This window comes from Molothrus ater, chromosome 1 (assembly GCF_012460135.2).
Source record: "Molothrus ater isolate BHLD 08-10-18 breed brown headed cowbird chromosome 1, BPBGC_Mater_1.1, whole genome shotgun sequence".
NCBI classification, from domain to species: domain Eukaryota; kingdom Metazoa; phylum Chordata; class Aves; order Passeriformes; family Icteridae; genus Molothrus; species Molothrus ater.
In genome coordinates, this window is record NC_050478.2 from 136799506 (window position 1) to 136871594 (window position 72089).

At 41.0% G+C, this 72089-nt stretch overlaps 1 protein-coding gene across 1 annotated transcript; it reads left to right on the top strand.

Moving 5' to 3' along the window:
* Positions 1-32447: 32447 nt before the first annotated feature.
* RAD21 (RAD21 cohesin complex component) lies at positions 32448-54047 on the top strand. Its single transcript, XM_036406252.2, has 14 exons — positions 32448-32662; positions 38259-38432; positions 39781-39910; positions 42050-42149; positions 43133-43239; positions 44130-44333; positions 44872-44997; positions 45190-45312; positions 46919-47142; positions 47456-47615; positions 47933-48084; positions 49618-49767; positions 50236-50319; positions 52261-54047. Exons 2-14 carry the CDS (start codon positions 38289-38291, stop codon positions 52450-52452), a joined length of 1896 nt encoding a protein of 631 aa, XP_036262145.1. The 5' UTR covers positions 32448-32662; positions 38259-38288; the 3' UTR covers positions 52453-54047.
* Positions 54048-72089: the final 18042 nt, after the last annotated feature.

Genomic DNA, 72089 nt, shown 5'->3' on the forward strand with positions numbered 1-72089 from the left:
CCCTGTTATTTAGAAGAATCTCCCTGCAAGTGGTTTTGATGTGGAGGACATGGGCAATAACAATTACCACCTGAAAGCCTGTAACTGATACATGATAACACATGATAGTTGTCTAAATCAATCACCACTCTTATGGAGAAAAATCACTGGAGATTAGCACATGGCTGCAACGAGAACAGATGAAACTGATTTAATTTCGGTCTCTGGGAAGGCAGGAGTGAGTGGTTCACCCCATGTCCCTTTCAAGGAGTCCTAGCTGAGGCTGGGAGTGACAGGTCAGAAGGAGGTCATCTGGTCTGAGCTCTCTACCCAAGCAAGGCCACTCGGAGATAGTTGCCTGGAACTATGTCCAGAGGTTTTTTTAATGTCAGTGTCTCCAAGTAAGAGACTCCACCCTCCCTAGTCAAAACTGTGTCCATGCTCGGTTACCCTCACAGTGAGGAAATGCTTCTCTTTGCTCAGAGGGAACTTCTCACCTCTGGGTTTTGAGAGGTTTGTGCCCCTTGCCTCCAGTCCTGTCACTGGGCACCACTGGAATGAACCTGGCTCTGTTCCCTGCCTGCCCTCTGTTCAGGGATTTGTACACATTCATAACATCCCCCTGATCTCTTCTCCAGCCTTCTATTCTCCAAGCTAAACAGTCCCAGCTCTCTCAAGCTTTCCCCACATGAAAAATGCTCCAGACCATTCACCATCTCCATGGCCACTCACTGGGCTCTTCCAGGATGTCCATGCTTGTACTGGGGAGTCCAGCACACTCCGTGTAAGGCCTCACTAGGCTGGACCACATCCTCAACCTTCTGGCAACGCTAAGAAGATTAATTTTGAGATTGTATCATATGTGTCATAATCAAGGTGTGCAAATGACATCTCTAACTTCCGGCTATATTCCCGATTTTGCTTTTTCCTATAATCCTTGTTCTTCCTTTGCCCAAAGATACTTTGGAAGTATCTTTCTAAAAGTACATCGTATTTGTAGGCACAGTTAATAAAATATATGTACTGGAAATACAATCGTAGTTTTGGATTTAACTCTTAAAAATTCAATAACCCAAAGTCATAAAGTACATGTAAATATTTCATTACACACATTTAATTGGACTAGGAATGTGCTTTTCTCTGATGTAGATTTATGAAATTGGCTGCATAAAGGGATAGGGATGCTACTTGACTCTTCTTTCTATTTTATGGTGAAGTATAAATCATTGTCAGTATTTTAATATATTGAATATTATTAATGTTTAACTAGTGTCTATAAAATTTTTATTAGAACTTTTCTTTGAATAATTGCTTCAAATTAAATTGAAATTCTTTTTTTTTTTTAATATGACAATACTACCGACATTTACATTTCTCAGAATGTTCTTGAAAGGGAAATTAAGAACAGAGAGAGATACTGGAGATTTAGTATTTGCTGACATAGTAGAAGCATTACCAAAGAAACTTGGGTTTCAAAGGGTCAGTGTTAATGCCTTTCTATATTTTATATGGAACAGATTCCTAAAAAGAAAAGGAAAAAAAAAAAAAGAAAACAAAGCAAACTACCCAGCAAATACAGAATAAATTACTTCAGCACACACCATATTTACATATTGCCTGGTGGAGAATTCCAGTTCTGAACATCATCAGTGTAGAGGCAACCTTCTCCCACCACAAGTCTCCAAAGGCAGGCTGCCCCAGGCAGATGGAAAACCATCTCTGGAAGAGGAGCACTGGCAAGTGGCTTGTTCAGAGCTGCTCACAGGGCCCTCCCTCCCCACACACTGTGCCAGACTTGGCTGCTGAGCTGTGTGCCCTGTGCCGAGCTCTGGCATTTCACCTTGAGATGTCTGTGCTGGGGAGGCCTGGGGTTCTTGCTCCCTCTGAAACCTGGGGAGCAGGGCCAGCATCAAGCTCCATCATCAGCTGCTTCCACTTTAATCAAACCTTTCTCATGCACCTGGACAGCAGCTCCTTACCCTAGCTGGCCTCTGGCAAGCTCACCAGACTAAAATAAACTCATCAATTAGCTTAAACGGGTGAAGTGGTGAACAAAATTCCTGGATTGAGCATTAGTAACATCTTGTAATCCCAACATTTTCTCACTGCAGCTGCTGGCTAGGATTGAGTTTTTCTTAACAGCTTAGCTTCCTTGAAGTCAAAACATCAGCTGATAATGATTTTTACTAGTAGGAGACGGACAAAATTAAAGTTACAGGTTAAACTAACAACACAGCAGGATGCCACAGTTCAAGCCACACTTTAGCTGCTGCTGAGTCCAGCCCCTTCCCTGTATTAACTGAGGCAGCTGCAGGGACCTTGAGTGATTTCACAGCACACATCAGCACTGCCCACTGCAGGGACACACAGGTATCTTAACTACTTTTAAATAAAAATATATGTTGAAGAAACCACACTACATTAATTTTACTCAAGACTACTGATGTAAAACACAGTCGTACTCAACCAGTTTGCTTCCAGGACTCAGCCCCTCTCATTTACAGCTCATCTTCAATGGCTTTTTTGCCACACAAGAATATGGCCCTGGGGACCCACATTTACAGAGCACCATCTCTTGCTCTCTATGCTAGGTGTGAAGGATGCATTAATGGGTTGGACCTATGGCCCTAGGGACAGAGGTGGGGACTTGCTGCGAGGTGACTGGGGAGGGGCCCTACCCTGAAACCAGCCCCAGGGCAGGCCAGGCCATCGTGGGGATGAAACTTCTGAAATATTGTGTGCGTGTTGGTTGTTTTGTGGTTTTTTACGTTTAAAGTCACAGAAAGCTGTCGGGGTTGCAGTGTCCCATCAATCAGAGTACCATGCAGTGTCTGTATTAAACATCCCACCGAGTCTCACAGCAAGCATGAAATTCCCAGTGACACAAGATAAGAAAATATTCAGCAGGCTTTCCTAAACAATTTATGTGTTACAGGACTGGAAGGTCAGTAAGCAAAAATTGTATTTTGTCTTCCCTGCATATATATTGCTTGATGATTAGGTCAAAAATGTTACAAATACAGTTGCAAGTGAAAAATATGACTATGCATAGTCAGAGATGGGAAAATGAGAGGGTTATACTGCTCATTTCAGTCCTTGAACAACAGATTCAGAGAATGCTTGTGTATTGCTAGAGAGAGCAGCTTTCTGTCTCTTACAGGTGTTTTTAATCTTTTGCCTTGCCATACCTACAAACTTTGTGTAAAATTATTAGCAAAATACATATTTTATCAACTCCTGGCCACCTCCAGTGCAAAAATGCATGAATAGCTAGCTCATACTTCAACTGCCAATATTAGACAATTGCAAATGAGTCACGTTTCCATCCTATTGACTGCTAAGGGGTTTGATCTTGTCTTCAAATACTTGCAGGGATGGGAGGGCCTCAGTAGACCTAATAAGTCTGGTTGGGTAATTAGTGCTGAAAAATCTGAAGATCATGTTTCCTGTTTAATGGGGTAGATGTATGCTGGATTTTCTGGTAAAAGAATTCATCAAAGGAAAGGGGAAAGACCAAATTCAGACCTTCTGTGTAGAGACTGTGCCTTGTTTCAGCTGAATCAAGGCAGAAGTTTTTAACCGTGAAGTTTCTTTTATGTTGCATTTAAGAATAGGTTTTATTTCAGTAAAAAAAAAATTAAAAACAAGAACAATTTTTTAATGCACAGGACAGGCTATAGGGCACAAGGCATTTCTGGGCTTTTTGCCCAGATCTGTCACTGACTACTTGATTATATCTGTGGGTCTGTTTTATGTTTTGAAGGTAAAAAAATAATAATTCAGTAACGCAAATGTTAAGAAAAAGAAGAGGTTTGATTCACTGCAGTGTGATCTGCAGGGTCATGTTGCAGGCTGGGTTAAGAGACCTTCAGTATATCTCAGTCCTTATGTGTATCTACTTTGATCTATTTTGCCTTTTTTCTTTATTATGTACTGGCCCCAAATCTGTTTTCTTCAGGGCAAATGCTCTCTCTGGCTGTATGGGTACAGCAAAGTAGCCATGCAGGACAGAGACATCTGTGCTAGCTTTAGAGTGCATGTCTCATTACTCCTACAGGCAAAGACACCAGGCTTCTCTGAGGGCCATGCTGAACTGGCAGAGACCTTTTAATGTTTGAGTTAGCTCAGAGCCATGATGCAGTATTCAGCATAGATGTGGGAATTTTATACAGGTTGGTGTAAACAGAGCACTCCATTCTCCAGGAGGACACAGGAAGGGCTGCTTACACTTTCCTGATCTTTATCACAACCTGCTCCTCTTGGTGAATGGGCTCTGTAGGTACACAGGTGTGCACACAGGCAATGTCACCAGAAAACAGCAAGAGGAAGGGTTTGGAGAGAAAGTGTGTGTGGAAGTCTCACAAAAGGTGATGAGCTCTGGAGACTTGTGTTTCTCTTGAATCTGAAGTAGCTGATAAACTCAGAACAGCAAGAGCCTTGCAGATTGTCCAAGGCCATCACCTTGGCATGGCAAGAGCATCAGCACGGTGCTCTGTAAGTCACACCATAGTCAAGGAGGTGGTGGCTGCCAAATGTAGACAGAGCACAGTCTGCAGGGGTGACACAAGGGAGGAAGGGACTTCTGAACACCTTCCTAAAAGCTACTGGTGCATTACTATGAACTTCTGCTTCTCAGTGAATATCCAGAGCTGGCCTCCCCACTGCTGCTCTAGCTGGGTAGAATGAATGACTCAGAGGGGTAACTGAGTGGACTGTACCAACAATTACCTGCTGTTAACAGCAACTGCTTTATTCTCTTATTAATAATTGAGTAACTCATAAAATATGTTCCAATAAATGTTGGTGGTAATCTGTATTTCCCCCTGACTGGTTCCCTTGTCTGTAAAATTTACCACCTCCTCCTCCATAGTTGGAGACAAGCAGACAGTGAAAAGAAGATTCCATTCTGTCCTTGTAGGGAATTGGGAAGGCAGGGATGACACTGGAGCAGAGGCAGGAGAGAGGAAAGCTTTTACAGGGGCAGAGGAGAGGCCAGAAACACACCCCAAGTATGAGCCCACTGACTTGACCTAGAGGTGACTCATAACATCCAGGTACTGATAGAAATATAATACATACATTGACAAGAATGGTGGCATTAAATTACAAAACTCCTCAGACAGATGGTACTCCAGGCTGTTCTGCCTCTTTCATTTGGTGCTTTAAGCACATATGAGTAGATAGTCACGTAAAGATTGCTAAGAATTCCTGTTCACAGCTGACTTTTTGCAGAGACTGATTTTTAGATGGTGTTTAATTTTTGGAAACAGAACACTTCAGTCCACAGAATTTTTATCTCAATAGATCTAAAAGGCTCGTGAATGGACAGTAAAGTCTTTGTCTTTATATTCTCTAGCCCCATTGCTAAGAGCTATATGAGTTACAAACTGTTCATATAAAATTTCACATTTTTCTTCACTAAAACCCCAACAGGAAGAAAAAAGATCTGCTGACATTGATTAAGATTTTGAAAAAGCTCCTATGGTTTTGGCCACACCCGGCCAAACTATAAACAGTTCCCAGTTTATATTCTGGGAACATTATCACAGTTTCATTTCCACAACAAAAAGGCTCCATTCTTTTTTTCAAGGTTTGGCCTTTAACTCTGTCCTTGGTGTTCTGCATCAGAAATGTGCTTGTGTTGTCAGCCCCTCTATTAGCACTCACTTATCGAGGGTGCCAAGGAAAAGTAAAAGAAAAGGACAAGCGTCTAACAGGTTGCTATAGTTTCTTTTGTGCTCTCAAAATTTGTAGGCTTCAGGCATTTAAAAATGTAATTAACATTTGTACATATGATAAATTTTAAAAATGGGTGATGTTTTCACACTTGAATGTTAACAATTTCCATTGTCTGTTACCAGTAAATTTCAATGACTGGTAAATTTTACTCTACAGATTTTGATCAGGCTATAATGCTGATAGGTTGTACTATGCAGAGTATGCCAAGTTGTGTGGGAGTGTTGATCTGCTGGAAGGTAGGAAGGCATTGCAGAGGAATCCAAACAGTCTGGATTCATGGGCCAAGACCAACTGCATGAGGTTCAACAAGGGCTGGGTCCTGCACTTGGGTCACAGCAACCCCATGCAGCCCTGCAGGCTGGGAACAGTGGCTGGAGAGCTGCCCTTGGGAAAGGACCTGGGGGTGCTGGTCAGCAGTGACTGAACATGAGCCAGTGTGTGCCCAGGTGGCCAAGAGGGCCAATGGCATCCTGGCCTGGATCAGAAACAGTGTGGCCAGGACAGGGATTGTCCCCCTGTACTCAGCACTGGTGAGGCCACACCTCGAGTGCTGTGTCCAGTTCTGGGCCCCCAGTACCAGAAGGACATTGAGGGGCTGGAGTGTGTCCAGAGAAGGGCAACAGAGCTGGGGAAGGGTCTGGAGCACAACTCAGGTGAGGAGCAGCTGAGGGAGCTGGGGGTGTTTGGCCTGGAGAAAAGGAGGCCCAGGGGAGACCTTGTCACTCTCTCCAGCTCCCTGAAAGGAGGCTGCAGCCAGGTGGGGGTGGTCTCTTCCCCCAGGTAACAGTGACAGGGTGAGAGGATACAGTCTCAAACTGTGCCAGGGGAGATACAGGTTGGATATCAGGGTGAATTTCTTCATGAAAAGGGTTATTAAACATTGGAACAGGATGTCCTGGGAGGTGGTGGACTCACCATCCTTGGAGGTGTTCAAGAAATGACTGGATGTGACATTTAGTGCCATGGTGTAGTTGATAAGGTGGTGATTGCTCAAAGTTTGGACTCCATATTCTCCATATTCAGAGGTCTTTTCCAACCTAAATAATTCTGTGATTTTACAGACACAGAACAGGAAACAACCATTTAAATGTTCAGTGTAAATAAAAGGTATTTTCCCTCCAAAAGTGAAAGAAAATAATTTCAATTATTGCAGGCTGGTAGGTGGGAGACATCTTGCTAACATTACATATTGCTAATACTTTTTCCTTTCACTGCCATTTTATACAGTCATTTAGTCACTAGCTATGAAAATGTGTGAATAATCCACTTCTGCTATGCCAACTTAACACCGCTCCATAAGCAAATCAAATATGATCTTGGCAACATCTGAAGGGACAGCAAAATTAATGCAGTGGAGAATGGAGAGATCATGCAGCCAGAGATCTCACATGACAGTGTTCTTCCTCTGAAGTACCCCTGCTAAATTCCAGAACAGTCTAATTATTAATGGAAATATCATTTTACAGTTGTCCTACAAGGAGTCCACAGGTTTTAGGATTGTCTAGTTTAAAGCACTGTGGTATTTGCAGCACAAAAGTGTGTATATCATGGGTGACAGCCGGGCTGGCAAACTCACCAGCAAGTCCAATAACTATTGCATTAGCCCCTGGTGCCAGCATTTGCAGGTCAGAGGAAGGTAACACAGCACCAGGAAACCTGCACTGTGCATGTTCTGTGGTAGCAACCTGAACTTCTCTCTCTGAGGCTGGCAGGGCGATGCCTAAGAAAGGTGCTAAAATGCAGCTGAGGCTTAGACATTATACTCATCTGAGCAATGAGGTTTAGAAAGAGACAGAATTAAGTCAGTACCACTGAATGTTGTTGTTTCTTTAAAGATTGGTGCCCAAGAAAAAGAAAAAATGCTGTAACAGAGAATTTGGAAGTAAACACCTCAGCATTTTAATAACTGCAAAAGCCTTTTTTGCTGGAATGCCATGAACATTATTGCTGTAAGATAAAGGACAGTCCTATAAACAATACATAAAAAGACAAAGACACTACTTGCAACACTGCTTATTTCAGGGCTAAAATACTGCCTACAAGTTACTACTGCCCTATTTTAATGTTCCCAGCTGGCTTCTGCAGGGAAATGCTTACTTTTTCTCATGAAGGAATGAGACTACACCTTCATCTAATACAATTCATTAGGGAACACAGAAGAACTATCTCCCTGTTACCTTTTTGCTCCCCATCTCCCTGGATGGTGAGACAAAGGTATACTAATTGCAGATCACTAACATGAGAATATTATGATATGATGAGAATTTCTGGAAAACATTGTAAGTAAATCAATGTTTAATCAAAGGGATGTAATAAATTCAGTTGAGAAGCCTCACTCCATTGCATCTCTCCATAGTCTCTCTAGTTATAGGATGTCTTGTATATCTGCTGGTGGCAAGTATGACCATCACAACAGCATTAAAGGCATTCATCTGCCTGCTCATATCAGAGATAGGATGAAGAAACAGAACCCAGAATACTTATTCCTCCCAAAATGAGACCTGGAAAGAAAGGACAATGAAATAAAGAGCTTCAGAGTAAAAAAAAAAAAAAAAAAAAAAAAAAAGAAAAGAAGGGGTGGGAGGAGGAGAGGGATGTAGAACAAGCTTGTAGGTAAATTCTGAGAGGCTCTTGCAGGGACAGGTTATCCAAGGCATTCAAAAGGGTTACAGATTTGGACTCATAAAGTGGGTTACATGATTCAGATTGGATGAAGACATGGTTAGAAGAGAAGGTGAAGATGAGTTTAGCAAATTTGTTTCAGAATCAGCAAAAGGATTATTATAAATGAGGGCAGAAAAAGATAAGTATTTTGACAACAAAGATAAATTGTCATGAATAGGCTTGGTAATGCTACATAGAATAAAATACTTATATTAATAAGTGAGTAGGTGGAGAGATGGAGAGAATGAGAAATCAAACATAACAGTAAGGCTACAGGAAAAGGAGGACAGTAAAATTCTGAACAAACAGAAAAGGGACAAAAGAACATCCTGAAGACAGCTAAAAAAAGTCTCATGTGGAGAGAGTTTGAAATGGCAAGGTAACACCAAAGAAGCTATGTCTGAGACAAAAATTCACAACAGGAGGGAAAAAAAAGAGTTGTAAGCAACAGAAATGGCTGGGGAGGATGAGGTAGTCAAAATAGAGACTATAAAGATAAAAGGAGGAGGGCTGAGGGTGAAAACTTGAACTGATAGGGGATAGGGATCTACCAGAGGAGGTGCTGAAGAGAACTTCCTCCTGAGAGTGTTTGATACTAAAGTAGAAAGCAGAGAGCAGAGGCTCACCAAAAGGCAAGATGGAAAGGAAGAAGATGTGGGGAAGTGCCAGTGGTCCTGGAGACTGCATTAAGAGCATCCAAACTGAAAGAAGCCCTCCAGCTTAGCTAGGAAAGAACATTGGTGAAAGGGGGTCTCCACAGACACTGAAAGTAGATAAAACAGAAAGTCTGACAAATACAAGACAGGAATGAATATTTGGAAGTCCAATTGGGTGTGAGAAAAGCTCAGTGGGGAAGTGCAACCATGGTTCCAGGCTGCCTGAAAAAAGCTGGAGAAGGGAGGCAGGGCAGCAGAGGAACTGTTGAGGAATAAAAGAACAAAGGGCATTGATTGGACTGTGTCAAACAAGAAGTAGAGAGTAAACACCAAAGAAATCTTACCCTCCAAGGCAGAAAAAGCTAGATGAGTTGGGATTTAATTGAGAGTAAACAGAGGAGGTAGGAAAATCAAAGTAGTTTTAATTGTCTAAAAGCAGATTTTGCACTTTAATACTAGCAAATGATTGCACACTTTGAAATTGTCACTTACAACTGCAAGATCCAGAAGTCTCGATAGATGTAAACCTGTAGACCCATATATTAAACTGATGCTATAGTTGACCTTGTTTTCTGAAGGAGAGACAAGAGATTAATTTATATGGAAGCCTTCCAGCCACTAAAAGTACAATTGAATTAGGCAAATTATCATAAAATCCGCCTCAGTTATCGGGCAATCTAGCCATTAGCACTGGGGTGAAAACATTTTGGAGAATGATTAGGGTTGAATGGATTTATAGCCCCAGGAATTGCAGAATAAAACTCTATGGGAACCCCCATTTTCAGGCTTTCTTTTTCTGAGGAGAGTACAGGACTACTGGGACCATAGCAGCCAAGTATCAATGCAGGCTGGTTTTGCTCAGTAATTAGAAGATAGACTTACCTGGCATGGGTTGGATGGAGAACTTGTGCCTAGATTATTAGTTTAGGAAGTTAGCGCAGATATTTTGTGGTTTTTCAGTTACTAAATGATCATGACAAAGAAGCCTAATTCCCAATTTCCAAGCTACTGGTGGGTTACCAAGCAGTTGATGTTGCTCAGAAGGGCTGCTGATAAGACAGGCTCTACTTGCACATTGGCACCAACTATTTTATGCCCTGGTTCCAAGGCAAGGTGATAACGATGGAATGTGCTGTGCTTGTATTTGAGTGCTGTGCCTGTACTGCCATGGAGGCTACAGGCCCCTGACAGCTGCAGCTGATGCCTTGGAGAGCCTACCTGGAACAGAGGCTAGACAAAGTTAAAAGAATAAAGTAGGTATTTATTAAAAGGCCTTCAAAGGTACACCTTGGACTGTACAAAGCCTTGTATAGCAGAGGCTATACCCAAGATGGACAATAGCCACAAGTTTCTCAGACAGATAAGTCCAGTCTATTTGCATATCAGAGGTTAATTGTCCAATTAATTATGGCTTTAGGTAATGAAGTCATATTCCCCTGGTTTGCTTCCCCCCCAACTCACTTTTGTTTAAATTTCTCAGGGCCTGAGGCCAATGGTGTGACCTTGGTTCCCAGGCCCAGAAGGATTGTTTAATCTGACCAAAATGTCAAGAAAGCTAACTAGCATTCTATCTAGAGTTCAGAGTTATACACTAATGCAGTACAGAAACTGAAAAATGTAAAGGCTAAAAACTTAAGGCATTACAGTGAGTTTGCCTCCAATATCCACCACTGCAGTGCCAGCAGCTGCTGTTGGCCACACCTCACACGGTAAGCAGGGAGTGTTAGCAGGGCTGACAGCATTGCTTCAGGTGAGCACAGAACCTGACCCACAGTAAGCCACTAAGGCTGTTATGTCTTTATCTGAAATACAAAAGTGAATTTATGTATCCAGCAGAGAAAATGTGAGAGCACACCCCCATAACCAACCAGAACACATCCTTGCAAACTACACCTAACTCCCCTGCCACAGGACGAGACAAAGAAATTTTAAAACGAGCTTTATAAACATATTGTTCTCTATTGTTTGGGTTGGAGAGTATCAAATAATAAATCACATGAGAATAAAAAATGCTTTTTAAAAAATTCCACCTGCTTAAGTATGCTATAGCATAATTAAGTTCATTTAACAGGGCAGTGACTTGCCTCTTCTACCTATCCTCTTGCAGGCTAATCTTGTTAAAGATGTTAAACAACACATTTTTAAGAAGCAATCACTCTTCAAATCACTCAAACAAAAAGACTGAATTTTATCTGCTTGAAAATTAGTACTTTTTAGAAATACAAAATCAGTAATACAGTAGTCAGCTTTCTATTTTGAAACAGCATGACAGGAGGACGCTTTCAGGTTGTTGGTTTTTTGGGTTTCTTTGTTTTTTGTTTGTTTTGTGAAAATTAAATAGTCATTATGGTTCAAGTAGAGAAACAGCCTAGCCTTGTTAGGAAGCTGGGTTGACAAAAACTTCAGAGACTCTATACAAATCTATACATTAATACATCCAATTATTACAGTGTGTGAATTTCTCACAACTCAGATCAACTTATATCTATTAAGAGGCAAGAACTTTTGCAAAACTTCTAGTCAGAAGAAGACCCAGAGTCTGTTTCCAGAAAAAGTGCAGTTTCTCTCAATTGCACCATTCTGTACTAGAGGGAAATACAGAGAGATAAAATTTCCCTACTCTCGCCTCTCATATAGATTTTGATAGAACTTCTACTTTGCTTTTGAAATCCTCACTCTGAGAAGTGTAAAGGAAATATAAGAGGATGACAAAATCTGTCAGATGAGATTTGCCACAAAATGCTTGAAAGCCAAAAGGCCTGCATGATTGATGAAAAGGCTTGGCATCCTGAGATCCATCAGAAATTAAGAGAGGATGCACTGCATACTACTCACAAACCTACAGTTTTTCCCATGACTTAAAAACCAGTCATCTCAGCTGAAAAATATCCTGGGCACCACAAACCTGGGACAAATCCAGGTTGGATTTTAATGACTGAAATTCATTAATAAGGGCTGGCTGGTAAAAAAAAAAACAGCTGTGGTCCAACTGCAAGTCCCTGTGAGTTCATTCCTGCATGGAAAAGCCAACACAGCATTTGACCAATGGTGATTGATGGTGGATCTCCAGGAGCTAAGAACCACACAGGTACAAAGCTGCAAGGTTTTCTCACACATGATGTTACTGGGGCACCTGTACTGGTGGCACATGGTAACTTGCAGTTTTAAAATTTTCATTGTATTTGTTCTACGAATCATCATAGGATTTTGCTCACCTTCCTTATGATGGCACCTTTAGGTACCAGCTAAGTGAAAAAACTCTGTACATGATCATGCAAATGAGGAGAATTAAACCTAGGGAGAACAAATGGAACTCAGGATTCTGAGATTTACATTTCATTTATTTTAAAACTGCTAAAACTCTACTTAAGTCTACTTAACTCTACTTAATTATACACCTTAAAAATTAGGATATACCCATTTTTAACATAATAATCTTTGTAGAACCTACAAATTTTTACTTTGTGCATATAATTTCTTTCCTATTACTAACCCTTTCTTCAGTCTGACCTGACCTGGCTGGGTTTAAGAGCCTGTCCCAGGGAGGTTTCAGTCTGTAAGGTGGCATTGGAGGTCCCCTCCACACCCCCACCTGAGTACCAGAGATGTGGCCCCAGTGCAATCCTCCCAGAGCCTCTGTGAGGAGAGAGAGGAAAGAGAGCATAGCTTGAGTGCCCCAGACAGACAGGAACTACAGTACTCCTCACATGCCTCAAGGACACTGCAGAGATGGGCAGAGGACAGGAGTGTGGATATGACATGGGTACTGCCATCCAAGGATCCTGATGCTGTTGCTTAGTGGATAAACTCAGTATCACTTGTCCCTCTGTATTTGGTTTTGTTGCCCATCACAACCAGACCACTTGTGCCAGTTCTGTTGTGCTGACAGAGCCCTCCAGTGGGAGGACAGCAAACACCAGACAAATATTTTCTGCAAAGCCAGTTCAAGTGGCTCTCCACAGAGCTTAGAGCTCAGGCTTGTACAGCTGACCCTGCTGAGCAGTGGTGTGGGCTTTTCTCTCCATCCCTAGCTGGTCACAGACACCACACAGATCACTCTGTTCTCACCAACCTTGGCATCCAGGGGTTCAGGGAGCTGAGGTTCACTCTGGAGAATGTTTGATCTGGCTATTGGCATTGCAGAGCTGGGAGCAAGGTCATTTATTCCCAAGAAAGGACAGGGCAAAACTGGAAGAGTGCAATGGGCAAAGCATGGGTGTGTGCACAGAACAGTATAACAGGAGATGGTTGAAGTTTGCCAAGCTGTCAGCAGCAGGGGGAGTTGGCATGTAGGGACACTGTGAGTTGAAGATCTGTCGTGCTGTACAGTCTCTCACTGACCAAAGAAGTTTTAAAACCAACTTTGTCCTGCTATGCAAGGATTTAAAGCATAAGCTCTGACATTAATCCCAAACATTATCCTAATCTTCAATTAAATAGCTGCCATTTTATTTCAACTCTACATGGATTCTCTGAATTTCTTTCATCAGGAATGGCTAAAACAGTTCAGATACCCCTGGCATCAGTCTGGCATATGTAATGTATACTGGGACTTCTTCTTTACCCAGATTTGTTCTGGTGTAAAACTGACATAATAGAGTACTAAGTCTCCAGCCTCTGTGTTTGAGTTATCAGACATTAGCCTGAGTATAGGAAAAAAAAAATCAGTGTATCTGTTACATATCTCTTGTCTTTCTTATCTCCAGAGGCAAAATCATTTTGGATAGTTGCCATAGGGAGCAGAAACACCATCTGTTTTCAGCTTTTGTGATATTTGTTGCTTATTGGATCAGAAGATTACACAGTAATCAAAAACAAAACCACCCATCCCCAAAAAAAACCCCAATAATAATATCCAAATGTTATAGCTGTCTGAAGAAAAAAACATCTTCTGTGAAGACTTGGCAAAGAATTAGGACATGACAGAGAGGTTAATTTGGATGTAATTCTTAAGGTTATTTGACTTGTGACTGGGAGCAGCACTACTGAAGAAAGCATGTTAAACCTCTCTGATAGGACTTTATCTCAATCACTAGCAAAGGTCCTGTCAAAAAAGCTATAGCAGTGGTCCACAGTTCCCAGGGAGCAGGGCCAGTGAGCAGCTGATGCAGGCACTGCACACATGCAGCCCTCAGCAGCACAGCCCAGAAGGATGCTGAGCTGTTGCTCTGCCTCTGCTCTCCCATCACCACTTCTCTTTGCCCAAAAAAAGGCTCATGAAGCTGACTTCGTGCCTCCCTCCAGCCCCAAACTTCACAGTTTTCTCCTGATTTCTAAAAGGATATGCAAGCATAATCTTGCATAAGAACTTGTTTCCTAAATCTAAGCTGTATGAAAAACAGTTAGATGCTTAGTGAAAACATTATTTCTCTTCATTCCTATTCATGTTGCAAAATAACAGCGCACACAACGACAAGGGCCTCCCTCCTTCCCCCTGATCAAACATTCGCTGACACTCCAGTGGCTGTGGTTAAACTGATGAGTGAGCTGCAAGTACAAACTGCTGGCACAAAGGGGCTCAGGGCCAGGCATGTGTTTCTTACAGCTGTTACCTAGCAAACATGAAATTTACTGTTTGAAAAGACACTTCCTTCTTTGAAATTGTTGCTAACTTTGAGAAAAAATAACACATTTCAAGCTTTCTTTGCACATTGTAAGGGAGCACAAACAACAATGGTAAGACTGCAAACAACATTTAAGAGATTCTTTGCCAGTCACCTTTAAAAACCTGCTATTTTCTGTAAAAGGATTCTGCTGCATATTTTTTACCATTAAATCCTGTCTATCTCAGGCCTTCTCAGTTCTTAGTTTCTGCTGGGTGGGGAAAGGTGTGTTAGCAATGTAATATGCCAGGGATGTGACGTGGCATACTACTTCAGCACAGTTTAAGGAATCATCTGGACTGAAGTCAGATATTATATATTCAATTATCGTCTTAAAAGGTGTGTTACACTCTTTTGGGAAAATGAGGGGAAAAAAACAAGATACAAAAAATGCCATGGGAAGTAAACTGTAGAGACATAAACTTTTTCATAAAGAGACACTAAAAATATGCTAAAGGGCCCAAAAATATGGAAGTTCTCTTTTGTACTTATGTGTCTTTTCTGATAGATGTTGAAATCAAGATCTACTTGAGGAAAATAGAGCTGCTATGATAACAGTCCTTTTCTAGACTGAACTATCATCCTTATCTACCTTTTCATTGCCTGTCACACAGATCTCTTCCCAAGATGTACATCTGCACCCAGCACTATCAGTGGTAATGTCTCTCTAAACTTTCTAAATGGACCTTTATGTAGTCATCCATGGTGCATTTATCTTCACATTTTGTAATCTAAAAGTTGGCCATCTAGGCCAAACCAGCTGTCCAGAGAACTTCTCCAGTCAGTGGAGGGAGACAAGTGTCCTCACAAAGCAAAGATTCACACTCAAGAAGTGTGTTTGGCACCAATAAAGGAACTACCTTCTGGATGAACCTGTGCCAGCTCACCAAATGTGGAGACAGCTAGGTGAGACAAGCTCAGCCTCTACATGCCAGAACATGGGTGAGATAAAGCTCACTACAAATGTAATGTTGCACTGGGGCTGCTGTAAGGCTCGGATTCACTCCATCTTTATTTAGGTAAATGTCCAAGGTACCTATGGGAAAAGTCATTTCCCAGAGGGACTTTCTATAAAGATTGGAGAATGACAGGCACATCCTGAGAGTGAGCCATACCACAGCACTGCACAAAAGAATGTGAGAAAAACACTCAAATTCTGTCCAGGCCACCAAACACCTCCTGGGAGACCACGGCCAAACCAAGTGGGACCCTGTTCCATTTCAGGCAACCTGGACAAAGGGTTAGCATGTGTGATGAATCCCAGCCTAAACTCCACTAAACTGGATTTTCACATGTAATGTACAGCACTAGATATATTGTCATAGCTTGACATAAGATAAACAATACCTAACTAAGTATAAGGCAAGTTCATAATTGCCTGAAATGGTAGCTCTTAGAGACTTTTTTTATAGCAGAGGAAAACAGATGTTGATTTTATGGAAGCAATAAACTGTTTTAAAAACCATAGTACAATAGGATTTCAGCTGTTCAAACAGATTCTGCTAAGTCATCTATGTCCAAGGAGAAAACCTGCCCTTAATGACCATGTTTCTGCTTATTTTTAACTGGTAACTTAAAAACATCAGTCAGCATGAAGTATTAGATCCAAGGGGTCACCTGCCTATGTTTATTAATTAATTTCAGTACAAAGCCATTTAGCTTTGTTCTTTGGCATTCAGGTCTATTCACCATATTCCCTGGTCATTCTGCTCACACTAGTTTGGTGCATGAAGATATGCACAGAGCTTGTGTCAGACCAAAGTTACTGAAGCGTTTCTGTTCCAAAGCATCAAAGTCAAGAGTCCAAATGAGTATCCAAACTAGCACAGCAGGAGTCTGGCTAACCCATGAAGTCCAGTTGCAATGGTTTAGCATTCTTGTCCACCCCACACACTCTGCTCAGCTGTAATATCACTCTCAGCTGAATGCAAAAAATACCTTTTTTTCTCGTCTTCCCAGGTCCAAGCCCTACTCTGAAGTGCAGCTGCTTGGTTATTTCTGTGTTTACTGGTGTAACTGCTGTTACCTCAGTCCTGTTGGATCATGAAAGTAAAGTCAATGCTGCTGCTAACCTAGGCTGGGCTCCAGTGTGTAAAGACCCAAGGCCAGTTTAGTCCACTCCTTCAGCTTCACTCTGCAAACCTCATTAGTTAAAACCAGATATCCACCTCCTCCTTCTCCTTACCAAACTGTCCAGTCATGCAGGAGATGCTTAATGCCATATACCTGTTCATTCATTTTGTTTCATTACTAAGAAAACAACAGCGTCCCACTGATATTTGAGGAAAATAAATAATGCATAAGGATAAATTATGAAGTAGTGCAATTCATGCACGTGAATAGGACTAACAGCTACTTTTCTCCCTCCCCACACATGGTGGAAATTTCTGTGCTTCTAAATAATGTTACTATAATTACTATTAATATTATTATAATTAGGTCTCATAGAAATTGACTTCAGGACTCTCTCTGGGTCATTTTGGACATTTTCCCATCACCACTGATTTGCAAGTGCTTTCCTACAGTCTGATTTTTTTTTTCTGTGCTAAGCTAAACTCACCTTACTTAGAAAGAACATTAAAACCAAATCTATAACAGCATGTGGTGTTTAACTGCTGGAAACTGAGGATATTATATACTGAAAGTTTACTGGAAAGCTCATGTCCTGGTTTGACACTGGCACAATGCCAGTGCCCCCATGAAGATACCCTCTCCCTGGTAGCTGCTGTGAGATGCGACCAGGAATAAGCAAAGCAGGCTCCTACTTAGGAAAGAAAAGAAAACAGAACTTTATTAACTACTCTACAACTACAAATAAAAAGGAACACACACACAGGGAAAATGAAAACCTCACAAATGCATTTCCTCCTCCCCCCACCAAATTTCCAACACAATACATTTATTCCTCAAATCACCAACTCTCGGTCCAGCACCACCTTTTAGACAATCAATCCTCAGTTCATCAAGAGGAGAGGAGTCCTTCTTGTGCCATGGGCTTCCCCTGGAAACACAGTCGAAGCCTCGTGTGTTTCTGTGTCACTCGTGGCACCGCCCGGAGTACATCTGCCGTCGTGACCTCTTCCTTTCATGTCCAGTGCTCTCACCACTGAACACGGACTAAAGCTGCTTCTAGGGTTGTCTTTTAAGGATGCTCTGTCCCGATCCAAAAAAGGCACAGTCTCTCCTTTGGGACACCTGTCCCCACAATCTCTCCTTTGGGACACCTGTCCCCCCCCATATTTTTTCATCCCCTGGGGCCGAGGGGCACCAACACTGAACCCTCTTGGTTCTGTGGCCATTGCCTCCCCCTAGAATGCAGTCTCTGTGTCACAAGGAACATGGGTCTGTCCATGGCTATACAAAAAGAGTCCAGCAAAAGCCACTCCATCATCTCTTCCCACTAGGATTCTTCTCTACTCTTCTACTATCTCTCGCTCGCCTAGACCTCTCTCACACTTGCACATTTCCCTCCTCATCTTCCACTCTATCTTCCAGGAGAGGTCAATGTTCTGTAAAGTTCTCATTCTCCAAAAAGGGGTTAAAAGCTCCTACAAGCGGCCGGCTGAACACCCCCCTCTTCTCCGTCCCAGCCGTGCTGCCAGCGCAGGCCCGTGTTTATCAAGTTTCAAGGTTACAGTCCCAGGCAGTGGCTCTCTCTCTCTCTCTCTCTCTCTGTGTCTCTCAGGGGGGGCTGCCCGATGGCTCCCGGGTCTCTCTCTCTCTCTCTCTTCCACCCTTCCACCCCGGGCTCAGGCCTACCTCTCTCAGCCACATGGCTTTTTCCCCTCCCCCTGCCCAGCCAGCAGCTGGGCCGGGGGAGAGACCCGAACTCTTTCCCACCGGAAACCCAAGAGAGCCCTGCCAGGGGAGAGCTCTGCTTTTAACCCCGTGTTCTCAGAGGCGTGTCCATGTCCCAATGGCCAGGTTAAATGCCAATATTAAAGCCTGAATATCCATTGGCCCAAAACACCGCATCCCAAAAAACACATTTCCTGTCAAACCATCACCGCTCAGAGCTCTGGATTTCTACATATTAGTTATGACATCTCTAGGAATATTTAGATTTTGAATCAGAACTCAGGTGGGTTTTTGTGACATCAATTTTATCTCCAAAGGAATATTATCACAATAAAGGCAAATGATACTGGTTTGTTCCTATATAAGAAAGACTTGATTTTTATCAAAAATAATGTGCTGACTTGGTGAACTTCTCTGCTGTGCTGGAAGATAGTACAAGGTTTATGCAAAACCTTATTCTGGTTATATGTAGAGACCTCAGAATAGGATGTGAGGGGGTGTGTATATGTTTGGCTTTCATTCAAACATTACAGTGATAATAGCAAGAAAAAAAGTGGGATTGTTGTGCTCCAGTTAGCTTGTTAAATGTTCACACTAATAGATATAGTTACTAACTGGAAAAACAGCTCTTGATATTGAGACTGATATATATTGGTTGGAGATAAGCAGGAGTTTCTAGACTGAAACTAGAACATGCATAGGTACGTAGGCAGGTGATTTCAAGCAAAGTCAATTTATCTCTTTCTTGCAATAGAGGGAGTCACAAGATAGGAAAAATCCTGATTTATCACATTTAAGCCATTTGGATGTGTTTAGCAGCTTTAGTTTTCCAATGACTTGAAGGAGGAATTTGGAGTCTGGCATAATATAAGCACGATCCTACTGATCTGTGTTTGGCTTTCTCTGTGAAATGCTGCCTACAGCAGAGCAAGCTGATAGCCTGGATTTGAAAGGAAATGAGGATTACTTAATTAAGTTCTCTGTCAATCCTTCCCTAATAAGTTTTGAAGCAGATGGCCAGTTGAAAAAAAAGAAAGGTAAATGGGATTGAAGTCTCTGCAGCTGGAAGTTCCTGGAAGATTTTGGAAAAGCCATAAATGCAAAAGGAAGGAGGGATATGGCATAAATATGGCATAGCCAGTGGAGAAGACAAGTGAGCTCAAGTTACCTGTTGTGTTTGGCAGCTGCTCAGCAGCAATATTTAGATTTGAAATTACTGCATGCAGCTTTTTTTTTAGATATAACTATTATGGGGAAGCATGAAAACTCTTCCAGCAAATGAAAACTGATTCTAAAATACCCACAGTATGATCCATGGAATAGTATCCCAGTACTTCCAAGGAACCAGCATCCTGGCAGCTCAGAATCAGCCACAGTACCTGTTTCCTCTTGCCCTGCCCAAGGGAGAAAACTGAGGACAACTGGGTCCAAAAAAAGGCTTTTAGGAAATGAGGAAGAAACATTTTGAGAAAAGAGGAAGTGCTTGGGGCTGTGAGAGAGGCTAGTGCTCTCCCAGGTGAGGGTACAGGGAATATGTAGTAACAGAGACACAAATTGATAGGAAATGAGATTTAAGTATTTCTGCATGTGCATTTTTAATGTGGCTTCCTGCTTATTAAACATAATCATCATAGTACCATATGTAAGCATTTTCACTGACCTGAGCTTTTGCAAACATACATATACATCGATATATAAATCATCTATACATGTACATATTTAGATCTGATTAGCCCCAGTTTATCTCAACATCAGGCACATAACATTATTTCTAGTAGTAACAGGAAAGGCACTTTAGGGAAAGGAAGAACAAGAGGTAGAAATTGAAAATGCTCTTTTTCTCTCCTAACTGTAAGATGAAATTTGGAGTTGCAGTATTTGAATTTGAAACTACTGCTTGTCGTTTTTTCCATGTAACTATTACAGTGAGCATGAAAACTCCTCCATCAAATTATAACTGATTCTAAAATACCTTCAGGATCACCAGAGTCAGGAACTCCTTTATGTTTTGCATCACCTCAAAAAGAAAGCAAGCTTGAAAAATGTTTTGCCATGTAACAGATGAATTTGCAGACCTACAAGGAAGGGAGACCAGTAGGGTAGTGCCAATTTATTTTACTGCATTTTTTATTGCTGTGCATCATATTTAACTTTCTCCTATTGCTTTCCTATTGCTTCTAGTTCTACTAGACAATGTATATTCTATATTAAAATTTGTTTTCTCTATTAAAATTTGCTATCAGAGTATCATAGAATAAAACTCTGACTAGTAATAGTCGTCAATAGAAGATGCTGGAAGCCCTGAAGTACAGAATTGTAGGGCAGACAGTTTGGAGGCCAACCTGCATATAGAAGAAAATGTTCCCTTGTTTTCCTAATACAGGAGTAGTGGTTTTGTGTAATGATGTTCTGCAGAAAAATCCATCTAAAAGAGTGGATATTATAGACATAAACAACAAGTTTTTTACATACCTTACTCAGCCCTTGATCTCAGTCTAATCATGAATGCCCTGGGTCAGCCCTTGCATAAGATGCTACATGTTTTCTTTAATTAATTTTATAAATATTCCCTTCTAATTGTATTGAAGGTTCCACTGCAAGCTTTTGCTAGTGGCTAAATTTGGCAGCCTATTACAGACTAGAGGAAGGCTGCATTCTCATCTCCTTCGCAATCTTGTCTCTTTAAATAAAGGCTAGAAGGTCAAGTTTACAAACTTGGTCTAGAACAACTTACAGTAGATAAATTCTACCAGACACTTGAAATCCCGAAGATATAAATAAGACTTTTTCCATTGATCTTTTGGGATAGTAGCTGGAGCCATAAAAACTTTCTGTTTCCTGGCACCCTGGGGCTGCACTTGGCTAATGGTGTATGTTTTCCTCTTGTATCACTTGTCTTACAGTGCTCCTTGCTTAACCACCACTCAGACCCAACCTCTCAGTTTTCAATCACAGCTTGATTGCTCTGCTCCTTTGCTGACTAGATTCTCACAGCTTACAGGGAGCTGTGATTGAGAAAGCAGTTCAGAACTAGGCCTACCAGAGTATAATTTAGGAACAAATATAATCTCCATCACAGCAGAAAAAATTACAATACAGAAAAATTACTAGGTTTTTTTTTGTACTGAAATGATGCCAAAACAGCTTATGAACTTTTCAGATATTTGTATTTGAAATTTGAATGCTCTTCCTGAATTATCTGTAAAGATTTAGGAAATAAAATCACCGGTTTTAGGATTGTCAAATAGGAAACGACTTGCCAACCATGTTATATTACCTCCTTAATAAACTAACCAATTTTTGTATGAAAAACAGTTCCAGAGTTCTTTTGACTCACATTTCCTGTCCTAGAATCACAGTTTTCTCACCTTTGGAAATTTTAATTTCACAGTTTTCTTGTGAAAAAGTTATCCATGTTTGTCCTTGTGTCATTGATGCTAGCTGGCTGAAGTGAATTTTCACCTTCACTGGCATTTGCCTCTCTTGCAAAAAACAAACTGCATTGTACACCTCTCTGCTTTTGTTTCATGAACTTAAAGACAACAATCCTTTTTACTCTCTTGACATGAACAGGTTCCCTGTATTCCTGACTCTCTCAGTACTCAGTACTCCCAGCTCCCAGGCTGAACTGCAAATCTGTTCCTGGCACAACTTCAGCCCACGCCATCCAGTTTTCCTCTAGACATTGCATGGTTCAAGGGACAGAGCAGGTCATGGGCAGTCCCAGGAGATGCTTTGGGATGGATCCTGGACTTCTCTTTTAGGTGTGGCACTTGGGAAGAGGCAATGCATTTTAGCCTTATGAGACATTTACTTTCAAATGAAGGCATAGCCACAACATTTCAGACATTAATGACACTTCTTTTAGATGCTGGAGATAGTCTGATTCAGTTGATGATTGCATTTTCTGTTTTCATGAACATACCACATGTATGATACCACATCAACTGAACTTATGCAGTTGTGGCCCTTAGAAGCTGCTTTGGTTTACACTTCAACTTAACTATAGCTAAACTAATTTCTGATAACTCATTTCAAAGTATTTTTCAAAGTATTTTTCAATGACCCACCTTTTCAATAACATCACAACACAAAGTCAGTCTTATATAGTACCATTTCTGATGGGTTCTCTAAATGTTTGATGCATGTTCTTTATAATACCAGGCTCAGAAATAGCTAGATTTTAACATTTTTCTCCAGTCTCCAGAATGAGAGACACTATAGTGAATTGCATCTATGTCTAAATCGAAATTTAAGGGCAAATGTCTGGCAAATTTAATCTACTCCTTCAGCAAACTTTCTTGCTCTTTTTAGCAATCAGTCATCAAAAGGGACAGTAAATTAATAAATTAGCAAAACTATTTTTTTTCTTTTTGAAGTCCCTCTTATAGGGAGTACCCACTTATGGACTTAAGCATTTATCTATCTGTTCCACTCCAAACTGCCTTTAACATTTCTTCTGAAAATGTGATTTCAAATTATTTATTTCTGAACATTTCATGCTTTACAAAGATGGTTGCTATTCACTACGTTCCTGTTCTTCTTGATTGTTCTTCTTGCTTTAGTGCAAACCCCTGATAATTACTATATAGATACTGCAGTTGCTTTTTACTTTTTATAGACAAATTCTCAGACAGACAAGACACTGTCCTTGTTATATCTTCTTTTAATTAATATAAATACATGCTTCTAGCTATGAATGTTTTCCTACTCTTTAACCTATTCTTTTTTTGTCTGTGTACTTTTCAATCAAATTTTGTTTTCTTCCTGGTAAAACCAGATGTCTTTTCCACTCCTTGCAATTTTTCTCGCTTCATCACTCACATAACAGACTCCCAAGAGGCCAGCATCCCTCGTGCTCAGTACTGAGCATAACTGTTTTCTAGAGGACAGATATCCCAAAGTCTTTTTTTTTCACAAAGACAATTCCTGTGACTGTCACATAATTATAGGAAAGGCAAGCTGCAGAAGTTACTGCAGATTATCAGATCCAACCAGATCACCAAATCTAACCATGGTGCTCAAGGCAAGGACAGATCTCAGGCTGTGGAAGCAGCAGCAGGAGGTATCGAAGGCAGGAGAAGAGCAATAGGGATGACCTAGGAACAGGAACATAGCCCCTGATTCTGGAGACCATCTCTATCCACATGGATGACAAGAACGTGCTCAGGTTGCTCAACATGATTTACCTTCAATGAAACAACTGAAATGATTTACCTTCTACAATGAAACAGCTACCTGGATAGGTGAGGGGATAGCAGTGGATATTGTCTCCCTTGACTTCAGCAAGGCTTTCTACACTGTCACTCACAATGTCCTAACAGGCAAACTCAGGAAGTGTGTACTGGATGAGTGGACAGTGAGGTGGACTGAGAACTGGCTGAACAGCAGATCCCAGAGGATCACAGTCAGTGGAACATGCTGTAATTGGAGGCCTATCGCTAGTGGTGCTCCCCAAAGTTCAATACTGGGCCCAGTATTGTTTACCTTATTGATTACTTGAATAAAGAGTGCCTCTGTGATGGACCAAACTTTGATTGGATGGGCTGGCTGAGCCTGTGACCAATTGTTTCCCAAAGTGGGTTTGTGCCAGCTGAGGGAAAATGCTGATAAGAAGCAGATCCTGTGAGGTGGGGTAATGCTTGTTATATTCCAGTCTCTTCCCTCCCAATATCTGACAGTGTAAAACTCCCCCAAGGGAGGTATTGGATCATTCCCACATATACGGGGAATATATACATGGGGATTATATACATATATATAGATATATGTATATATGAATATATGTAACCCATCGAACTCTTTATTGCATCCCAACAGATCAAGACTGGAAGTCTCACTCTAACCAGGGACACTGAAATTGCAATTCTTAGGTCTTGTCACTGGATCCACAGGTAGTGATATCTTCCCTCTCCACTATCTGCTCTTGTCCCTTCCTTCTTTTTCTTTCTTTTCCTTATATTTTTCCTCATGGTATTTTTCTATAAGTATAGAAAACCAAGATGACTACATGTCTCTTTTCTCTTGGAACCAAATTGTTTTAAAATAAATCTGCCTCATATAGGCACTGGTAATCCAGTGTCATTTCACTCTAATTCACCCCAAAGAATCTATTAACCAAGAACCTCAGTTACCCTGCCTCAGAGGTGGGACATAACAGCCTCCTCACTAAGTTTGCTGATCTGGCAGGAGTGGCCCATCCCCCAGAGCATAAGAATGTATTGAATATGCTGAATGTATTGAAGGCATCTAGAGATTAGCAGTTTTTTATGATCCTAACACATGCACAGCAGTTTCTTAGGACACTCACATCAGAGACAAAAAAGAGTGAGCAAATGCTGACAGCTCACAGAGGTGAGATGTGAGATAGGATTGAAAAACTCATTGATTAGATGCTCTAAAGGATAGAGAAAGGCATGTGTAAAAATCAACTTTAGCACTCAACCTAAGAAGAGACCAGGAGAGAAGATGATGCCTCAATAGCCAGTGTCATTGTCCTTCAACAGGACACCTGTATTCAAGCATCCCGATGCCTGCCTGCTGGACAGACTACCTGGGTATATATGCCCTGGTGCTTGTCTGTGGAAGACTGAGAGAGCATGTGTGAAATCAGCAATGTTTTAAAGTAAATCACCTTTCAATCCTGTTTTCCTGCAACTGCTTCTTGTTCTTTTACTACCCTGTCTCTTCCAAAGCCCCTTTCAAGCAGTGTAAGACTGCTCTTGGAGCTGACTGGAACCTGCTATTCCCTTGGCTGAAGTCCACTTTGTTCTGCCTGTCCTCACATGCCACATCTTCCAGTTCCTCACCAAAGAGTTTAGAACTCCCTGCTCCAGGCCTGGGACCAGCCTTTAGAAGTGCTTGGGCTGTCACCTCACTAGTGTTAAGCAGAGGACAAATGAAAAGAGATTCTCCATTTCCTGAGCAGCTCTGCCTTGACTGCTGTTACCATCGCTGATCTGTTCCAGGTCACGTCATTTGTATGCAGAAGTGACACAACCAGAGGAGACTGCTCTGGTTCATCAGTCTACAAATGTAAATAAACTATGTCTTGGTGACCCTTCAAGGCTGCCATAACAGCCAGTGTGTCTATGGCTTCCTTTTCACCTTGGTGTATGAAAATCTCTAACATCTTCCACTTATATTCTTCCAGGCACCTTCAGCTTATTCTATATGTAATTCACTTATAACATTTATTGATCATCTATTAATTTCACATTAAGTATTTATAAATGCACCCTTCATATAAAGTATGATTCATTCATCCACAAAAATTTATTGTTTGTGGGGTTATCTTATATAAAACAGATCTTTTTTATTAACAGAATGAAATTACAACATCCTGTAAAAATCATTCATGATTATGAAGATAGAGAAACTACACTGACATGTTTAATAGTACTAGAAATTAAGCAGTATGGCTATTATACTGTATATATAATATATAGGTTTTTATGGCTGAACAGCTTTTGGCTTCATTCTTTATTTAATAGCTATTTTCATCCCCTACATTGCACTAACTTCCATCATAATTCTCTATAAATCATGTCACCCACTTAAATGCTGTAATTAATTGTCCTACTTGATCAAAGAAACAAATATAGCCATACCTATATATAACACTAAAATATCCAGGAGAAAATTTCAACAGATAGTCCCAGACAATTTGTACTGAAAAATATTTAAATTACAACTTTGAAGTGTAAAGCAACTGCAAATAGGAATTGTGAAATGTAAGAACACACAAAGATAAAGTGCATAGCTAAATAAAAAGGATAATTTCAGTGAGGAAACGGCTTTTTCACTCCTAAAAGATTTTAAGACCTCATACTCATTTGATATGAAATACTGTATTTCTACTAACTTCCAGTACTTGATTTAATGGCAGGCTGATTTATGCCACTGGACAACCTTGTTCAACATCCATTAATGTTACATAGTTTGACTCAGAATCTCTATTCCACAATTTTTCTCAAGACTTCAGCCTTGCCTACAAGGTTACCTTTACAGTAGGAATATTCACTTTATTTATGTCACATTAATGGAGATGTTTCATCCACGCTCAGTGTGATGATTTTTATTTCACCATGATGCCCCTGCATACAGAGAATGGAATTTATTTTGAATTACATGATCAGCTTGGGGAAGGACTGCTTGTCTGTTCACTCCCCTTTCAAACTCCACTTTTTGAGGGACAGTTTCTATGAAGACTCAGAGGACACTTAACAAGCTAAGCTGGAAGTCAATGCAATTCTCAGTATGAAATCGGGATTTGTTTCCAGACATCACTTACAATTGTATCAAAGTATAATCCTGATATACTTTTTCATGCTCTTTTAAGAGTCCTCTGTGCTGCAAGAACAGTGTCTGAGAGCAGGATACAACCTGTACCTTCTGTCTTTGATATGTCACCAGGGCATGACTGTACCTCTGGGGGCCAGACACAGCTATCGATGGTGGCTTCCAAAACAGCACCCACGTGTTAACCCTGGCATTAACTCAGCTGGATAGACCATGGTGCTAATAATGCCAAGGTTGTGGATTTAATCCCTGCATGGACCTGACTTACAAATTGGACTTGATGATCCCTGTGGGTCCTTTCCAGCTCAGAATATCCTGTAACACCTGTATTGTCCCTGTAGTGTCAGAGACGGACCACAGTGGGAGCTGCTGTCGGAGAAGATTTATTCTGTGCAAAGCTGCTCCCAGACTTGTGAAGCAGTGACAGGTACATTCAGTACAGGAGCTGCAATGTGACCAGAAGGGAGATCACTCCATGGTTATTGCTTGCACCGTGGTTATCACTTTGAGCAAATGCTGAAATGCAGAAAAGTATAATTTGTAAAGCTGACAAGTGTAACTTGCCAAAGAACCAGATTTGTCTTTGACAAATTTAACTGAAAAGACATGCCTACCAACAGAGCACAACTACTATAAGTACTACAAGTACAGCAGATTAGTAAAACAATAGTTTTGATCCAAATACAGCTTTCATGTCAACACACACAAAAGAAATTATATTAATTGGCATCACAGGAGCCTGAGAAGTCAGATGAAAGAGACATTGCCTGACAACAACTGGACCAACAATATATACTTTACTCTGTGTCATGAATTCTAATATTTTCCGATCCATCTAATTGCTAGTGTGCCAAAATCTAGTTAGTTTGTTTATCTTCCAGAGATGCACTAGCCTCAGAGGCACAGTTAAAGAAGCTTTCATGATTACTTAACAAATTTAATTATGTATTCTTTTTTTTGAAAAAGTTCTTGATTTAGTGAAATACATGGTGGATTACAATTGTTAGGAAATTATGAAACTCCTCGTGGAGTGTATTTTGGAAATGTTTTCAGACATTAACAATAACAGATAATTTTCATATACATCAGCCTTTCTAGTTCTATGGATCAGGTAAAACTATCCTAACTGCATTTCAGTATCAAACTGCTCCCAGGGCAAGTAGTACATGAATACCACTGCACTCATGGAGATCTAAGGTATACTTTCATTTCTGCAAAATTTACATTACTGTAAGACTGCTCTCAACTAAACTGCTGTAGAGCATCAGCACTCAAAGTATTTTAAAAGTTGGCATATTTGACTGAAAATACATTTAAAAATCAATGTGTCTTCTGTATTTCTGAAGCTTGCCTTCAGTCTCTCCCTGCAGAGTTGTCCTTGTGCTCTTTTCCCTGGACCGTTTACTACCTGTCAGTTTCCTCATTAGTTCCACCATCTGATCAACTCTAGAAGTTAAAAATGACCACAAACTGTGGCTAGCAGGTTGGGAGGAGACAGCTAAGAATGCATGCGAAGAGTGTAACAGAAGACAGGAAAGAAGAAAGACGGCAATTTAGCAGCAAGTAGAAACCTTTAGCCCCAAGGAAGCATTACAAGTGTTTATAGGTGTTAAATCTGAAACCTATTAAGCTCCAGTATGAAAAAAAACCTGCCACTTGATCAGCTGCAATTATTAAAAAAAAAAAAAAAAAAAGCCTTTCCAGAAAATTAATTTTACAAATGGTTAAACACATATTTCAGTTTACTGGAAACAAATTGTGCTAGGAAGAAAAAGGAAGCATGTTTTCAGTTTTCTTCTTGAATAAAAGCCATCAACTTAAATATTTTTAAAATTATTAAGCAGAAGTGGGCTGATACATAATGCAATCAAAAAGGCCAGTCACAAGAATGCTGAGTCTATAGATATTTTTAAATTCTTATACTATTTCTCCTCAGCTGGAAAAAAATATTCCTCATTTTAAGAAACAAAAATCACAGAAACCTTGAAAACCCCAATACAAACACGTTTACTTTTACTGGTTATGGGATGCATGATTTACTGTGTCAGATCCTAACAACATTCCATCTATCCAGGATTAGCAAATACTGAGAGCTGAATTTCCAGGGCAATTTCATAAATCCAAACTTTCTTTGCCTCATTTATATCTCTTTGTGTTCCTCTGTAATGCTCTAATCAGGTCTGGCAACAAAGTACCACACAGTCATTCATTCCCCATCCCAGTGGGAAGAAAAACTGTAAAAAGTAAAACTTAACTATTTGAGATAAGAACAATGTAGTAATGGAAAAAAAAAAATACTAATTTTTTATATTAATAATTGTAATAATAATAAATAATGTCATGAAAAGGAGAGAGAGAAGAAAAAAACCCATGGAAAACAAGTGATGCATGGTACAGTTGCTCACCACACTGACTGATGCCCAGCCTGTCCCTGTGATCATTGGCTCTTGGGCAATTCTCCTGGCTTACAGACTGGGCATGATGTTCTATGGTATAGGATATGCCAGTCAGCCATGCTGGCCATGCTCCCTCCAAGCTTTTTGTGCAACTGCTCACTGGCATAGCTTGGGAAACTGAAAATCCTTGATTTAAAGTAAGCCCTACTTACTACAACCAAACATCAGTGTGTTATCAACGTTATTCTCATAATAAATTCGAAATACCACACTGTACCAGCTACTGGAAAAAAGTTCACTCTGTCCCAGCCAAAACCAGGACATCCTCAAATTAAATACACTGGTAGGAAATATCTCTGACTTACCATGTAAAGAATTCCCAGCAAGCATAAACCCTTTTTGCTTGTAGCTTTTGGTAAAAGGCTGTATTGTGAACTAAAGGCCAAGTGGCAAGAAACCAGTGTTTTCAGTTCTTCTCAATTTTCATGTACTTCACATGGGATCTGTGGCAAGTGGCCCACACTGAAATCAAGAATCTTAACAACCAGCCAGAGTGCAAATATTTGCATTCAAATGTCTATCTAATGCTCAGAACAGAGTATCACAGTGATTTTGTAGTATATTTGAATGCCATTTTCAGAAACCATTTCACCTATGGGTGACCTAAGGGCAGTCATGGCTCACAGTTGAAAACTTCTGTCCATATGCTCTTGCATAGCAGGTCCCTTTCCAGGACCTCTGGCTCTCCTGTACAGCTGCAGAAAGCTGACTTGCTGTAAACAGAGGCTGAAATTGTCCCTCAGACAAGGTCCCAACATACTGGACAAACTTTGGATTATCTGCCTTGCAATGCTGAAGTTTTTAGAGGATCAAATCACAAGTTATGGTATTTTTCCTTCTACTTCACATGTTAGAAGTGTGACTGTGACTATCCTGAATTTCTTGTTTGATGGCTCAAAAAAAGCAATTTATTGTTGCCAATACTTGGAAGTGATTGGGCAAAGCAGCTTAGATTGGAAGGAACTGGAGGATGGGCATGAGACTCAAGAGCAGATTTGGATCTCAAATTTCAAGGGAGAATGTTTGTCAGGGAAAAATGATTACTTCAGTTAATCCAAAGTAATGAAAACATGTTGTCCTTTCTCCTAAGAGAAAGTTTTTTATATATGAACGAAGTTGTTCTGCACTTGCAAATTTATGATTGCCTGACAGAAACATTTGACCAAAGCTGAAAACAAAAATAGGCTTCTTGCCTCAGTTTCTTCCTAAATGTCACTGCATAATGTGATCTGCTATATGCTAGCAGGAGTGTAGATCCTAGTCACAAACTTGCTTTTTTAAGTACCATCTGGAATGCATGTGTCTGAGCAGAGCCCAAGGAGAAACTCAGCGAAGTACGGAGTGCCGCATACAAATCAGTGCTGGTGGCAGCTCTTGAGGAAAAAATGGGGACAGGGAGATCAGTTACATTGTCTGTCTCAGGCCAGGGCATTCAGAGCACTTTGCAAGCTGAGTTAAAAAAAACTCCAAAACTGCAAACAAAGTCAGTAATGGAGAATTATTTTTTTTAAGAATTGACCTTCATGAGAACCTAAGTGCAAAAGGTTGAAAAATATTTGACCTAATCACAAACATTTGAAAGAGCCATGCAGTAATTTAATGTATTTTTAATAGGGAACTCAGTGGACATGAGCTCTAACAAACACTGTATTTTGATCTTCCTTATTTACTGTAATGTAATTGCTTTAATTCTTAGCAGAATATCTGAAAATTATCCTAAAGTTTAAATACCAATTTGTTCATGAAGTACATTTATGTCCACAGTACAAATGAAACATTTTAATATCAGGCAATTAATGTTAGACCATGCAAATGAATTGTCTTGATTTTTAATTTTGATAGAAGGAAGCATTCCTTTTAGATGAAACATAAAAATATCAAACTGAATAGACATTGGAAAAAAAATAATATTAAATTAGACTGGCATTATTTTAAAATAGATTCAAGAATAAATTTGAGGACAAGATTACTGCCTGATCTTCGCAGTAGTCACATACTGCCACGAGAAACAGATGTGATACAATTCAAATCCTTTAGATATAAACTGAGCCAAATTTAGACTATAAACTCTCTGGGATTTGCATATACTTGCTCCTTTGAAGTATGTACATTTAAAGCCCTATAATAACAAAAAAATGGAAAAACTGAAAACTAAACTTTGGAAAAATGGAGAACCAACCACAGAGAGTAATCTGGAAAAGACTGGACCTATATATAAGCTTAATGTTTTTAACTACATGGTAGGTATTGCCAAAAATTTAACTAGAACTTCCTAGTTTTGCTCTCAAAAAGGATGTCCTTTATATAAAGAATTGCTTGCTCAAACAGTAGAGAGCATGAGAAAAACAATAGATGCATTTTTATTATTTTATTTTTTTTAATGGGCAACTATTAAGGAATTGGTTGTGACAACTAAAGAAAAAATAGTAATAATAATTCCTTCCTGTCGTTAATTTCTGCTCAGTCAATGGCAATATGATGTAGGGCTTCTAAACAGGTAAGTGGTAGACAATAGATAGGCAATTTTGACCAATCCTGTGTCTGCTAAGCCAGAGAAAGGAGGATTTCACACTAAAAGGGACCCAAGTGAGGTAAGCACTGAGCAGGGCATGAGCCAGAGCCCAGCTGTGCTGTGGCCATTTCAGCAGCATCGCGGGCCAGGGCGTGCAGTGCTGAGGTTTCTGGCTACACCTCTGTGCTGCCGCTGCGCTGCAGGGCACTCTGCTGGCAGGGGCTATTTCCTATAGCAGCAAATGAGGCAGCTTGGCTGGTCCACGCTCCTGGTGGACCTTGATGCAATCCAGCAAGAAAACCTGGCTATGTACAGTCGAAATCAAATTGGTCTAAACAAAGAAAGTGAGCGGTGCTCGCAGTTGTTCCCCTTGAGAACAAACCACCCCACAGCACAAACCCGTGCAGCGCCCCGGCGGCAGGAGGGAGCTGCGGGGTCCAGGAACACCTCCCGGGGCCGGGCTGTGAGAGAAGAGAGCGATTCTTTAACACGTTTTAAACCCGACATCGCACAGCCCGCCTGGCGTCCAACGGGGGCGGGGCGCCCTCACAGCCCGGCCGCGCCCCCGCCGAGGCCCCGCCCCCCGCGGGGCCCGCGCGCCGCTGTCACTCAGCGGCCGTTTCGTCGCTCCCGCGGCTCTGCCCCGCCTCCCTGGGCCGCGCGCACGCGCAGTGGCGGGGCCGGGGCCGGTTGTGGGGGGGAATTTGACCGTAAACATCCTGCGGTTTGAACGGCGCCTTCGCGCGCAGGAAGGACCTGCGGCCGCCATCTTGTTTGCTTGAGCGAGCGGCTCGGCTCCGCTCGGCTCCACTTCGGCTTCATTCGGCTCGGCCCGGCTCGGATTCGGCTCAGCTTCGGTTCGGTTCGGCGCCGCTCGACTCGGCTCGGGCTCGGCCCGGCCCGGCTCGGCTCGGCTCGGCAGGAGCAGCGAGCGGTCCCCGGGCCCGGAGCAGGGTAAGGAGTGGCTCCGGCCGCCGCGGTCGCTGCCGGCGCCTGAAGGGGCCCGGCGGGGCCCAGCTGCAGCCCCGCTCTCGGGGTGCTGCCGTCATGCACGGGCTCGGAGCCGGCTCTTCGGCTGAACCCTCCCGGCGGGGAGGGCCCGCCTGGTGCTCCGCGACACCTGGGGCTCCCCGGGAAGGGCAGGGCCGCCCCGGGACCCTGCGCGGGGCCGGTGTCCGGGGCGATCTGAGGCGGGGCCCTGAGCGCGGCCTGGCGGCGGCACGGACAGGCTTGTGGGGAGCGGGGTCCGCGCACCTCGAGCGGCCACACGCGCGGAGCCGCGGGGACCCTCCCGGGGAGAGCCGGGCCACGGGGCAGCCGAGGAGCCGCGGGAACCTTCCCGGGGAGAGCCGGGCCACAGGGCAGCCGCGGGGAGGCCCGGGGGCCGCGGCGGTGTAACCGAGCCCCGCGGTGTAACCGAACCCTGGCTGTGGCTCGCTGAACGGACTGCGAGGCTGCTGCGGTCTGGGCAGAGGGACGGGAGCAAAGTTCCATTTGCCACTCTTCTGGTTTTGAGTGCAGTATTCCCTCTGCCATGGATGGGGCAGGGTACTGAATGTTCTCACAGGCTCTCTAGTGGCAATGAACTCCCTTCTGGACACTGTGGCTGTTTAGCTGAAAATAAAAGAGCCCTTTAAAAATGCCGGCCTTTTGAAGAACCAAGATCCTGCTCTTATGGACACTGTTAGAAATCTTGCTCTCTTTTTTAAGATTTCTCTGATCCTCATTAGAAACGCTTCTGTTAAATATAAAACAGGGCGTTGTTTTTATCAGTAACAAAGGAAACTTGGGGTCACTGTGACTTACTGGCATCTTTCATTGAAAATAGCTTTCCTTTAAATTCAGACACATAAAGAAACTACTGTAAATTTGGAGAAGTTACCATTTAGGCCCACATTGTGCAAATGTGGGTGATAAGCACACTTTCCTTAATCTCCTACTCAGTAGAACTCATTATCAAAACCGCGGGACATCAAAGCATTATTGGGGCCAGGCTTCTGTTTTATTTTATGAAGGTTCATTTATAAATATTAGACATTTTACAAAATTTGGGAAAGCAAGGCCCACTCATCTAAAGTTTTAGCTAGAGAGGAAGTAGATGTGATAGGGGTAATAAAAGGAGGAGCAAAAAGCTGGTGAGACCTACAATAAACTTAAATTACCACACAAATTAATCATGTCTTGCTTATACCATGGGATTTCCCACAGAAATTAGAGTATTTGCTTTAGTTACCACATCAGTTTAACTTCTTAAAGGTAAAATTTTAAAAAGTTTTTTACATTTGGGCTCTCTGGATGAACAGTGCAGAGAAATAACTGCAAAAGATGGAGTAATATAAGGAATGTTCAACTTACATACCTTTAAAAGAGTGTGTTAGTACATGATTTATGCAAACTAATAAATATAACATTTATTAGTTTGAATTGGATCTGGAATTGCACAAAATAGGTTGGGATAATGAGACAGGGCCTTAAATTTATTTTCTACTGGTTGAGCATTCTGAGTGTAGGGGCAAGGGCAGGATACCTGCTGAGGGTTAGGTGGGAATGTGGAATTGAGGAGGAGGACAGTGTTGTTCAGAGGGTTCAGTAATTTCCAGCTCTTACAGTACTTGTGAGTGATCTGCCTTTTGAATTGGTAACCTTAGTGGGGCGCTGGCTCTATCTGATTGTGTAGGTGTGTGGTATATTGTAATTGGAGAACAGTGAATGCAGTTCCTCTAACGGAGTGCTACAGTTTGAGGAATTAATAGACCTGGTCGTGCAGCCTCAGCCATAGAATTTCTGCCAGATTGTTGATGCAAGAAACGAGACCTAGAGACAAAGGGAAAATGTTGTATATATTTACCAAAGGTATGTAAAGTTGAACTAGTTCAGTTTTATCTTAAGAATTGATTTTGTAGACATAAGAAATTAAGGTGACTTGACTCTGAGCTTTAGTAAAGCTGCAGGTGGCACAAAGAAATATATTAAAATTCAGATAAATGGATTAACCAGACAATTCTAAAGGTGATTGAAGGAAGGAGATCAGATAAGGTAGTGGCAAAAAGAGGCCTGGAGCTGTAAGGTGATGTTAGTGGAGTTTGTGATGATTTTTTTTTTTCAGTGGCACCAGATGTTCCGTGTGGTACCAAAACCTGCCAGGGAGGCAGCGTAGTGAGTGCCCACACATGGGAAGTCTAGTGATGTAAGAAGGATTGGAGAGTGAAGGGATTATGAGTTAAAGTTGAAGAATTCAAAAAACAGTTTCAGGGTCACGGTGGTTTTTCTGAACTTCTGAAGTCTGGTAGGGCCAGCTCAGACTGATGCAGGTGCACAGGGTGATCTCAGCCTTCCCCAGATCACCCAGGGCTGCCTGGGCTTAGCAAAGCAGAAACAGCTTAGGAGGAAATTATGCAGGTGGGGACAAACCAGCAAAGAAGAGAAATTGAAGGATAGCATAAGGACAAATGAATTAAAATGACTGGATAATTTCTTAAACTGTAGTGTGGAATTTGTCTACTCATCTGTGTGTGACTGTGGTTTTGGACTAGCTTTACAAGGACCAAAAGTAGGTGACAGTAAAAAAAACAGAAGACTGAACTTCAGGTGTGGACTGATATGTGTGTGTGTACATAACCTAACCTAAGGAGGGCTGCTGAGGAGTGGGTTTAATGAGCTAGAGTGAACCACAATCGAATAAAAATATGCTGAATGTTCTGCCTCTTGTCAGCTCTTAGTTCATTAAGCACCTTTCTGCATGCCTTGAAGAATGGGACTAACTATGCCAGTGTGCTCTTCAGAGGTTAGACAGTTTAGCTGTTCTAGTCAGAACAAGGATTTTAAGATGAAATATATATGAGTTGAGGGTTAAGATGAAGCCCATAGTTATACCACCTACCAAATTTTCTTACTGCTGCTTTGGAAGGAGCAATTGCCAGAGTCTCGGATGAGAAGGTGAAACGGGCACATTCTGGCTCGGACCCTGTGTATGACCAGTATTATTTAGTTCTGCTTTACATTTCACTTACTTTGTGTGTAGAAGGGCAGTGAAGAGAAGAGCATTGAGTAGAGGAGATTTTTTTACACTTCTGTATTTTTTAAATTGTACGGTTGTTGACCAAGTTAGGCAGAGAAAACCTGAGAATAATTGTGGCACATTGAAGCAAATTCAAAGTTAATGGCAATAAAGTTGCAGGTATTTTAAAAGGTTGATTTGACAAGATCAGGATGTGGTCCTGCCTGGCCTTGTGTGAGTACATACTCTTTTTGCCTTAGAGGAATCCTGTTTCATATCCAGTAAATTTCAAAAATTGACAGTTGTATTTTACTTTACAAGCTTTTTAAGAGTCATCAGCTACCCTTTTGTGGATTCTTAGGAGTTGCTTTTCAGCCATTGATATATTCTGTGTATCTGCCTGAGCACTCTGCCACTTGTAGGAACTCGTGGTTCCTTTAACATTCGTCCCAATCTCAAATTATGCCAGAAAATCTATTTCTCCCTTTATGCTACTGCATCGACATACTGTGCTATGAATTAAAGATCAGACAAAAAGCCTGAAATGCAGAAAAGGGAGTATCTGAAAAGAAAGACAAAATCTGGAGAAAGCGGGAGCAGCCTTTGGGGCTCGCTTTGAAGAGCTGAGGTGCTAAACAGCTGAACTGTAAAGGTGGGTTTGTACAGTTGCTGTAACCCAGTTATTGCCATGCAGAGCATCTGCTGGAATTTGGAAGTGGCAGGAAATTATTGCTTTAGGTAATAGAATCCTTATTTGTTAATAGCAGTTCAGATTGAAACACACCTTAAAACTATCTGTAGTCTGATTGTCACAGTCTCCCTTAGTGTATTTCGGTATGGCAAGGCTTCAGCGATGGATGAAGAGAAACAGATTTAAAGTGATAGATAAATTGATTTTGTCCAAGTTGTCCAAATAGTGAGTTTCACATTTAACAGGAAACTTAAGTATGTTTTCAGTTAACTGTTTTTTTGAAGTTCTGTGAAACCCATGTTATCTGTTTTAATAATTGTGCCAAACTCCACTAATCAAAGTACATTGTTTTGCAACTGTTATTGAATGCTTTTAATGGATTAATACAAGTGGTTTTACTTACTCTATCTTTGTGTTCTCCCCTGTTCCTCATGTTCAGAGGTAATTACAGGCTTACTGTTGCCTGGTTTTGGTAGCAACTCAAGATATTAAAATGCTGTGCTGCAAAGTTATGTCTCTACATGTACAAAAATACTGAGGCCTTCAAAAATATGCGAGGATTGAATTGTCTGCTGGCCTTAAGACAGTGTGATGTCTTTCAGAATATCCTGGGGAGAGGGAAGTATAATACCTTTCTTTAGAAAATGTTTATCCAAAATTTATTTCAATGTGCTTCCTGGAAAAGCTTGCTCATGCCCATCTTTCTTGGACTTGACTTGGAGATGTACATTTTTTCATTTATTCTCCAGATGTCTGGAGGTTGGCTTTATTTCCACTGAATCAGTAATGTCAGAGCTTCTCTTGCCCCTGTACTTAAATTCTGAGCAGTATCAATTGTGACTTGCTGTGCTTCCTCTGGCTGTTTTTCTGTAGGTGTAGAGGAGGTAAAAACTAAAATGCATTTATTGTGCCTTTTCTGTTCTTCTCTTTTGATTCATTTTCCTGGGTTATAGAAACTACTGGAAAAACTCTTTGTGGAGATTCTTTTACTTTTTTAAAGCAAACTTTTCTTTTCCTCTGCTTGTAGTTAACTGAATCATATCTTTACCTCATGCATGGAAGTGGCATGTTTAGATCATAAGGCATCATGCTGTTCTGATTCCCCGTGGTTTGATGTCTTGGCATCTTACCAGTCGTAACAAAGTAATTACTAGATAAATAGATAAGAATGTCCTTTTTTTTTTTTCTGCTGAAGGAGAAAGAAAATAGAATCTTAAAGAAGTTTGGAATAATGCAGTCAGCTTTCTCACCACTTTTATCAACACTTGATTAAAAAAAATATGAAATGGAGAATGGTCTGCTCAGAAATGGAAGACACAATTGTGCTTTCTGTTCAGGAAGGAAGTTATTGTGAAGTCCAAAAAGATTTAGTGCTGTATATTTTATAATGGTGAATCTTTTTCTGGAACCATGTATACTATATACTGGTATAGGAGAGTAGTAGCTACTGAACTAAAAGTAGAAAGAAGTGAAAGTCATAGGAAACTACTGGGAGTGAAAACTGAGATGTGCTTCTTTGCATTAGGAGAGTTTGGTATCATTACCTTAAAGGTAAAAAGATTCAAGATTATGTTTTCTTGAGGGGTGGTAAACATTTCTAAGTTGTGTATGTGGCTGTTAGTGGGTGTTATTTCTGCTTTGTAATTCTTCTGTAATAAATACATTACATTATCCATGTAATATGCTCTTACATGGATACCATTTGTAAGTGTTGGCTTCTTAAACATATTAAACAAATAGTCTGACCACAGTGGTTAAAAATCAAATATGTGTACTTCTTCTGAGGATAAGGGAGGTATTTGCAAGGATGTTCCTCATAAAATAAAAGATGTGGAAAGAAATACTTGCCTTTCTCTTTGCAGGTTTGCTCTTTGTTTTAGACATCTGGGACCATGTTCTATGCCCACTTTGTCCTGAGCAAACGTGGGCCGCTGGCCAAAATCTGGCTGGCGGCCCACTGGGATAAGAAGCTGACCAAAGCCCACGTGTTTGAATGTAACCTGGAGAGCAGCGTGGAGAGCATCATTTCCCCAAAGGTATCTGTTTTACACCAATGTCATGTGACCTTGTACTGAAAAGAACTTGAGTGTACAGGTGGTAATTACAGGTAGCAAATAAAGTTCTTAGTGTTGCTATTTTAAAGGGTGGAAAGGTGTGTTTGGATGTGAAATAATACTCTGTTGTGAAATGGGAGGAAATTTTAAGTAGCTTAATGTTTTTACATGTTCTTCTTCCCCTCTACTACTCATGACAATGAAATTGTTCATCTTAAAACTGATGGTACAGTTGTGATTTTTGTCACTTAACAGATGTCAATGTCTTATAAAAAAAGCAACTACTTGAAAACAAAAGAAAACTTACTTATATGTTTTATTTTGGTTGATACAAATGTTAACAGTTTTTATAGTACTACTCTAGATTTTAGAAGAAGTGCTAAGTGTAAGCAAAAAGTGTATTGTACAGTCACAGTGATGCTTACTCTTCTAGAAGAGTGATTTGTTTCATTATCACTTTTGGAAGGATTTAGGAAGAAGATAATGTTCATAGTCTCACTAGTGAGCTGGAGCATTCTTATAGAGAAAGGAGAAACTAATTGGCATTTCTTCATATGTTTAACTTTGTGTGTAACAGTTCATTAGCTGAAATTTTAAAAATATGTTGGAGGAAATAAAAATCTTGAATTCTTAGGTTGATGTTAAATCCTGTATTGCTTACTCTTTCTGTGAGATAATTATTCCATGTACCATTCAACACAAATTTCATGCTCTTTCAGCCTAACATACTTAAAGAAGAGTCCTTCTGTGAATTACTTGTTTTCCTTTTGCTGTTCCCACAGTAGATACTTCATTACATAGTAAAGTAGTGAGATTGAAGAGGAAGGGAACTTATATTGTTTTACTGTGGCAGTGCTTGTTTATGGGCACTCCACATATTCCAGTGTTTCTCACTTCATGACAGAACATGGAGAGGTAGCTAACAGTTTTTAACCAGATTTTACTTAATCAAATCACTATTTATGGCTGCCCAACTTTTTGTATATTTTGCTTTTCCAACAATTGAAGTAGCAAAGGTGGTAGAAAAGAAGATGTGGTAAAGATAGGCTTTGTCACTTATTTTTTAACTAGACAGAGCAGTGTTTGGGAATTCCTGGAGTGAGCTGCTATTAATTTAGTGATATTTGCTGGGTCATCCATAAATAATGTAATAGGCTATCACCTTGAACTGTAGACTTTGCATCCTTTGTTTCTTCAGATTTCTGCTGATTTTTATACTTGTTTTGGATATTTGATTTTATTGAGAAAATTCATGTAAATCTGACTGAGGTGTCATTTATGGGAATACTGAGGATACATTTAATTCACTGATTGTGCAATGTGTTTTTAGGTGAAGATGGCACTTCGAACCTCAGGACATCTTTTACTAGGCGTTGTTAGAATCTACCACAGGAAAGCAAAATATCTTCTTGCAGACTGTAATGAGGCTTTCATTAAGATTAAGATGGCTTTTCGTCCAGGTATCTGTCTTTTTCTAAGTGCTCTCTGAAAAGCTACATTGATAAATGTATTTATTAAGAAGGCATACAATTCTGCCTTCTTATGTTTGTATAATTACACAAAGGTATAGGTTATAGGAGAAGTAATTATTGCAGCTGGCTGGCTGACTGAGTTGTCTGCTGGAAAACATCTTTTAACTGAATTCTGAACAAAAACTTCTCTTATCATTGCTGATTCAGTAAAATTCCACTCACAGTTTTGGCTGTGGCTGGTGTATGATGTTAAATGGAAATACACTGCATGGTTTTTACCTTCTGCCTGAAAAAGGCCAGTGCCCTACTGAATAGAAGCACAGAAGGGGACTGATTTCCATCAAGGGTCAGGATTCTTTTGCTATGAGTTACAAAAGAAACATGAAAGTAAGCTGGTTTTTTGCCACTTTCACATTATAGTTTCTGAAAATAATGTGGACTGTAATGTGGGCATCAAAGATAGTTTTCCTTTTATATGTTTGCAACATAATTTCCCACTCTGTAGTTGCTTACTTAAATATTTTGCATTAAAATGAGGTGCCATATTAATACCTGAAATTACTTTTCTGTCCCGCAGTCAATGAATTATTTGGCTTTCATTTTTTCATGTCTTTATAGATAGTTCTCTTTAATTTTGGCCTGGGGAACTTTTTCTGAGCTGAAGTGTAGCTGTTGCACTGATGCTGCTGGATGCTCACAGCTGCTAAATCATGTTCTACCTTTTTAAGTTAGTGAGTGCAATAGATTTAAAAGCTGAAATTGAGGGAGACTTTTTGTTTTTTAAAAAGGCAGCTCTTGAAAGCCAGTACAGCAGTTACTTGAGAAAAGTTAAGGTATGTAATGCCTTTATCTTCATTTCCTGATCTACAGGTTGTGATTCAGGCACTGAATTCAAGTACTGAATTTTATGTAGCTTTCAGTGGCAATTTGTTGACTGTTGCTAATTTTTTCTTTATTACTTTGTTTAACATCCCTGGGTTATAATAAGAACATAATTTTAATATCACAAGGCAGCCTATTTTCCCTCTCCTAACAGAGTGCATGTCGAAGCACCTTAAAATCAAGATTTACAAAAAGTGGCATGCTGGCCTGACAGAAGCTGAGGCACTGGTCTTTATTTTCAGTTTATCAACTTTGTGCCTTAGGCATTGAGTCTTTCTGTTCTGAGAATCATTTGCCTATTTCATTTTAAGCAGCAGACAAGTAAAAATATTGAACAGCCCTGAAAGGATGGACTAGATGTCTTCATTCCTAGTCAGGTACCATGATGAGTAAGCTACAGACTCATGCTTGTTCCTGGTCTCTGTGGACAGTGGTTCTTTGATTATTCATTGCAGAGGGGAGCACAGTGAGCGAACAGAGTGTTTCTGAAGTATCTGTACCTCAGAATTGCCTGTGTTGTATGTGTGGGTCAGAAGGCAGAGCATAGAGCTCAAATCTTCTGCAAGTTACAGAAGGAATTGAACCTGCATTTCCCATGCACTTTCAAGTGCCCTGACCTTTTAAGACTTTGAATAAAACAGAGGGACCAACTGCTGGCACTGGTTTTGTGATGCCCAATCTGATATTCATGCTCTGAGAATGCCTGCTGAATAAGAGTAAGCATCTCTGGAGGATAAGAAAAGGTATGTGGTGGTTTTGGTAATACAGCTCTTTTATGTGCAGAAGCCTATGAGTTAGTGAGCCCCAAGTGCAGTCACTTCTGTTCCTGGACTTCTGGAGCTGATGGAACTGAATAAAGGACCAATAGCAAAGTAGTCACCCTGTGCTGCCCCTGCAGTGTAGAACCCTGCAGCTCATGCCATGTATCATGATAAAATTCTTTTGGAGCAGGTGCCTGTAGTGTTGTGCAATATGATGCCTGTGTTGGCTGCACAGCTCTGCATAGTGCTACACAAACATTATTTTATACAGACAGTGCAAGGGCTTGAGGATATTTGTTTTGAATTTAGTTTGAATTTCACTTCCTACCATTATCTAAGGTTTCTTTGTAGGTATCTCAGCATCAGTTCAGTTCAACAAATTTAAAGACAGTAGGCCCATGCAGAGAGAAAATGTTAATGACACAGTGAAACATGCTGTCCTTGTAAGGAATGGGAACTGATGTCTGGGTGTTCTTCCTTGCAGGAGTTGTTGATTTGCCTGAGGAAAACAGAGAGGCTGCTTATAATGCTATTACCTTACCTGAGGAGTTTCACGATTTTGACCAACCACTCCCTGATCTAGAGTAAGTTTTGGGTTTTGTCCATTTCCATGGCAATGAGAATTGGTTTTAGTTGAGGAGGAACTGGTTTGAAACAGTTAACTCATTGCTGAATGTAAAAAAATAGTCTGTAGGTAACTTCTATTCTTAGGTCTTTCTTCTATACTGATAAGGAAGTGTGCAGTCATTTTTGTGTTGATTTTAAGTTCATAGTAGCATTGGCTTTAACTGAAAGCTGTCTTTACAGGAGTTTTTCAAAAACTCAGATACCTGTTATAACTTCTTTTTTCTTCTATGCAAGGCATCCTACATCACATACCTCCTTAGGATGGAAAAGATTAATTTTATGGGGATGTTGTTGACTTTTTAAAGTGGCACTTTTAATTCTTAAATCTTCTTAATACTTATGGGTTACTTCTACATATAACAAGTATACAACCTGAATAGTTCTTAATCTTTAAAAAACTGATGTTTTTTATTATTTTTTAAATTTGAGTTATTCATAATGGAGTTTTTAGAATCCAGGTTACTCAGTGTTCAATTTAGTTTAAATTAAAATTAGAGTATATACTAATTTGAAAGTGCGAAAATTTCTGTGTATTTATAAGAAATGTACCTTAATACACCACAAAGGTTGTTAGCTTGGTAGTGGTGCAAAATACAGTGTTTGATAAACTGTATTAATAGGTTTTGAAGTTGAAGGGGTTGAAGGTTTTTCTTAATTGTTAATTTGCTCTTTGAAATTAGTAATCCCAACACAGCAAGGAGTGAGAGAGGTTACTGATACATTTCCCAGAAGCTAATGCAATTTGGATGATAGGTTTGAACCATTAATGGTCTCACTGTTTTAAGTAGTAGTTTCTATTCAGTGTTCACCTTTATTTTTTTCAATAATGGACTTGAATGTAAAATTGTTTTTTACTGAATAATGTCATGTTTATTTCAGCAGCCTTTATCTGTTCTTTTTTTTAATGAGATTTTTAATAATTGCCTTCTGTTTGTTTAAGCGATATTGATGTGGCTCAGCAGTTCAGTTTGAACCAGAGTAGAGTGGAAGAAATTACAATGAGAGAAGAAGTGGGCAACATCAGTATCCTCCAGGATAATGACTTTGGTAAAGCTCTCATGTGTTACTATGTGTTACTAGCTAATTTTAGTTATTTTAAGATACGGTTTTGTAATTACTATGAATTCTAAACAAATTAGATCAAACATGCTGTGGTTTTGTACGTTTAAGTTTTAGTTTGTTCATGTCAGTTTTTCCAGAAAGTCTGTCCTCTAATGCTCAGTGAACTTCTAGCTGCCTAGAATAGGCAGAAAGCAAAGCTGAAGAATATTCAATCAAGTTAATCATTGAAGTACTGTGACAATTATAATTTTCAAAATGTGATGTGAATATGAACTGAGCTGTTGCTTTAATCATAAGCATGCTCTCAGTCAGAAACCAGTGGGACATTTCTGAAGCTGAATCAGCACTGGTGACAAGTTTGCTACTTTAGCTGTCCTTTTAAGGACAGTATTCTAACATCTGAATCAAAACCTGAAGACAGTTTTATTTGAATGTCTGGTTCCTAACCTGCAGTATTGTAAACCATAATTCAGTAATAGTTTTGAAAGAATAACCTAAAAATGGTGTTGACTGGGTGTTGGTTCATTCCCTGTAATGGAAGCCCAGCCTTGAGGCTTAAGGCACAATGTCTTTGAATTCCATTGCATTCTTTGGTTTCTGTGCAAATAAAGTTTAGTAGGATCTTGCTAATATCAATTCAAATGAGTACAATAAAATGCTTTGAAAAGGAGAGAGTTATTTTTATAATTGTTTGAACAGTATTTTATGCTATGGTATTGCTGGTCACAATTCCTTAACATCTTGTCATTAACTCTGCAAATAGGATTAATTGAATTAAAGTTTGGTCCTACATATGGGCCTTTGTTGATCAGTTAGGTAGGTCTCTTGCATCTGAATTTTTTAGCACTTAGAGCAGTGCAATTGTATTCTTGCAGGTGACTTTGGGATGGACGATCGTGAGATGATGAGGGAAGGTAGTGCATTTGAGGATGACATGCTGGTGAGCACTAGTGCTTCCAATCTCCTCCTGGAACCTGAACAGAGCACCAGTCACCTCAATGAGAAGTCTAATCACCTGGAGTATGAAGACCAATACAAAGATGATAATTTTGGGGAAGGAAATGATGGTGGAATATTGGGTAAGTTTGAGAAATTTGTTTTTCCTCTATCCTACCTCCTACTTTAATTAATTAGTTCTTGAGTAGATGAGGGGAAGTTGTTTCCTTTGTTGCCAGATCCTGTAAAAGTTATGCCTTGTACAGTGAGTATTTATACTCACTGTCTGTGTATGTGTGTATATATGTATGTGTATATGTATGTGTGTTTATCTGCACTGAGCATATATTCCGTTTTGTGAGTACTACAGCAGTATAGAGGACTCACAGCGTATTAATGTTGGCATATTTAAAACAAAGTTCTAAAAAATTAGATGTAAGATGCAAATATGTGGCAAGTATATGGTAATAAACGTTATCTCTAAGCTCAGAATTAGAGCTGAAAAGCCCCTTGATAGAGCACTGCTACCTTCTTCTATGTCAGCATTGAAAGTTCTTTCTAACTTCTGCACTATCTTCATCTGTCTTGTAATAAACTTGTCTGTACTTCTTTGTAAATTTGTCTATACTTATTTCATGAATTTGTGGATGCAAAACTGATTCTTTCATATGGTTTCTTCAGATGACAAACTTCTTAGTAATAATGATGGTGGTATTTTTGATGACCCACCTGCACTCTCAGAAAGTGGAGTAATGATGCCAGAACAGCCTCCCCACGATGATATGGATGATGATGATAATGTATCAAGTGAGTATGATCTAGCACCAGAGCTAGAATTACTTTCTACTCGTGTAGTTTGGATTCTAATTCCTGAAAAGCATACTAAGCTCAAAAGTGTGACGTGTGGGAAGCCACCTGAAGGTGTGGAGGAGGGGATGGGAGGGGTGGCCCAGCCTGTTGTGTGTTGACCTAGTGCAAGGCTCTTGTTGTCGCTGGCAGTGGGAGGCCCGGACAGCCCGGACTCGGTCGATCCGGTGGAGCCGTTACCAACCATGACTGACCAGACAACGCTTGTTCCCAATGAAGAGGAGGCTTTTGCTCTGGAGCCTATTGACATAACTGGTGAGTGAGCTGCTGGGGACTACTGTGCAGTTTGTCAGAGACCACTTCAGCTTGATGGAGGGGAAATGAGTGTCTAGCACTGCTGCTGACTCTGCTTCTCACTTGGGAGAGAAAGCTGGGATCAAGTGCTGAATTCCATTTATTCTAATAGTAGCCCTCCAGTACCTTCCAGAGCTTACATGGATGGTGTCAGAGAATACTAGTTTGTAGTTTCTGCAGTCAGTGCATGTAACAGCATGATACTGTAGCTTTAGATAAATATGCTAGTTAAAATGCACTGAGTCGGAATGGAGCTCAGCATGTCTTTCATTCTAATACTGTATCTGTAGTGCAGCACAGTTCTTGCTAAGCTGTGTTTGAAGGACAGGTCTGACTGTTTACACTGAGAATGACTGCTGTTCTAGTGATTTGTAGCTTTAATGAATTGCTGATTTCAGGAGGTGCACCTTGTATTTGAATTTCTACTAAGTAGGGATTTTCCTTATATTTTTCTTTAATGCAAGATACTTTTTGGCTCATTATATACTGACCCCTGCTTTATTAAAAAATTAATATCTGGAAAGAAAGTAGCTTGTCCTGTTCTTTTAGACTGAGCTCCAGGCCCTGATTCCCTGCTTGGCCAGTGGGAGAGCCATGGCACTGCCCTCTCGTGGCAGGCTGGCAGCAGGGGACCAGCTCATCTGCTGGTCCAGCAAAGACAGCATTTACCAGAGCTTCAGAGTCTGCTGCAGAGTACAGGCTGTGAGCACAGTCATGTTATCCTAGAATAGGGTCAGAAGTTTACAGTTAAAATAACCACCCCCATTAACTCTACCAAAGCTCAGGTAGGGCTTAGGGGAAAAAGTGGGTATGGTATTTTAAATCTGTGATTAGAGTCATAGAATGGCTGGGATTGGAAGGAATCATGAAGATCTAGTTCCAACTCTCTTGCCATGAGCAGGGACAGTTTCCATTAGACCAGGTTGCTCAGAGCCCCATCCAGCCTGGCCTTGAACACTGATAGGGATGGGGCATCCACAGCTCCTCTGAGCAGCCTGTTCCAGTGCCTCACCACACTCACAGTAGAGAACTTCTTCCCAATATCTAGTCTGAATGTACTACTCTCTGTCAGTTGGCAGCCATCCCATCCCCCTTACCCTGTCACTACATGTCTTTGTAAAAAGTCCCTCCCATTTTCCTTGTAGGCTCCCTTCAGGTACTGGAAGGCCACAATTAGGCCACCCCAAAGCTCCCTTTTCCTTAGGCTGAACAAAACCAAATCTCTCAGCCTTTCTCATAAGAGAGGTGCTCCATCTTCTGTTCAACTTGGTGGCCAGTGTTTGCACCAGCCTATCAAGCAAACCATGGGAGAGAGGGGCATGTGCAGCTGAGGGCATTGAGGCTTAGATAGATTTAAATTCACAGAGGAATTTGCAGGTGCCTTCGTAGTATTTGATGTTTTGTACTGCACATAGCTTTTAATCCTTCTCCCAAAGCTAGTGTTGCCTTAGATTCTTTAGGCAGCTTTATATGTGGGCAGGTAAGACCTGTAGAGAACTTGCAGGATTCTTTTACAGCATGGTACCTTTTTGAGCTAACCTTCATTGCTTGCTAAAAATCTCAACAGTCAAGGAAACGAAAGCAAAGAGGAAGAGAAAGCTGATTGTGGACAGTGTGAAAGAACTGGACAGCAAGACTATTCGAGCCCAATTAAGTGACTACTCTGATATTGTCACTACTTTGGATTTGGCACCTCCTACTAAGAAATTGATGATGTGGAAAGAAACCGGTGGAGTTGAGAAGCTTTTCTCTCTGCCTGCACAGCCTTTGTGGAATAACAGACTACTGAAGGTAATGTTTTTGTGCAAGTTTGTTTTTAAATGGAACCATATTCAGAATTGTGCTTCGTTTATAGCAAATGTCAGCATATAAATAGTGATGGCAGTATTCATAATTGGAAGAAAAAACATATTAAAAGAATTAAGGTAAATATTTTGAACATTGCTGTTATCAGTTACAAAGATAAATAAATTTTAGAAGGTAGTACTGTTGGAGAGGAGATTAAAAACTGATAAAAAAAGATAGGCCATAATTACTTAATGCAAAATGAAATAAAAGGACACTGAGAACTGCAATAGTGAATAATGTAATGTTTCTTTTGTAGCTCTTTACTCGCTGTCTTACACCTCTGGTACCAGAAGACCTGAGAAAGAGGAGGAAAGGTGGAGAAGCTGACAATCTCGATGAGTTCCTTAAAGACTTTGAAAACCCAGAGGTTCCCAGAGAGGAGCAGCAACAGCAGCAGCAGCAAAGAGATGTCATTGGTTTGTGTCTTGTCAAAGATGCTCTGCTTTCCTTTGGAGAATATTTTTCTCTTTTATCTGTGCTTTGTATTAAGTCATCAAAGATTGTGTATGAAACAATGAGCTTTGCACTGGTGGTTTAGCTTGATGTGATGCAATCTCTGGCATAAAATAACTTTTCCTAGAAATAGGGGACGCTTAGGAATTTCTTGAACCAGTGGATTAAAAGTGCAGGCTGTTGAGAGTGCTCAATTCTAAAATAATAGCAGATTGGATTTTAGTACAGTTTCTATAATAACATTCTCAAGTATCTAAAAGAAGATTTGTTGTGAATACAGATGAGCCTATTCTGGAAGAACCGAGCCGTTTGCAAGAGTCGATGATGGAAGGCAGCAGAACCAACCTGGACGAGTCGGTTATGCCACCGCCACCAGCTCAGACTGGGGTCAAACGCAAACTGCAGCAAGTAGAGCCAGAGCCAGTGTTACCTGTGAGTAAGCTTTTACTGGTTTTTTATGGGGAATGAGAAGTGAGCAGTGTTTTTGAATAGGAAACGACACAGATTTGAGGCCCTAGCTTTACAGTGAATCTCCTTTGAGATTCACTGTAGTAGCATCAGAACATTTGTCCCTGGGTATCATTCTGGTGCCTTTGTTAGCTGAAAAGCTTATTGAAACATTTGAAATGCTGGTAGGATAAAGAAATTACACTTCTTCCTCCAGTAAAAGTCTTCAAGGAATCTCGTGTATTGCTTATCAAGTCCTGCTTGGCAAGTGTATATGAACAGCTTCCATGAAGCAAGGATTGTGTTAGCTCCATAAATGTCTTTTAAGACAGCCCTAGTGTTCCAGGCTTAAGGCTTCAAAGAAAAACTTTGATGATCTGGAGAGATTTCCTGGTTGTGAATAGACTTGGACACTACCTGTGATGCAGTGTCAAAGGAAACTGTGAAGGGGAGAGGAAGGAAATGGGCAAAATGAAAGATGTATTTTTCTGTATGCTTGCATGGTAAGAACAGTCCTGTTTATGCTGTGTCTCATGTTTGTGCAATTTTTAACCTCACTTTTCACATTCCTTGGCTGACAGGTTGTTCACTGTAGAATGGGACTGTTAGATGTTACATTATCTTAGTAAGCAGGGTGGCAGCTGCTGCTCCTTTTGCCCTCTCATCCCTTTCATGGGGTGAAATCACCATCGACTGTGCTAAGTCAAGTCAGTCAGTGTAATTGGGGGTGTTGGTGTGTTGGGAATTCTGTGATTATATTAGAGGCCAGGTCAGGCCTCTAGCAACAACCTGTAGTGATACCTGCTGTGTGACTACATCAGAAGTTGCTTTGCCATTTTTTAGGGTACGTGTAGAAACACTTTCACATGTCAAGGTAACTTTACTGGCAAACACTTAATTGTTTATAGATTCATGGGGAGAGTACCATATATTAATTTTACTAAAACTGTCTACATAAATCCTATTAATTTTCTTTTCTGTATTTTCCTCTTGACATAAATATTTTCTGAGAATATACTTCAGCACCAAAGTAATTCATATGTTTTCAGAAACTTTGTAGGTACCAATGTTTTAATCCCTTCATTCATTCATTTTATCCCTTCATTCATTTGTATTGATGAGAACAGCATTTTGATATTTTGAAGATGACTAGTTCCAGTGAGTTAAAGTGTGTTTGTGTAGCATTGCATCTGGTGATGTGGGATTTTAAATTTGCATGTGCTGATCCAAGGAATGAGATCAGTAGTTTGGATGCTGGCATAAGTGAAGTTACTGGAAAGCCTTTTTACTTTACAGTGGTGTTAAAATTTCTGGTTTGAGTAGAATCTAAAGGATTGAAAATACACATATGGACAGCAAAACAAAATTGCTTTTTGGTTTTCAAAAATGAAAAATCCCGACAAGTGGCTAAGATTATATACTTGGATTTTATTAAACTGGTCTGTAGCACCATTGTTCTATTGTAAAAGAACTGACAAAATGATACTGTTTGTTTAACTGCATTGTGTGCTCTTAAAGCATCCACCATCACAACAGCTGGAAATACCACCTGTAGAAATGCCTCCAGAGGAGCCCCAAAACATCTGCCAGCTAATACCAGAGCTAGAACTTCTGCCAGAAAAAGAGAAGGAGAAGGAAAAGGAGAAAGAGGAAGAGGAGGAGGAAGAAGTAAGAACCCTGTGTAGAATCAGTTTGTGTGTTTCCCAGAAGTGGATGAATGTTTGACTGTGGATTCAGTAAAAGGCATAAGAAATAACTCTTTTGTCTGTCCTTATAAATAGCCCTTGGAAATGTAATTCTTAAATTATTTCATGAGCATTTAATAATATAAATATTATTTAATTTTTAAATTACATATACGTTCTGTTCTGAATTAGTGTTCTCTTGTTCTTGCCCATGGCTGGATTAAACCACTAAATGTTTATGATGCCTTAGATAAGAACTTTTGAACTTTAATGGTGTGGTTCATTTTAAATAGCTTGTCCTACTTAAAGAGAGTAGCTTTTGCAAGAAAACCAGCCATGTCTTCAAATAGGATAACTTGTCTCTTAGCTACAGTATTTAATATCCTATGGTAATAAACTTCATTTTATGGTAACAAACTTCATGTCTTTTATTTTACACACCTGCTTCCAGGAAGAAGATGGCACAGGGGGTGATCAGGATCAAGAAGAAAGGAGATGGAACAAGAGGACTCAACAAATGCTCCATGGCCTTCAGGTACACATGATTATTTGCTTTCTCTTAAAGCAGCTTTGGAGTGTGTCCACTGATGATTTTGAGCTGAGTTAAAATGTCAAGAAAGAGCTTTCTGTGCAGTCAGTGTTACAGAATACCAGTTATCTTAGAGGGGGAATCTGGTATTAAAATACCAGTTATCATAGAGGGGGGAAGAATGCATGTAGTTGATTAAATCTGTATCAAATAATTGTATTAAAATGAAATCTATACTTTTATAATTGTCACTTATTGTTTAGAGAACATTTGAATTAAAATTTTTCACCTAAATGTTTTTCAACTTTCAAGTCCACACTCTGTGTGCACAGAAATTGAAATTATAAAATAACTGATTGTATTTTTGATGAAATCGTAGTGCCTCTGACTTTTTGCTATGTGTCTTTAGGCAAACCCTCATAAGAGTCTAGGGATAACACCATTGTACAGAATGTTTACTTCCTGTCTAGGCTAGTTTGAAAACTCTTATGCCATGAGAAGCTGAATCTATTAACAGCTGTGGAAATGTGACTTTGGCTGATTTCTAGCACGTGGATTCAGTCTGCACAGACATACCTATCTGTGGGATGGATTCTGGCTTGCTGGAACTAAAGAGGCTTTTTCTGATACGATGACTGAACACCACAATGTTCACCCTGAGCTGAAGTGCAAACTGCTCCTTTGCTTATCAGTCTCTGTGTTTGTCCTCCACATACTCTTGGGCTACCTCTGCCTTGCAGCCTGGTTTGTAGCTCCTTTGTTCCCTTAAACATTTTGGCAACTGGTGAGATTTGGCTGTCACTGAATGCCACATCCCAAATGGTCACACACCCCCCTCTTCTCTCGCCCAGCTTTGAATGCAGAGCATGATGCCACGTGGCATGGATTATCCTTTTGGCCATTTAGGGTCAGCTGCCCTGGCTCTGTCCCCTCCCAGCTCCTTGTGCACCTCCAGCCTACTTGATGCAAAACAGCACCATATGAGCTGTTGTGAAGAAAATTACCTCTGCCCCAAACCAAATCAGCACAACTGATTAAAATAGAAAAAGCTTAAAAATAATTTCTAAAGTATACAGATGTTGAGTTGGTAGTGTTGTGTAATGTTTTCCTCTCTGAATGTTTTATCACAGTTTCTGAAGAGAGCTTTAGAAATCTCTTTGGCCATAACTAGCTTTTTTCAGTTCTTTCTTCCATGTACTCAAAAGAGCATCACATTGGATGGTTGAAACATGAAATCTGCAATGAGATTTGGAATTAAGGTCTGATTAATATAAAATAATTTGGTTTGCTCAGCCAAATATCTTCTCATCTTGTTGAAATTCATTCCAGGACAGCAGGACAGACAGTTCTGCTTTAAATTGAGCACTTCAGTTGTTGTCCTGGCCAGCAAAAAGATGTGTAATCATGATTTTTTTTTTTTTAATATATTCTTGCCAAGACTTTGAGAAAAGCTTAGTGACTTGGGGTACTTAGTTTACTTAAGACAGAGGAGTCTTAGAAATAAACAGGCTTTCACTTTGGGAAATTATGCATCTTTTAAAGAATGTTAGCTCTTGAAATTTTACTTTATTGTTTTTGGAATTACATTTATTTTGAGAAATAAAGCTTGATTTTTTCTTTATTTTATTCCTATTAAGAAAAAATTGTCCTGTAGTCAAAAAAGACTGGTTAGCTATTGTTGCAGAAATAAAATCTTGTGCTAGTCAACAGTGTTTCTGGAATACATTCAGCAGATTCAAGAATGATTTTCACACATCCCTGGGAAGCCTACTAGGTTTCATATAGCTAAGATCCATAAAGAAATTTTCATGTACATGTTACAATGCTCCTATTCTTCTGAATCCCTCTGTGTCCTGGGGTTGTCAACAAACAGAATCTTGCCAAGAGACATTGTTGTTTCTGTGTAGTTCTCTATTTAACTTGTGATATCAATGTTGCGTTTTTCAGAGAGCCCTTGCTAAGACTGGAGCAGAATCCATCAGTTTGCTTGATCTGTGCAGAAATACGAATAGAAAACAAGCAGCTGCAAAGTTCTACAGTTTCCTGGTACTGAAAAAGCAGCAAGCTATAGAGCTGACACAGGAGGAGCCCTACAGTGACATCATTGCCACCCCTGGTCCCAGGTTTCACATTATCTGAATGGTTCCCGAGGGCAGAGCTCGTGCTCCTCTCACTGGTGCGTGTGTATTGCCCCGTCCGTAGGGCCCACAAGACCATTGCAGAAAATTTAGATTTTATTGTCTGTATAAAGTCCTTGGTTTTCTCTTGGGGTTATTTTGGGGTTTGTATTTTAACTTTACCACTCAAATTTTTAGTGAAACTGCTGGCTGGGTTGGGTGACTTGAGTTCCAGCTGCAGAAACCAGACATCTCAAGCACCCAGATAAAGATTGTTTTAGCAGCTCAGAGCAGATGTGTGCAATATTGGTGCATGTGATGTTGAGTATCAATGAAAATGTCTTACAATAATTTGACTAGTTGATTCAGTAGAGATATTTTTAACCTATACAAGTAAATCTGAATGGCCAACCTTTTGTCTGATTAAAAACTTTGCCAAACTCATCTGAAATGTTCGGTCTGCTTCTCATAGTAGTAGTTTTTTCTCCCCTTCTCTAGATCTTTGTGCATACCGTGGGTCTCTTAAAGCTGCCAATATGAAAGGTAGTGCCTGATATGTCAGCTTGCTGTGTCACTGCATTTTTGCAGTCAGATTTTTGTAGCCCTTGATGCTAAGGGGAAACGAGTGTCTGTGGAAAGCACTTCCTCTACGTGATACATGAAAGGACAGAACATGTGAAGCATTTTAGACTAAACATTCCTTTTCACTTATCACCTTGTTATGGTCCACTACTGATGATGGCTAATTACTGTTAATAAGTGACAAATGAAAACTAGTAATGTCATTTAACCATTTAAGAAATCATAGTCCTTTAGGTTTGTTAGAGCTGTATATAAACTCCAGACTTTTTAAAACAGACTTCTAGATTGTAAATTATCTGATTTTTTTATTAAGCAAGCATCCGACAGTAAGAATAAGAAAAATTGCTAAAATCAGATACCACCTGTACCAAAAGGGCAACAAACTTTGAATATAGAGTACAGATGGGCACAATTCCACTTAATTGTGTAGTGTATTAATGGCTCTTTGGATATATTTATGGTTTTAGTGTCAATTTTTTCTGATAATGTACACTCCCATGTTCAAAACGTTTTATCAGTTTTGCAAAAGAAATCCGGTTTGATTTTTATTTCTAAAGAATGAAGCTTTACTGTTAGACCAGGTAGCACCAGAAATTATGTGAATATGTTGATTATGGAGACCTGTCTTAACTTTTTTTAGGGCAAAATTATTCACAGTGAAGGTTCTGGTTTTAATGTTGGCACTTTTGTGAAATAATTTTGGGACTCCTAAATTTCAGTGTATACTCAACTGTAAAATTATGTGAATGTTTAAAATCTCTGAGACTACATGATGACCATGTTTTACTAATCCTTGAAAAAGTTAATTGTATAAAGTTACTGCAGCTTTATTTTCAACATGATGTGCCTGTAAAACCATAATTTTCTCCTTTGTAAAAAGAGACATTGTAGATAACTTGAATGTTTAATTATAGAAAAGGTCATTAGTTTCTTGTTACACATTTTTAGTCTGTTTTTGTTGCTTTTCAAAGTTAATATTCTTGAAAATAGTTGATGCTGTTATGTATAACTTTTCTAATAAAAGTTGTGTTATAAGCTGTTCTGTACTAGCTCTGTATCTTGTTCAAACACCTCCCATTTATGTAGGAGAGACTGAGCACTAAGAAATTGGTTATTTTGGTATTAGGTATGGAAAGATTTAGCTCTTTAAAAGATTAAACTCGAATATGTAAATAGAATTCTTACCATTAGGAAGGAAGTGTTACTCTACTGGCTTTACTGTGCTTTTGTTCGAGGATTCTATGCTAGGAATGTGTGTCCTAGGAAAAAGAAAATTATGGGAGACTGTCTATAAAATGTGATTCATCTGCATGCCTGTCCCTTCTGAATGCCAGAGCATCTCCAGCTTGGATTCTTTTCTGTTCCTTTGCTTCTGGAATTGCCTCTGCATGTATGTCAGTGCCTCTGAAGTTACATGCTCCTCCTGGTACATGCAGACTCTTGGATCCAAGCACATGGAGTCAGTTGGTTCCCTCTAGAGTTTATATGTATATATATATAGAGGCAGTGAATTCTGACCGACACAGGCTGAGTGAGCTGGCTTAGTCTGGGCTCCACACACAAAGGGACTGTCCTGCTTTTGAGTGACCTGTGGAAGCAGCCAGGCCCATCCTGTGTGTGCTGTAATTCCTGTGGGATGCAGGCTGGCCTGTGCTGAACCAGCCCAAGTGTGTGTGTGTGTGTGTGTGCAGGTGCAGCACTGGAAAAGTGACTTCCATTATTTGGCTCAATCTCTGTGAGCGAGAACTGTGGGAATTTGGGCACTCGGACTAGGATGAAAGCTCTTCTGGCTTTCCTTATATCAATAGGTTATATCAATAATCTAGTACAGTTTTATCACCAGTTTGGCTCTTTTGTAACACCACTGTGATCAACACTCATGATAAATTGATTTTGCTCAAATGTATGCCTGGTGACACTCTAATCTGGGACACTGAATGCAAGCTCTGCTTTATCATGTACAGGATTTGTTACTAGTTCTGACCATGGCCTACAAGTAGTACCAACAGGCTTGCATTTCTTGGGAAGGGGGCTTTGTGGTAATGCACTGATCACATGTTGGATGAGGTCTAAGGATGGTGATAGAGCATTGGTGTGGATGATGAGATGGAGAAGGGCTCTCTGTTGCACAGCCTTCATTGTTTTCCCTATGGCTGCTGCTGGTTTTTTTTTTTTTAAGTGCTTCAATATCTTGGTAAAGAAGGACAGCATCTGCATTTTATTATAGTTCCTCCTCAAACAAATGTTGAAATGGTTTTAAAGAAAGTGCCATAAGCATTCACTTGGTGTTTACTAGATAGATGTGACGGTGTTCACAGGGGTTTTCAGGTGAGGGAAGAGACAAGAATGTTGACTCCATGTTCAGAAGGCTTGATTTATTATTTTATTATATATACATTACATTAAAACTATACTGAAAAGATAGAAGAAAAAGCTTTAATCTCAGAAGGCTAGCTAAGCTAAGAATAGAAAAGAATAATAAAGGTTTGTGTCTCAGATAGAGAGTCCAAGCTAACTGGGCCGTGATTGGCCATTAATTGTAAACATCCAAGATGGGCCAATCACAGATGCACCTGTTGCATTCCACAGCAGCAGATAACCATTGTTTACATTTTGTTCCTGAAGCCTCTCAGCTTCTCAGGAAGAAAAATCCTAAGAAAGGATTTTTAATAAAAAGATGTCTGCGACAGATAGAAGACATTTTTGTCACAGCTCAGTGAGTAACATCTCTTTCAGAATGCTGTCTTGGGAGGGATTTAGATTTGATGGAGAGCATTACTGTATAATGTGTTCCTCACTGCTTCCCAGTCAGGCTGGACTGGCTCTAGTGCCTTTGGCTGCAGTGCTGCACTGCAGCAGTGAGGAGAAGGAACTGCTGTGAATGCCTCTCTGTGCTCCATCCTCCCATTAGTGGCAGTTTTGTTCTGTCCGCAAAGCTTAACTGCTCACAGTGGGGGTACTATGCATGCCCTGCTTTCCAAATTACTCCTCCTTGGTGTGTAAAAAAGAACAGTTCAGTATTCTAAGGAAGTATTTCTTCAAGGAGATGGAGTCGTTGAATGAATTCCTGCCCTATGTGTGATCACCTTGAAGCCACACTGCTCTGTTTTATTCCATCTGGGGTGGAAGGGAAGAAGGCAGGTGATGCTATCTACAGCTGGAGGTTAAATAGTGCTCTGTTTCTGAGAAGAGTATGAGTAAAGGATTCTTCCTAGTTCACAAGACAGAATTTAAACCAGCTTATTAAGCAATGAACTAGCAGCTGTTGTGTGCAAATTTGCTTCAGGGACTTTGTTGGAGGGTCAGGTATATGGTGCTGAGGATGTTGATCTGTGCCCATCTTCTGTGGGCGCAAAATTGCCTTTTCTGCTTGGATGTTTCCAGCTGACATCCTACCATGGCAAATCAAAGAAGTCAAATTTCCAAGGGGTTTTTTTGCTTCCTGTTGTTCCACTGCTACACCTGAGTCTGTGTCATGGTACTTAATATTACTTTTTTGGGGGTAGTGGGGTTAAGGCAAATTTTTCTTAAGGGTCCATAGATTGTACGTCTTTGCTCAAGTGGTTGTGTTTATCTGTGTGCTTTTTCAGACCTTTTTCTGTTTCACCTCCAAGAAGCAGCTGGAGTGAATATACTGTGAATTTCTGCAACATGAACATACAGAAAAGCTGAACTACCAAGAAATAAATTGTCCCAACACACAAGGAAAAAAGGACCAGTCTCTGCATTTCTTGCTGACCTCTAAAGGTCTAGTAAAGCTATGGGAGAGACAAGAACAGGAGGTAGAAGGGAAGATTTTATCTAGTTCTTATAACAGGACCTAGTTTTATATTTGTTTTAGCTTAAAACATCTTCATGCAGAATAAAATGAAAAAAAATCCAAAATCTAATCTAAAATCTCAGGTAGGAGAAAATATATTAGCCAAATACTAATTTTAGTGTTCTGAGTAGAATAAGGTGCCAGAAACTTTCTGGGAGAGCACACCCTCCAATTTCATTTGGCCCTAGATATTCCCCAGCAGCCAGGAAAGACCAAGAGGTAGTTTGGTTGCCATGAGCTGGGTCTCTACATGTTCTACTTTCTCCTGCTCCCCTGCTTTTCTTGTTTGCCTAATTTTTGTTTTCAATAAAAACATTAAAGATCATAACATTGCCTGAAACTAACACAAAATAATTGAGGATGTGTGGTTGACCTTTAATCATGGATGTTTATAAATGTTTGACACTGATCAAGAAGACATGCGATGAGAAACAGAGAGTTGCTCATGACATTTGGCATCGTTCTGGAGCAGATGGGGGTTTAAAGCCAGCGGTGTTCTCCATGCAGGGACTCCTCTCTAAATTAAACGGTCCTGCTACATTCTTGAAACACTTTCTCCTTCCCTGGCTTGCAGTGCCCAGGTAGTGCTGGCAATTATGTGTACAATTTAGTTTTCTAGGTTTGGGGATATTGGGAACTGATTCAGGGTAAAACCCACCAAAAGAAACACAGGGTTTTTTTTTTCCCCAGCTGGATCAATTTCTACATCCTGTGCACTGGGCAGCCACACAGAAACTTGTGCCAGCATAACACAAGAAGCACCAGGCAGGAGAATAGAGAAGGGAAGGAGTAAGGATTTCTTTTTCATATGGCTGTGCCAACTTTGCATGTGTGTTAAATCAGTTTAAGAAAACTACTCACAATGTTGCAGTTTGAATTCAGGAGTCCCAGCCCTGGCTAAAACTGTGTACCGGCCTGTTCATCATCAACTTGCACACCACTTATTAATATTCTGTTTTTCCAAGGCAGACGTTGGAAGTTCTCCCTGAAATCAGGTATTTCTATGACAGAGCCCAAGCCCAGCCTCTGCCAACAGATGTGTCTGCACTAATTTTCTGTTCATTTTGTGCAAGTTAATATATCCAGTCCTCAGGTTACTGGAGAGGAAGCCAGAATCGCAGTCCATTCACCGGCAGCATGTACCACACATCGCACTGGACTGTGAGCTCTGAAACGAAGGGATCACATTACTATAAAACGTTCCACTGCTGAGCATTTTTGCAGAAAAGTTCAGCTAAATTTGTCTTTGTACAAATTAAGCTGCTTCTCATATTTCTTGACTATGGGACTAATCTCCAAAACAAAAGAAATGCTGATGTTTAAGGAATAAGAAACCACAGTCAATGTTATAAGAAAAAATAGAAGGAGAATCAGCTTTGCATTTGGATTTCAAAGCCACATTTGATGCTTAGGAATGTTTCTCTGGTCAAGTAACTAATGAGAGACCCTGAAAATAAACTAATGGTACCATTTTGCATTTTGTAATTACATGAATGTAAACTTGTACCTAGTCCTGCTGATGCTGAGGGGGGCAGCAATGAGCTGGAAAAGGCGCACAAAGATTTGTTATGGTGGCAGCTACTTAGCAACATAAGCTGCAGGCTTGATCATATCTCGAGACTGAATAAGTGCAGGAGACACAAGTACTTCCAGTGCTTAGTTTCATCTCCACATCTGCGAGAAGCAGTTCCAGTTCATTAACTGTGGCAGGCTGCTCCCTGGGGTGTGAGTTGGGGCTGGGACCCTGGGATCTCTTGACTTCGCCACTGAGCCTATGGAATCATATGGAGGCTCTCTGAAAAAAAAAGTTTAAAAACTAAGCCCAAAAAGAGCAGACCCACCACATGCAAGAGAATCTATCAGGAATATTTAATATTTAAATCATCTTCATGTCAGCAGCAAAGCCACCACCATTCCCATGTCTCTTGTGCTATTCCCTTGTCAGGGCGATGTGACCATCGGAGTGTTGCAGGTGTTGGGCAGGTTCTGCTGATCACCCACGAGCTGCTTTGGTGAGGCACAGCTGAGCAAGCAGCTCAGCCCCAGTGCACACAGCTGTGCAGGAAGACTTTACTTGTACTCCTGACCCCATTGCTCAGAGCTGTTCCCTGGAGGCTGATGCATGTTACTCTCAACTGACAGAGCTGGGGAGGAGGAGGAGGATGAGCCTTCCGCAGAGAACAATGTTAAGTCCAGCAAGAGGGGTGCACGTACAGCCTTACATGAAATTATTCTGCATTTATGGCACTTTATTCTTATGTCTTAGTACTGTCATTTCTGTTAGAAAGGACCCTTCTGGCTCAGTGTGATGTGCAGATCATTCATGCCCTGAGGGAAATACAGCAGGTACCAAACCCAGCCAGATGTGCTGGGCATGTGCATAATGGAGCAATAGGACTCTGAATCCCTAAGGCTGGACTGAAAGTGAGAGAAGTGTTCAGTTTTTATTGCAAACAAAGTGGAGACATAAGGTCTGCCAGATGTGGAGGTGGCTTCAGTGGGATGAGAGACAGGGCCTGCAGTTTGACTGCTGGGACAAGGATATGAGAAAGTTTCCCACCTGCTCAATAGACCACGAGTTCAAATATGAACACACTGTCTCTGTGGTCTTTCCTCAAAATCCCTCTCTGCTTCTGTCATCCCTGAGGCCCAGTTTTTCAGCATAACAAAGTTTTTTGCCTAATTTGAGGGCCAAGACATTTTAAATTGAAGGACAGAAAGGGCAATTAAACATTGGGAGGGGTTGCCCAGGGAAGTGATGGAGTCACCGTCCCTGGAGGTATTTAAGAAAAGACTGGATGTGGCACTTATTGCCATGGTCTAGTTCATGTGGTGATGGTTAATCATAGGTTGGACTCAATGATCTCAGAGGTCTTTTCCAACCTAATTGATCCTGTGACAACATTTCTGGAACCAAGGTAAACTGCAAAGCAAAGCACACCCTTACCTCACCTGCAAAATAAGGTATCATCACTGGAAAACCACAACCAAAACAAGCTTACCATACTGGAAGGAAAGGTGAGACTACACTTTCTAGATTTTCATGGTTACATGCTCTTATCTCCTCAGTGTGGTACTTCTGTTTTTGTGTTGTGTGTGGTTTTAGTTAAAAACCAAACAGTAATTTTTTGAACTTGACACTTTCTTCCTTATGGTAAGGGAAGCTAAGCAGCAAAATGCCTGAGTAACTGGCAAAGCAGTACTTGTGATCTGTGAAGAAAATGGGACGTGGTTGAGGCAGCATTCTATGAGAAGGGCACCACAGCTGCTGGATTGTGGTAGTGTAGTGATGGACAAAACACACCATTCCTGGCTACACAGGTCAGAACCCTGGCCTGTTCTTTTGCCCAAAGGGAGAATGGATGCTGTTATGCAGTGGCCCCAGGTCTGGTAGTCAGCTGTGAGCTGCCAAGAGCTCCCTGGCAGCCTTGGACTCAGGGTTTGCCAGCTCCACAGGAGCAGACTGTGCAGGGACACAGGAGGAAATGCTCCTCCATGAACAGCACTTGGCAAGCCACCTGGACTACCAAGTTCCACTCTCCTCCTTCCCCTCCAGCAGAGGAATTTCCCAGCCTGTCCTGGGAAATTTTCTAGTAAGAAAGCCCAGTTGTGCCTACCAAGGGTGAAGCCCATGTGAGAGAACCCTGTGAAGATGACTGAGCTGTGTGCCTGGCATTGGTCTCCTACATCCTGTCACCTCAAGCACATCGCAGCTGCAGAGGAAAGCCACTACTCTGTTCCTCATCACAGCACAACCTGCCAGTGGCAGAGGTGAGGAGCAGGGTGGAGAGATCATCCCTCAGTTAGGACAGAGGCCTTGCACCAAAGTCATCGATGGACAATCAGGTCTTTGTCACTTGGGAAAGGCTTAGACCAGAGTACCAGGACAAGGTACTTCCAAGCAAAAATCACCTGAATGTTACATAGATATGAGTAATGAATGCTCGTCCATGATTCTTTTCCACCTACTCCAATGGAGAAGTATCAAGTCGACATCAAGTTTTAAATCCACCAACATAACTTAAAATGTTACAGTAAACTTGGGTCTGACATTTAAAGAAAAAAATAGTGTTTGAAGGTCATTGAACAAACCTACCCTAAAAACTATGCATCATTTGAAAGCTTTAGCTTCTAATCGATGTTTTTCAAAAGAATTCTGTTCTAAACACAGATAGAGAAGTCCAGTTTAATCAAAAGCAAACAAGCACGACATATTTGATAACAGAATGTATAATTTGATAAATCATCACCATAATGTAGTCTGTGCATGTTTAAAACGTACCCTCCTATAACCAGGTCACAGATTCCATTAAATGTAGTAGAAGCAGCTAACATTTAAAAGTCCTCTACAAACTGTATTTTTTTCCTTCAATCAGCTAAATTAGAGCTTTTTCAGGTTGAGGGTTTAGAAGCTCAGTTGTCTGGTAGGTATGAGTTTTTGATGAAAGCCATGTAACAGTGGGCAAAAAGTCAAGAAAACATTGCAAGCTGTTCATTTCCTGGTGCCTGAAGGGCGTGTGTAAGGTCAAATCTTTTGTTGTGACTCCATATTCCCTTCTGGAAGGGAAAGGATAGTTGTCTTCATGACATTTCTGCAAGGATATTTTAATTTTAGAAGATCTCACTGTAAAAAGAAGGACCAAGAAGCTGACCAACCCAGGGAAGGCTCTTAAATTCTTGAAATATTTAAAGCACTATGAGATGGAAACAGTCCACAGAAAAATATCATCAGCTCCTTGCTAACAACCTAAATATCTCCCTGCTTCACCACTGAGGACTGAGTTAACCTACTCCCTCCATGTCTGGATTGGTCTCAAAAAGCCAGAAACTTTTCTCAGGAAAAGTCTTTCCCAGAAATCACATTCCTGAATATCCTTTCCGTGAGTTTGCAACTGCAGTCATTTGGCTTTCAGTTATTTTTCTCCAGCACTGGCAATTTGTTGTTTCTCTCAAATGTTCATCTGGCTCTGTTTTGCTTAATCATAGTGTCTCCCAAAGGTCTGCTCTAATGAGTTTCTGCATTCGTACCATATGCTTTCCTTGCCATGGAGAGGTTTTGTTGTATACAAAACAGATTTTGAGACTCTTTCTATTCCCTTTCTCTTCTATCCTCATATCAGAAAGGTCTTCTAAGCAAAAGAGTTTTCTCAGGTCTCTTTACCCAGCTAGTTAGACCACATCTAAAAAATGCTCCCATTTAATTTAGGTGTGTGACAAAAGTTTGAAAGTAATTGTCCAGTTGCTTGATTTGAATTTAGGTTAAGTAGCTTTTTGGAGTCCTCATTTGGAATCCCAGAGGTCAAGGTCATCCACACCCTAAGAATGTGGTGGCAACTCCCAGTGACAGAAGACACCAAATTCCTAATGAAGGAGCTGAGCTTCTAAGGGTGGTAGAATTATATAAAAGGAATAAATTCTTTACTGTGAGGGTGCTGAGACAAGTTGCCCAAAGAAGTTGTGGAGACCCCATCCTTGGAAGCATTCAAGGCCAAATGGGACAAGGCATTGAGTTGGAAAGTGTTCCTGCCCATGTCAGGGGAGTTGGAATGAGATGATCTTTAAGGTCCCTTCCAATATATACCATTCTATAACTCTGAGTCTCTGATTACCATCATTTCTGGCAATTTTTCCTCTCTCTTTGCCCACAAAATCCCATTCCAAGTCACTTCTGCCACAGATCTATTATTGACAGCACTGCTTAGCTTAGATAAGGATCTCAATTCCAGTTCCAGTAGCACAAAAGAATGCTTTCCTGCATTTTCCTATATAAAACACTGTCTCCAGTTTTCTCTTTTAGATTCAATGGAGGCAGTGTTCAAATGACATTCCAGTTTTTCTGATTGTCCATCAGGCTGAAAGCCTCCATGAATGTTCTTTCCACAGCCTGTTCTCTGGTACAAAATGCAATTTGTTGTCTGGGAACATGGGTATGCATGGAAGAACCTGGTGCTTTTAGTCTTAGGAACAGCAGGGAGGAAAACATCTAGTTCCAACGCAGCTGTGTCAGGAAGCCTTCTGGGAGGGAGCCAATCATGTGCTGGCCAAGTGTGAAATATGGGAAGACATTGACTGACCTGCAGGATGGAGGCAAGGACAGTGCACTGATGTGCACTGGAGCTGGGACAATTGTGTAGAGGAGTTCATATTGGTGAGCACTGGGAACATCAGAACAGATTTGTTTAGAATAACACTGGGGAGAAGTAACAGTTTTCCTATAGTGAAGGACTTTATGGTACTAGGTTAAAAACAGCAACACTCCCTAATATTCCTCACAAAGACACTATTTACCTTTTGGAAGCTGTCATTTCTCAGCCTGTTTGTTACTGGAGGCTCATGCAGGTCTGATGCACTTTGTCACCATCCCAGAGCAGCATCCAGGAGAGTCAATCCCCTCAGCAGTGGTGCCAACTACAGCCCAACTCAGAGCTGTGCTGGACCTACCTTTGCATCTGTTCATGGCACTGAGAAGGATATCTCAGACCCTCCTGGTGATGAGAATCCTGCCTAAGGAGGAGACTCACCACAAGTGAAGTTCACTGGTGATGTCCTGCCCTCTCTGCTTCGCAAGTCCCTTGGCAAGTAAGCAGAGCATTGACACCAGAGGATGGTGTTTTTCTCTGAGACATGACCTAACTATCAGCCAATGGTACCAAATCTTACCTGCTTATCTAGGCACTGCCAGAAGAGCAGAAGACAAAACTGTGCTTATGTCTCCAAGATCAGTTCCAGTTTGTCTGCTGAAGTTACTGTGGCTACAACATTTTACGGTATTTGAGATTTTTTGCCAGGCTGTTTGTCTTACTTTTTTTTTTTTTTTCAGTCAGAATGGATTTTCAAATTATCTAGTTTCATCTTCTTTTGCCTGGTTTTACAGACACTCCCCAGTGTTTGGGCTACTTTAACGCAAACACTAGGCTTACCTGTAGGATGTCCCCTGGTAAACTTGACTATTAGTTATACAAGATCAGATTTTTCATAAGCTGGCAAGATCTCTTGGAACACTCCAAAATATGTTGCATTAATGTATGGGAAGAGGATTAATCTACTTTTATATCCATTTTCAATAAACCACAATTTTCTCCAAAAGATCTGCCTAAAACCCTTGTCTCCCAACTTGAAATATGTTTCTGAAAGCAATAACATTTTCCATTACACCAGCAAAGTAGATATTAACTTTTATTTCTCTGAGTATCAGAACTTTCCATCCCTAAAGGGATGGCTTCTTTGTATCACTGCAAACTTGATAAATGATGTGCAATGAATCTAATTCATGTCCCACCTTCAATGCAGGGTTATTATAAAACAGAGGGAGCTACAGTAAGTGGAGTCAGAAAAACATCTCCTTCTGTTCTGAGCGTACTTGGAGATTTCTGGCAAAAATGAGGACAAGGCGTTACTTCTGTATGTGCCCTTAACTGTAAGGGCAGCTTGCCACACGCTTCACTCATTTAGAGAAAACATCCTGTGATGGATGACCCAACTATATAAAAATAACAGTGTGGTGATAAATTTAATGTGTAGCTTTGACCTCCTGCCTTTCTAATACTCATGTGCTGCCGCTTTGCTTTAGCTGTCAGAGGAGGAGGGAGTCAAAGCAGGGACCTCCTCATCTGACCCACCACCCACACCATGACCACTACTGGAGAAAGGAGCACAGAAGGGGATTTCTTTCCCCAGGAAAACAAACCTACCAAGAGCTACAATCAGAAGCCACTTGCTCTCTGAAGAGACAGGCACAAGATCAGCTGCTGGGTGAATATCATGGTTCAGCACTGATCACTGGTTTGTTATTTTATTTTCCTGTTTTGTTGTCCTATTGTAGCTGCTGTCTGCCTATTGTCTCCATGTCCAGTTGAAATCTCCATGGTCACCCTCCTCTCAAGGTGATTGGTGTGGTGAAGGCAGGTGAGTTGGGCAAGTGCTGTAAGAGAAGCCTGTCCTCCAACCCTGCACCTCAGATGTCTTCTAGTCAGGCTGTCCTGCTCAGCAGGTACATTGAAAAACTCCAGTGAGAAACGGATCTGGCTGCTGTCAAAGAGCAGGAGATTGGATGAGATGTTTGTTCATTCTTTAAAATAACCTTAGACAAACTGGAGCTTCCTTGGACTATACTTCCATCCAGATATGCAGGTAAGCTAGGTATGGTGAAGGTCTCTGGCGCCTCTCTGATGATTCTCCTCACACTTTATCAGAAGCAAAACAAAAATGCTCTTGATGCTGAAATAAATTACCCTGATGTACAGATGCCTGTGTAGTGGTCAGTCTGATGTCCAGACACATTCCTATAAGACCCTCAGATTCCTGACATATTTTGTTCAACCCAAACTTGCACTCATCCAGTTCTGGTGCTTGTTGAAAGGTGGGTACCAAACCAAATAGACACTGGGTTTGGTCTCCTGCTCTTAAAACATCCCAGCTTTCTTGAAACCCTCTTCCAGTCAAGCTCCAACCTGCACAGTGGACTCTGCTTTCCAGCAGCAAGCCAGGGCTAGTGCAGCATTCATGTCTGATGGAAATGGCAGTTTCATTACTTCTAACATTATTTCCTCAATATGAAATGGGAGTGCTTGGCAAAGAAAGATGCATTGCAGATACTAAAGATGAAGCCAAAGGGTTTGGGGATATCTCAGGCCTGCTAAAAGGCATGACCAGAGAAAGACCCACCCATTTCCCTCTAAAATGTTTGTGTGCAGGTAGCAAAGATATGCAGCCTGAATTCTGATAGTAGATGAAAATGTTATAAAATCCATTTTCAGGTCACATCTAGCAGACAGACAGGCTGTCATCAGCTCTGATTCTGCCATTTCATTTTCACTCGCTCTCATTCATGTGGAAAGATCCTGGAGCGCCCTGGGCTGTGATCTGCTCAGTTCTATTTTTGGCTGTCTCCTTTCTGAAGGAAGGTGATTTCTCACACGTGGTGTTTTCCAATTATCACTTGTTGAGACATACCCCCTGGTTATATTACAAAGAGAATCAGGTGGCAAGTACATATTTACAAGTCTTTATTCTAGGGCACAGGAATACTTGATTGATCTGAGCTTTGAACTGAAGCTCTGGGTACTCTTGAGAATCATGTTTCTTCTGAGTGAGTTGATCCAGCCTCTTACTCTTCTGTGAGAGATATAGAAAATTAAGTATCATCTAATTTACTTGTGTGTATATGTGAATAGGCTGTTGGTGGTCAATTGTACAAAATATAAAATATGCAAGTGTCTCCTACAATATCCTCTATTGTATGTGATATTAAACAGGCTTTTTTTTCCCAGTTACTGTTCACCCACTGCCCACCTCTGTTCACCCACTGCCCACAGTCACCACTGTGACTCAGCTGCTTCCTTTGTTTTAAAAGCTTAATCTTTTTGGTCCAAAGTATTACTCTGTAAAGTACTTTATCAGGAAAAGCAAGGATTTGTGGAAGGATGAGTGGGTGAGCAAGCACCTTGCTGTGGCCTTTCTGTTTTCTCTGTCCCACTCTCGAGATACACAGGATTACCTCGGAGCTCTCTCAGCAGCCTAAGTTTGAAAACTGAAAAAAGCATGATAATGATGATAAATGAAATATTTCCATTATTAGGGGTGTATTTTGCATCAAAAATTAGCTTAATTATTGACAACATTACAGTAACACATCAAAGACAGGAAAACAAAACTCAGCAAGGAGGCTGGGGTCACACAAGAATTTGGGAGGGGACAAAGCTGGGACAGCTGACCCCAACTGACCAAAGCAATATTCCATAACATATGGTGTCACCATCAGTGTATAAAGGTGGGGGAAAAAGAAGGAAGGAGGGAACATTCAGAGGGGTGGCATTTGTCAAGTCACTGTTACATGGGATGGAGCCCTGCCTTCCTGGGAATATCTGAACACCCACCTCCCAAGCGAAGGCTTGAATCAACTCCTTGTTTCGCTTTGCTCATGTGCACAGTTTTGCTTTACCTATTAAACGGTCTTTGTCTCAGTCCACACAAGATTTCTCACTTTGACACTTCCTGTTCTTTCCACCATCCCACCAGGGGGGGTTGATTGCATGGCTCTGTGGGGCTGAGCTGCCAGCTGGGGTTAAACCATGACACTTCCCCACCATCTGCTGAACCAGCAGTCCTGGGCAGGTCTCAGAAGTCTCCCAGTGCATCTCAGCTGTGACAACAGGACCAGCAGGGTCTTGCCTGGAGCAGCCTTGTCAACAGTTGAGGGTCCCTTCTGTGTGAATGTGCAGATCAGCAAAACCTCCAGTCACTGGTTTTCCTCCACTCCACAAGTTCCCAGAAGTGGCAAAAGTCCCAGTGAGAGCTACTGAGAAGAGAGGGTCTGCTTTGTTGATGCTGTGGATGTTTCATGGCTAATAACCTTTGACTAATAACCTTTTGGCAGCCACCTTTTCCTTTGCACCACAGTGGTCAGCAGTTGTCTATTCTTGTTTAAACTTGAACAAATTTAACATATTTCTGCAGCTGCTGTTACTTTGATGAGCAATTTATCCCAGGATCTTTTCACTGTCAGTTTCCCTCTTCCAGCTGTTTGCTCACATCTCATGGAATGATTTCATTAGATCAGCTTCAAGCTCATAGTAGTCAATATCCCAGTTTCTTTTACAGGTCATTGAGATGTAGTTCATTTTTTTGCTTGTAGCTTTGGAGACTGAAATTGAGATGCATCAACATTCCCCTAATTTCTGATTCTTTTCTACCAATCTTTTCATTTAGGGACATCCTACTTTTTCTAGACCAATAACAGACCCTTTATCCCCCTTCTTTTTATGCATTTTTCCATTTAGAAAATCACATTGGAGAACCAACTCATAGGGCTTATCATCTACAAGTACAAATATTCAGCCTGTGGTTACTTGTTTTGGCTCTGGTTCAAATAAAAAAGAGTACCAGATGTAAATATGACACCTGTAGGGCCTGGGAAATCAAAAGAGAAAACAAGATTTTTTCTGAGAGTGCACAGAGTAAGTGTAGGAGCTTCCTCTCTAAGATAAGAAGTCTGGACTGTGCAGCCTTACTTTGTACTGGGGCACCAGTCTTGGAAATTTCCGTGAGCAACAGTGAACAAAAAGAGTGCTGAGAAAGAAAAAAAGGTACAGTCATGCTACAAAAAACATGGGCAACAAATTGCAAAGTTCAATAATAGCATCAGATAGCCAGGATGGAAAATGCCCTAAGAATATATGATTACTCTCTGCAGAGGCTGGCAGTTGAAATCTCAATAAACTAAGTGGACTATTTCCTTATCAAATGTGACAGAGGGCAGAGCAGACTGTACAAATAAGCCATTATTTAAAGTCACCCTACTGAATAGTCTGACACCTGGAAATTCATCTACCAGCGAGATACCATGCCTCAGTCATTGTCCATGCCTAAGTCATATTTCTGAACCTTTTCTACCTGTCAGTCATTAAGTCAGAAATCATTATGAGATTGAATAGTATGTTACTGGAAAAATAAATGGTATGAGGAAAAAAAGGTCATTTTCCTCTATTCAGCTTTGTTTTCCATGCCGCCTTCTGCATTTTTCCCGCTTTCTATGGATAGGATGGATTCATCCTAATCTGAAGGAAGAGTCCAGTGGACACTTCTATATGTGCATTTCTGATCCAAGGAATCACAGAATCACAGATTCAACTAGGTTGGAAAAAACCTTTGAGACCTCATCAAGTTCAACCTATGACCAAACATCATCTTGTCAACTAGACCATGGCACTGAGTACCACATCCAGTCTTTTCTTAAACAACCTCCAGGGACGGTGACTCCACCACCTCCCTAGGCAGCCCATTCTATTGCAAATCACCCTTTCTGTGAAGAACTTCTTCCTAATGTCCAACCTAAACCTCTCTGATGCAGCCTGTGTCCTCTTGTCCTATCGCTAGCTGCCTAGAGCTGCCTGACACAATAAACCAGCGTGGTGGATTTTATTGAAATGAGTTTTATTGAAAAGAATAAGCAAAGGAGTTAATTTTTAAGGCAGCAAGGGTAAATCTGCTACAATTTTTCAAAGTTAATTAAAAACTGAACAATCTCATGATTGCATCAGTGTTCCTATTAAGACTAAATCAATAAACCAATGGGTTCGAATCACGGAATTGGTAAATTAATGCAGTGAATAATCAAACTGGAGGTTGGAAGTGAAAGGAATTACTTTATGTTTGTCCTGTTTTCAGTTCTCATGAGAAAAAGGAGCAGAATTCAAGGAAAAGGCAGCTTCCTTTCTATCTCTGGTTGCAGGCTGCAGTCTAACCAACTCATGAAACTATTTAGTCAGTGAAGAATCATTTTGGTTTCAGGGCCATGCCAAGGAGACATTGCAATCCCATCCTGTTTCACTTTGAGGAAATCTGATTTAGAGAGTTCTCAGAGGTCCCTCTTTAACACGGCCTCTTCACGCTGAGCTGCTGCCAGTGGTTTTGGGTTAACTGCTCTCTCCGAGTACCACAAAAGCTATAAACTTTCCAAAGATGAAAATAGACTCCTTCCACGACTTGCAAAATAAATGTTACTATGAAGACCCACTGCCTCCAGGCTATCTGCTCTTTCCCCTCCCCAAGCACTTCTTCCCATCAGCAAATTGCCAGGTAGTGCTCTCGTGACCCATCTGCCTTGTGGAAAGGCTATTCCAGCACAGAGCTAAACATGTCCTGTAGCAGTTATTCCAGCTGAGTGGCTTTGGAAGTGTAAAAATTACCTGTGATTAAAGACATTTTCTTTGATTATATCCATGACTCTGAATTTGCTATTCCAGTAGAAAATGTCCATCTAGTTATTTGCGGCACATGAAAGCCACTCACATGGATGTTACAGAACATCCTCCCTCCAGACCTGGACCAAGTGCCCCTACACGGGCCTGCTGTCCCTGCCCTCTGTGCCCACTGATGAGCCAAATATGTGGCAAAACTTCAGAAAAATTTGAAATAATTACTTTGTTTTATGGCTTGTTTTATTTAAAGCCCCTTTAAAACTCAAGCTGTCTTATTTCTCAGAAGAGAGACCTAAGCCTCCTTGCTGTGTCTGTGACTTGCTGCCCTGTCTTTATCCAGGCAATTCAGGAGGCTATACTCTGTAAAACTAGATGCCCTGCTATTTTCCAAACATTTAATGCACTTTCTCGTCAATACAGAGTAATGCAAGGAAAACAGTGATTTTTTTACTGGTGGAGATTTAATTCAGGCTTCACTGGTAAAATTTGGAGAGACACATTTTTTAAGATACTTCCTGGCAGGATTTTTAGCACTACCTTTACGTCTGATTTGTAAGCTTTTGAGTTACTAGCTCTCACTCAGATGAGTTCCTTCAGAAATCAGGTGTAATGCCAAATTACACCTGATGGGTGGTGGGTGCTTTGAGAAAATGTAAAATTGTCCTATTTGTTTACCCATGTTTCAAATCCCTCTGTTACTCAAGCAGGCTGCTGTGCAAAGTGTCCCTGTAGGTATCTTTTCCTATGTTTGTCCTTTTTGGTGTATTGCTTCAGTTGGGAGGGTGACTGTCAGATCAACACACTCTTTAAGAATAGATTAGGATATTATGATCAACACAAGATAAGGAAACCAAAATGCTGTAATTCTTATCCCTCACATGTAAAGTGGAAAAGATACTTCTGCTTTTGTTTTCTTGTGTACAACGTAGGGTCAGGAAAGGTTTGCCTCCCATGTCCATCAGCACAGGCTGTTACAGAACAGAGGGTCAAATCCTGGTCAGGGTGGCTCTCCCCTGATGTAGTACAATCAATATTGTTCCTGTCCAAGTGCAGTGAAGCCCTCTAGGGTCACTGGACCACACCAAACAGTCAGTATAACCAAATTATTTCCTCCTGCTGAAATCACTGTTATGGTCTAAGGACTGAGGGTTCAGCCTGCTGGGCACAAACTCATCACATCTGGCAGGGCAGCCAGGGCTGTGCCACCACTGAGTAATTCCAGAGAGCTGGGTAGGCCATGATATTATTGCCAGACTTCTGTGGCAGAAGGGAAAAACATACAGGCAGGTTAGTGCACTTCACTGGATTTGACATATTTTTAATGAATTGGAAAAAATGCATGGTAAATTCATTAATTTCTGCGGGGGTCTCTAACCAGAATCCCCTAGCTGGGATTTGAAGGACTTGAGACAAGATGTAGAAGTTTTCCCTTGGATGAAGCCCAGAGAACATACTGGAAAGATAAATACATGCTTCTCTCCTCATCTTTTCTTTCCCTGTAAAACGTTTAGGCTTAGATCTTCCCCGGAGATAAACTGGCACAGTTTCAGTCGTTGCAGCAGAGCTGCAATAATTTACAAAGGGCCTGTGCATTTTAAATCACGGCAGTTATGATAGAGAGGGAAAATCGCAAACCGTGGTCACTCCTGAAGGACCACGTCCTCTCCAGCCCCGGTCCCTCGGCTGCTCTCCCTGAGCCCACTCCGAAGCCGGGCTCGGCGGAGGTTCTCTCATCCACAGCACCCAGCAGTGTGAGCAGGGAACCGAAGTGTGTGTGGAGCAGAGCTGCGGTTCAATGCCCGCCCCAGGCCACCCAGGCCAAGCCGTCCCCGCTATCTGCGGAGCGGGGCCCCGGGACCCCGACCTGGCCCTGATCCGCCCCTGGAGCCCGGGGAGCTCGGGCTGCCCTGCTCCCCTTCCCCAGCACAGCGGAGCGGGGCCCCGGGACCCCAGCCTGGCCCTGAGCCGCCCCTGGAGCCCGGGGAGCTCGGGCTGCCCCGCTCCCCTTCCCCAGCACAGCGGAGCGGGGCCCGCCCGCGGCCTCCTCGCATCCTGCGCAGCCCTCCGGCTCCCCAGTTAGCGTCCTTCACAAGTAATTAATGCAGAGGGCCGTATGCTGATTCCACAGCGCCCATTAATCACTTTTGCTGAGGCACAGGGACTGTTTGTACAGAGTTTGCAGAGATTATCGCCCTGGCTCCGGGATTTGTCACGCTGCATTACAAATGGTGCTTTAGTGAGCTCCAGGGGTCCCGGGGGGCGTAACCTGTCTGAGGCAAAGGCAAATATTGTCAAGCAGCCGAGGTTTCCCAAGAAGGGGCTTATCTGTTCCAAATTGCTTGATCATATAAATAGGACTTCAATATGAGATACATATGCAATTAATTCCTCAAGGGTTACATTTGATAATGGCACAGAAATTAATCTTCAGTCACAGAAATAACACTAGCTGTTTCAGAGGATTCAAGTAAAAGCCTGTAGAGATATCCACTATCAAGAATATTGCTTTATTTTCCCTTTTGATAGAATATTGTTATTATTATTATTATTGTAACCTGC

Coding starts and splice junctions, on each gene's coding strand:
- RAD21 (XM_036406252.2), top strand. CDS start 38,289: ATGTTCTATGCCCACTTTGTCCTGAGCAAACGTGGGCCGCTGGCCAAA. Junction 47,616..47,932: donor GCAGCAAAGAGATGTCATTG/GTTTGTGTCTTG, acceptor TTGTGAATACAG/ATGAGCCTATTCTGGAAGAA. Junction 50,320..52,260: donor AAATGCTCCATGGCCTTCAG/GTACACATGATT, acceptor TGCGTTTTTCAG/AGAGCCCTTGCTAAGACTGG.